This window comes from Lotus japonicus, chromosome 2, assembly GCF_012489685.1.
Source record: "Lotus japonicus ecotype B-129 chromosome 2, LjGifu_v1.2".
Taxonomy (NCBI): Eukaryota; Viridiplantae; Streptophyta; class Magnoliopsida; order Fabales; family Fabaceae; genus Lotus; species Lotus japonicus.
Genome location: NC_080042.1, coordinates 54,338,921 through 54,411,009, shown reverse-complemented (window position 1 = coordinate 54,411,009; position 72,089 = coordinate 54,338,921). Strand labels below are relative to the sequence as shown.

The window sequence follows — 72,089 nt, the reverse complement described above, 5'->3', positions numbered from 1 at the left end:
GAGGAAGTTCTTTCGTCGTTGAACAAGAAAGTGGTAAAAGAGCGTCATAAATTACCCTATTTTCCAAGAAGTTGGTTAATGGTTTGGAAGATGGAAAGTTAGATTACCGCGAAAGGTACCAAGCTAAATGGTATGAAATTCAGAGATACTACGCAAGGAGTATTTTAACAAGATAATGTGAACTCGACAGTAAAAGCTTAGTCAGGAGACAAATTATGTCGACATCATTAACGCAAATTCATTGTCGAACAACGACATAAAGTACGGGCATTACAAACATTGGCAACAAAGGCCATACAAACACATGGCCATTACAAGCCCAAAACCAATGAATAGAAAGTAAAGAGTCATAAATCCTCGATTTAAAGGCTTCGAGTTGAACACCGGCAGCAGTGATCCTGGCATCCAAGCTCTGCTTAACACCCTGCTCTGCCGCAACCTCCTTGGAGAGTTGAGATGTCGACAACATCACACTTACACATTCAGCAACTAGAGTAGTCAGCCGGGAATTCACGACTGGACCTTCTTCGACCAGCATTGCCTTCTCCTTCTCAAGTCTTGCCATTTCCCTCTGAAGCTCATCCAGCCGAGCATCAACACTTGACAGATCAGTTGCTATGAGAGTCTTCCTGGCAGTCAACTTAAGGATCTCATCTTTTGCAGTCAAGAGCCCATTAGTGTTAGAAGCCACCTGTGCCTCTTTAGTCTTGATGAGCTGCTCCACAGTGTTGGCCTTGTCAAGTGTGGCCAAAAGGTCAACTAGGAAAGTCTGAAGCTCGACAAGAGCATCTGCCTGGAAAGTAAGCAACTCCTTGACGTCATGGCCTGGTTGAGGGTTGGCCCGGACACTGTCGACGAAACCCTCGTCGAAGATTAACCCCTTCAGCTTATTCAAAGCTTCTTCAATCTGGCCAGAACTGACTACCCCGCTAGATTGAGCAGTCTCAGTAGTTTCAGTATGATGTGGCGGAGAGTCAAGATTCAGAGTGCCATCAAAGAAACTTTGAAGAGTGGCGAGTGGGTCTTGGACCAAAAAGGCATTAAGTCTCTTACTAGAAGTGTGAGATGAGGCTGCTGTCTTGGAAGAAGCTGAACCTCCTTTGGCATGAGGAGAAAGCAAAGCAGCTCCAACGTCCCGTTGAAGCTTGGGAGAAGGATCGGATTGTGTCGAGGCTAGAGCATCAGCCTTTGGGGGAGGCATGACACTAATCACCCGGTCAGGCTGATTGACTGGGGGCACTTGGCCTTCGCCACTCTGAACTTCGACATGTGGCATACTTCCTTCATGAACTGGAGGAGAGTGTTCTGAGTATCTTGCGGAGGAAAATTAGAAAAATTATCTCGACATTCTTTAGTATAATAAGGTTCGCAACCAGGATGCTGCCAAGCAATTGGTTTCGAGTTAAAATAGAATGTCAACTTGTCTCACACAGGGTCCGACTCGTTAGAGTCTAAACTCGAGCTCGAGGATTCCAAACTGCTCAAAGAACTAGACAGAACAACTGGTGGGGGAATAGGAGGAAACCATGTGGCTCGAGGAACAGCCATTTTAGACATGCCAACCCTCTGAAGAATAAAAGTAAAAATAGTTGAGGGGGAAGAAAGGAAAACAAATCGAGATGAGATGTGAATCACGACCACTTACCTTAGGGGCAGACTCTTTAAGAGGATTGGAGCTTATCGAACTCCCGGAATGGTGAGAAGAGTGGCTGCCAGATTTGCGACCAGACGTACACTTCTTCCTGGAGGTCTTCTTGGTCGAGGCCATCTCGATAGGAATAAGTGTAGTGTCTTGAAGAGGAGGGCTGGAAGCCTGTTGATCATCACCTTGCTGGATCTCTTCATGATAGCTAGCCGACATAGCCGGGGAAGGATTGCTCACAGCAGACCCACCAGCACCTTTGGCCTTTTTCTGGCTTGCAGAAGTGGTAGGCGTGGCCCCTCGTTTTAGACTCTGAGATAAAAGCAAAGGGTCATAAAGGGTATATATCAAAGAAAGAACGAAGCTCCACAGCCTAGATATTACCTTGTGCACTTTGAGCTTATCGGCCAAACTAACATCATCATCACCATCATCAATCTCAATAGTAGCAGAAGTCACTCGGGGAGAGGCTTGAGAAGTTGATCGAGGAATCGGCTCAGCTGCAAGAAAAGAGCAAAAAAGAGTTAAGCCATAAATATCACAAAAATGCCAGGTCGAAATAGTTACCTTGACCAATAAGCGTTCTTATCGATATGTGGTTGAAGATTTCGACCGGCACATGGAAAGGAAAATTCCATAAGTAGCACTTAGTCCAGGTCACCCGCTTCCGAGGAGGCAACGCGCTATGGTAAAAGTTCTTGATACTTACATGGTCAACCCATTTAGGAAAGACCAATGGAAAGGCCAAAGCATACTTACAAGTAGGCAATGGTGGGAATTTAAAGCCCGTTTTTCGAATAATAAAAGAAAGACCATCCTCATTAAGAGGAATGATCAATCGAGTTTTCTTGGCTTTAGATTCCCACATTTGCTTGAGAACTTGAGCCGCTTTGGCAACAGTCTCTTGAAGTCGAGGACCCGGAAAATATACTACACCGAAGAATTGCTGAAAGGCGGTGATCTCAGACGTATGCATACCTTTGGTCTTCTTAGGAGCTTGTTTCTGCAAAAGAAAAACATTTGTTATGCGCTGGAAACAATCTTCAATCGGCATCGAAATGTCACTCCAATAAGTAGACCACCAAGTTTTAAATGCCTTGGTGACATAAAAGGAGGGAGCAAAGCTAAAAGGGCTAAGGCCGATCAGCTCCTCGTTGTAGTAATGGATAGTGTTGTCAAAGACACTACGTTTGGTGACGGCACCCTAGGGGATAATATGGTTTGCCAGAGTTCGAGCTGATGTTGAGAGAGATCCTCTGAACCAGGAAGGTTGGGGTAGGAGTTTCTTAGCCACCGAGGGCCATAAGAGGGTTTGCTGTATGGTGCAAAACTGGAACGGTAGCGTTTCAGTTCAAAGAACATGGTGAAATACTTTTTGAAGTCGGCTTCAAAGGTAGAAGCATCATAAGGAGGAGACAAGGTTTCAAGCCTGTGAGCGTCAATCCTTGTGTTGGACACCACGGAAGGAGTTTTCTTGGATGGGAGAAACGACTCGAAAACCGCATTCATCCAAAACTGAAGCAACCACAATGGGCCGGCTGCGTTCAGAGACACAACTTTGGGATCTCGGATATCAGCTACTGCTTCATTAATCATCTGATAAAGGTTGCCAAGCACAAGTATAGCCATAGCAATTTTGCGACCCTCATGCAACAAGTTAGCGAAAGGAAGAAGCTTGGCAGGAATCCTCAGAGACTTGGTACATAATACATAAGCAGAAAGCCAATATAAGAGAAACACGACATGCTCAGCATCAGAAACTTCACCGTCTTCGACATAATGATCCTTAATGAATCTGCTGAAGGCTATGTTGTCCGTCGAAATGGCGATGGGTTTCATTGGGGCAGCAGAAGAATGATAATCATCACCCACAACCCAAAGGCCAGTGATGGCAGCAACATCGAGAAGAGTGGGAGTGATCATGCCAAAAGGAACATGGAAGCTGTTGGTAGACCTTTCCCAGAAGAAGAGTGAGCTCAAGAGCATAGCAGGGTTATAAGAGATTGGCGATCTCGACAACTGAATTAGGTCGAAAATCCCGGTAACCTTCCAGTGCCCAGACTTACTAGCTTCCACCCTATCAAGCCATTTCAAATAGGCTCCGTCACCAGCAGTCGGATTGGGCGGGGCAGATTTAAAAGCCCTTTTGGGATCTTTCAGAAAGGGCAAGCGATAAGAAGGTCGAAAAGCGAGAATAAGTTCTTCCCCTCGAATACTGGGGTGAAATTGCTCATAACCGTCAGGTAGACTAGTAAGCCTATCCTTTTTCGCTTTCTTCAAGGGACCTAAGATGGCACGTAAGGTACCATTAACAGAGATAGGGATGAGTACCTGAGATTTCCAGATAGCCCTCTTCTCCGCCTCATACGGTGGGTCTGGAATAGGGACGCGTTTGGCTTCATTCATTTCAAAAGCAGCAGCCAATGGAATGATGTTGTCAGAATCAGAAGCCATGAAAGCGATCAGAGAATGCACCAGAGAGAAAGGAAGAAGCAGAAACCAGACGATTGTAGATGATCGCGAGCAAAACCAGACGAAGCTTGGATGATTCAGAAGGTGTAAAGCTTGCAAGGAAGCAACAATGACGTATTTATAGGAAAACGAAGAGACGGACGTGAAGCCGCATTACGCGATGTTGCATAAAATTTGAAATCTAACGGTTATTTTATTATATAACCATAGAGTCCTAACATGTAGGCTAAAAAGGAGTCATGATTACTCTAGTGAAGAGACGGCGAAGTCAGATGCTAGAGCTTCTGATTGGGGCAAAGTCAAACGCTATGATTTCTGATTGGACGTGAAGGCAAAAGGCATAGCTCATAAACGAATGACAGTTCCGTTCAAAATTCAGGTTCAAAAAATGCTTGATCCATCCAAGACCTGGTAGTCGAGAATCAACATTTTTGGGGGGCATCTGTTGGCCCAAAATATTTGGCCCAAAACGTATGGGGCAGTCGAAAATGAACCAGGAGAGGTGAGGAAAAAGGCCAAGTTAAATGGATAGAAGATTTCGACGAGGGGACGTTGATAACTGTTGCTACAAACGCGGGCACACTAAACACATGCAACCATTGACTAAGTCAATAAAGAGAACGTGCGCTTCCCATGACGTGACCACGAGACGGTTGAAGAACATCATCTCCACCACTACGCATGGAACTTCCGGAGCAAGCAGCAGATCATGGGGGGGGGGGGTAAGACCCACTAACTCGTCCAGCAAGGAAGAAGAAACCGCAAGTTCATACAGGACATAGAGCTCTATAAATAGGGGAGTTTAATGCAGAAAAAGGGTTCCCAACTGAACTCTAAAAATCACTACAAAGCTCTCATGTACGCATCAAAGAGACTCAACGAGCCTAACGTGATCATGGAGGAGTATGTTGCCGAACTAGCCGTTTATGATTCCTGCACTTAGATAGTTTCGAACTTGTTGTCATTGTTGCTTTTATTAGATTTCCTGTCGATTTTATGGGTTTTGATTGATGTAAAGCTTTTTACTTAGTGAATTTTATCCTCAAGCACTTTTGATTGTCTTTCGTTTTGCTTTCGAATCATTATTTCCTTTTATCCTTTGACACACGGTTGTCGAAAAACCCGATTTCACACGCGCTTTGGCAAGACGTTTTCCCAAAAGAACCTTTAATTCGCAAAACTCTTAAACTTTTTCCAGTCGAATTTGGAAGACGTTTGTTTACCAAATATCACGGTAAACACCTAAGTAACATGATATGTATTACATTAATGAGACCTAACACCTGATAACAATCAGATACCCAAAAGGCATCCTGCCAAGTTCAGTGAACAACTGCATCTTTATTGATAAGACTAGAACATGTATAACTACATCCTTCCTTATATTTGTTTAGATTAATAGTTGTAATGGCCATTAAAATCACCCATCTTTGTTGATAAGACTATAACATGTATAACTACATCCTTCCTTATATTTGTTTAGACTAATAGTTGTAATGGTCATTGAAATCACCCGATTAGGTTGCATCCTGCAACCAAAGTTAAGTCATAAGTTCATAGAATCACTATCAATTACTTTTTATATATTAAGTGAGACAAATTAATAACTTGCCCATTGCCCACCGAGCGAATCATCGGAAAACCTCGATCATCCGTTTTAGGAGTAGAAAATCCGCCTTCATCATTGGAAACAGAGCTACTTAACTTCTTTTATTGTCACTTACAAAACTATCACTTATTTGAGATAGTGATGGTGGTGTTTCTATACGAGTCTTCTTCTTTTACAAAGCTGACTCATGTGCCCCTTCCTCGGGAAGGGTCTATAGGAGAAGAGCTTGATGACATCTGTTTTATTTATAGTACAAGTTATATTTTACACAATATATAATGTAATATAAAGGGTTAAAATATATAACCATCCCTGAACTTTGAGTTAAATATGAAAATCGTCCCTCGTCGGAAAATTATCTGAAATCCATCCTCGTACTATCAAAAACAAATTTGACCCATCCCTCTTTAGACCGCCTTAGCTCCGGCAAGAGCCTTTTTTTTTTTTACCCATCCCTGAACTTTGAGCAAACTCTGAAAACCATCCTTTTTTTTTATAATTAAAATTCCCTAATTTCTAAGAATTAAATCTAATACCCTTTAATCTAAGCCTGAATTCTCAATTTAACCACAAATCCCTTAATCTAACCCTAACTCATCCCAATTTAACCACAATTCCCAAGTTCTCTCTCCTTCATATCTTGTTTCTCTTCTCTTCTTCTTTCTTCATCTTCATCTCATTTCCTCCACCAACAACAACATCGCTATCTTCTTGTTGTAGTTAGAAAAAATTTGCAATTTTAATTCTTAGAAATTAGGGAATTTTCATATTTCGCTCAAAGTTCAGATTTCAAATTAGGGAATTTTAATTCTTAGAAATTAGGGAATTTTCAAATTAGGTAGATTTAATTCTTAGAAATTAGAGAATTTTAATTTTAAAAAATAAAAATAAAAAAGGGACGGTTTTCAAATTTGGCTCAAAGTTCAGGGATGGGTAAAAATAAAAAAAGGGCTCTTGCCGGAGCTAAGGCGGCCGGAGGGATGAGTCAAATTTGTTTTTGATAGTACGATGACAGATTTCAGATAATTTTCCGGCGAGGGACGGTTTTCAGATTTCGTTCAAAGTTCAGGGACTGTTATATATTTTAACCCTGATATAAAAATGTTACACAAAAACTCAATAAGAATTAAACAAAATAAGTTTCAATAACCAACCTTTGTAAGTTCAAAAAAAATAACCAACCTTTGTGAAAGCTCAAACAGAAAGTTCACTAGTAAAACAAAGGCTTAAATGCACTTTTGAACCCTCATGTATTAACTTTTTGCGATTGTCAACCCTTATCTTTTTTTTCTACGAATGGGAACCCTATTCTTTCAAAACGCTGCACCGTTTACCCTTCCGTCCAAATCCGTAAAAAACTTGACGGAACACACTAATATGGCCTTCCACGTGGATAAAAGGGGGATTTAAAAAAATAGCTTAAATGCACTTTTGGACCCTCAAGTTTACATTTTTTGCGATTGTTAACCCTGATCTTATTTTTGGTTTGAATGGAGACCCTAATCTTTTAAAACGTTGCACCGTTTACACTTCCGTCGGAAGGTCAGGTAAGTGGGTTCCGTTAAGTTTTTGACGGATTTGGACGGAAGGGTAAACAGTGGAACATTTTGAAACACTAGGGTCTCCATTCGTAGAAAAATAAGATCAGGGTCAACAATCGCAAAAAATATAAACTTGGGGGTCCAAAAGTGCATTTAAGCCTAAAACAAAAAATCAACAACGCTAAACTACAAAACAATAAAAAAAAAAACGAATACTAAAACTATGTACTAAAATAAAAATTAATAAATAAGAAAAGATGAGAAAACTAACTTGTATGGATGCCCAAAGGTTGAGAAGCTGCGAAAATGACGTCTATCACGAAGTTATATAAAGGTTATCGAACGCTAATTACCGACCGTTTGTACTTATGGGTTACCAACGAATTCATGAATGAACTCCTTATATTTTATCAATGGTATAGTCGTCGGAAATTTGGTTTCGCAACGTTACTGACGGTTGATAACCATTTGTACTTTGTTTTTTGGCTTAAAGGGTTCAAAGGCCCTTGAGATTACAAAGGGAATCAAATCCAGGACCTAGAATTTTTTTTTTATCAAATTGGGTCCCTAAAAACTTTTTTTTAATTCAATTAAGGCCAAATGTTGCCACAGCTCAATTTTGTCCTAGTCACCTTTACCACGTGACTTTTTTATTTTTTTTAATTAGAAAAATTAATTAAAATTTTAATTTTAATTCCAAGTCAGTTATATAAGCAGAAAAAAAACGTAATAAAATCCTAATCTAAATATAAATCCCTAATCTTAATAAAAACCTAATATAATCTAATCATTCCCAAAAAAACTCAACCCAAAAAATATGCATCTTCAACTAAACTTGAACCCAGAAAATAAATCACCTTCCTCAACCCTCAACATAACCAAGAACATCAATTTACAGAGAAAAACTAACAAGAACATAACAATACAACCAAACCCAGCAACATCACCCAATTTCCAGAGCACAACATCAACCCAAATAATCTATGAGCTCCAAGTCACAAAGTAGGAAATTGAGAAGATCTAGCTCATTTAGGAATGAGAACAAAAGCATATGAAACAAAATTGAAACATGTTATGGACAAAAGCATATGAAACGAAAGCTCATTTACAAAATAGAAGCTCATTTACAAAAGCTATAGACGTGGATAAAAGCTTTGGACAAAAAGCTCATCTACAATCCACATATAACAGACATTGCACCATTTTGCAGAAAAAAATCCAAATCCACTGTAAACAGATTCTGCAATGTAAACGGGTTTAGCAAGAAACCCCCACCACCGTGCTTGCATCAGTTAAGAATAAGAAAGCATATAAAGCAACCAAAAGAACCCAGTTCAACTAACGAGTAAAGAAGAACTCAGATCTACCTCTTGAAGCCATGTCGGCAACTAGCAAGCCACAACCACCACCCGAACCCACACCAAAGCAAGATCCAGACGTACCCGAGCCCAGATCGAGACCAAGAGCACATCCGGCGCCAACGACCCTATGCCTCAGACAAAAGAGCACATCCTCTTGGCGAAACATGTCGGTGTCCCTCAACAAGTAGGACCAACTCGTTTGCTGCAATTTTTTTTTATTTATGGGTTTTTTTTTATAAGATGGAGGTGGTAGGTTCGAAGAAGAGAGGCTGAGGTGCCTTTATGGTCGATGGTATAGCTTTGTGGTTCCTGGTATGGTGGGTGGTGGTGGGTTAGAGGAGGAGGAGGAAGAGAGAAGAGGAGGTGGTGGTGGTTACTCGGTTCGATGGAAGAAGAGGAAGTGGAAGAAGATGAACATAATGAAGATGAAGGGTGGATGGAAAATAAAAATTGGGGCTAAGATGAGTTAATTAGGGATTAATATTGATTTCCTCCTAATCATAACATGTGGCATTAGTTTGTAATTAAAAATAAATAAAAATGTCACGTGGAATTGCTGACTAGGAAAAAATTGAAGGCTGGCACCATTTGTCCTTAATTGAATTAAAAAAAAATTTCTTAGGGACCCAATTTGATGTAAAAAGATTTTAGGTCCTGGAACTGATTCCCTTTGAAATTTCAGGGGCCATTTGACCCTTTAAGCCTTGTTTTTTGAAGTAAATTGGAATTGCAATCGGTAAACATAGTGAAAGTTGTGTGGCCCTTGGCGAGGCTGAGCTTTTCCAGCTAAGCAACTCTCAGGTTGCATAGTTTCTTGGAGAGGTAAAGGACGATGGAGTGCTCATATAGGTGGTGCGTGGAGGTTGAAGAGCTTAGCCTAATAAACACATCTTTTGCGGTGGTTCGAACCAACCGTGGTCAGTTATGAGTAAAATGGTACTTTACGGCAGTTTTGGTGAACCGTCGTGAGTTGTTAACTTGCTATAATAATGGTGTTGTTTGCTAAGGTTTGAAACAAGCGCCAATATTCCCCCTAATCTCGACCAAGGCAAACTACTTTTCATTCCCTTTGCTTTTGTTAGAATATAGTATAAAACCATTAAAGTGACCCTTACCCAATAGCTTAAGTTTTTGGAATAATAGGCTTTTTGACATGTATGACTTAGCGGTCTAAAGTTTGATACTTGTTCCTCTCACTTTCTAATTAAAAAGTAAAATTTAAGCACATGATAGCGGACATGTGCATTTTTTTATAGGAAAATGTTAGTTGTAAGTAATATTAGTAAATTAGTATCTCCTCAGGGTTCGAACCTTAGACTCTTCACCTTCATCTCACTCAACTCTTATTTCCCCTAACTCTTATCACTTGAGCTAACCTTCATTTATCCGCGCTTCAAACCCAAAGGACTCTTATATAGGATGACGTATTAGAATATAATATAAAACCATTAAAGTGACTCTTAACCAATAGCTTTAAACTTTTAGAATAATCTGTTTTGTTTTATTGACCCCTTTTTCCCCAAATAACTCTGAAATTAAACCTCCACTATCTTCTCAATGCAAAGATGCAAGTTCAAAAAAAAAATGCAAAGATGCAGGGGTTCTACTTCCAAGGGTTTATCGTGCCCTTTCTTCTAGACGTAGAGGTTAGGCCAATGTATTTTAATTTCTGCTCAATGTTTTGGGATTTGGGTTTGGCACCCCACCCTTTAGGCTACGCGCCCCAGTCTTTTTTTTTATTCCAAAATTACCCATCGGTAAATGATTTGCTGATGTCAAAATACCAATCGGTAAATCATTTCCCGTTATTGTTCCTCAGTATGAACACCTTTATCCCATTACCCAGAACACGAAGAACAATATCGGTTAATCATTAACCGATTCGTATATTGATATCGGTATATCATTTACCGATTGGTAATCTGGCAGTTTGATCACCTTTTGACCATTACTCCTCCCTCCACCAACCCCTCCACCATTACTCCTCCCTCCAACAACCCCCCACCAGCCCCCCATAACTCGCCCAAACTACCTTATTCTACCATTACTCCACTCCTCCCTCACATTTCACCTTCCCACCACCACCACCATCTCCACATTTCCACCACCACCACCACCAACATCACCACCACCAAGGGAAAGCTTTTAACTTCTGGTAAGTGGTGTTAGCTTTGGTACTTTATTTATAGTTAGTTTAAGTAGTTAGTTGTTATTTTAAGTAGTTAGTTTAGTTAGTTAAGTTGGTAATTTAGGCTGCTATATCGTGAACTGAATCGGTAAATGATTTTCCGTTAATGTATCGGATTATGATATTCCGTTATAGGACCGGAATTTTATTTACCGTTATAGGGTCGGTTATTGATTTACCGTTTTTGTTCCAGGGATGACAGAGTCCTTTTTTTTGTGAATCACAATTGATACATGTTGCTGGATTGGAAAATGATAATCCAGAGGAGCAACCATCACTAGCTGAACCTCAAACTCAAGCAGATAATCAGCAACAGATCCTCCCAGGAGCTAGGCGCAGAGCGCTGCAACCTCATCTCGCTCCCCTCTGCCCGGAGTGTAGAACCTCGACCCTGTGGGAAGATGGAGAAGAGCCGACACATCGTCCAGGGTGATAGTCATCTCCCCGAACGGCATGTGGAAGCTACTCGTCTCCTCATGCCATCTCTCAACAAGGGCCAGTATGACAGCTGGGTCTGTCTCCGGTAACCCGCACCAAGGCAGGTGATACAAACTCGTCTGCTGCAGCAGTTGTCGCACATGTGTGTGGGCCTCTGAATCGCCATCACAGGGGAGGTTCCATACCTTCCCCCCAACAGTGGCCACCCTCAATGTCCGACGATCCACGTACCGCGGGTCTGTGCGAAGAAGTGCCTGCCACGTCCAAGGAGCCTTGTGGTCAGGATAATGCGCAAGAAGCGAAAGATCCTCAAGCGCCCCGGGAAACGGTGCCACCCTCTGGATGAGGTCGTCATCCGCACCGCCCTCTGGCACCACATCAGCAGCATCAATCTCCTCCTGGAGAATAAGAGGCTCCTCCTCCTCACCACTGGCCTCAGAAGCAGTCTCAGAAGCAGACTCCTCGCCACTGGGCTCCGAAGAAGACTGCTCGCCAGATGTCTCCTCAAGAGGTAACTCAACCATCGGAGAGACCGGAGTAGGATGAGGCTGAGGCTCAGCCGGAGTACCTGACGGAGCTGTAGCAGATGGACCACCTGACGGAGCTGTAGCAGACGGACACGGAGACGGGGCCGAAGCCTCAACCGCCTGACTAGCTGCTCGATGGTCGCCGCGCCGCGTAGAAGCATGCAAGCGCTCGTGGCGATCCTCTGCATCATCGACTGTAGAAGATCGAGACCTCTTCCTCCCGCCCTTCATTCTCCTATGAAAAGCAAACAAATTTAACATCAAATTACAACTTGAACAACTTTAACAGTTACAACTTGTACAAACATCTCTCATATAGCAACAAACATCTCTCATATAGAAACAAACATCTCTCATATAGCATCAACACCCTTTCTAATTTGTCAATCTAGATAACTAAAATGCAACATTAAGGAAGTTCCCTAGTTCTAATAAGTTGATACCATCAACACCCTTTCCCAGTGTCATGACACTAAAATATTTGAAAATTTGTACAAAATATTCAGCCCAATAGATGGAGGAAAACTAAAAAAAACTACCTTAAACTGGTTTACAATCGGGAAATGTTTTCCCATTACAGAATCGGAAAAACATTTTCCATTACAGAATCGGAAAATGTTTTTCCGATTTTACAGTAACCCAGAAACCAGAACTGGAAACGACCCACTCGTGCCCATGACCGTTTCATGCCATTTCAGTCAATAAAACCTACCTCTAATCAATAATCAACTACCCTAGTGTTCAACATTCACCTAATAATCCATCAACTACCTCTAATCATCAATCAATGTGAGAGAATCAATAAAAATCAAACTTACCTTTTGAATGTAATGGAATGGGAGTTCCGGTGCTTTGAGGAAGCTTTGATGATGATGGGACCGAAGCTTGGAGTGGTGGAACGCAAGTTTGGGAGAGATTTGAAGAGGGAGTGATTTGGGGAGGGAAATGGGTTTTGAAAATTATGTTTCAAAACCTATCTGATGCTGTTATATCAATACGAATCGGGAAATGATAAACCGATACGTATCGGAAAATCATTTACCGATATTAATCCTGAGGGTTTCCGGTAATTTCCCCACTTTAAGTGGGGCGGGAAGCCTAAGGGCTGGGGTGTTAAACCCAATTCCCAATGTTTTTGATTCTAAACCCTAAAGTGATTTGGCTAGTTTTCTTTTTCTTTTTTCAAACCCTAAAGACACTTGATACCATTGATGAGTTAATAGTGAATGCTGAAACTGCCTACAATAAGTGGCGTCTTCATACTCAACACGCACCTCACTATGCCATACTCTAGCATTTCTCTAATTCCTAGTAGAACATGCACGACTGGTCTTCACATATAGTTAAAATTGAGCTGAATATAATGTGAAATCTCTAATTCCTCTAATTCAGTGTTTAACATGAGTATGGCCTTCTCTATGTTAGAATTGTTATTTTGGCCTTTATTTTTTCTATTTACTATGTTTTGACTTTAAAGTTTCTGTGGCATTAGTGACAGCAACCCTAATTGGTCCGTATATATATTTCTGTGTGCATGCTTTTCGGATGATTCAACCTGTTATTTGATTTTGGGTGTTGAACAATTTATCAGAAAAGCACATTTTTTCCTTCTAAATGTTTCTATGCATTTAGGTGGTTCACTCACTCTCTTGCTCACTCAGGTGTTCAATTTTTCTGACATCCTTCACATCCTTGGCATTTACCTAGTACTACATTGAACTAGCATTTATCTTTACGATCCTCTGCTATTATTTGTTGACAATGATGAGGTGGTATTGAATTTGAAGTTATAAATTACTTTATGATCCACTGCTCTTCTTCTAAACATAATCTTTTTTTAAAATATATTTTATTGAAACAGATATTAACTTGTGAATGAACTGCATACTTTAAAATCATGGGAGAGATCACGAGATCTTAGCCTCATTTTCTAACAGGAGCCTTTATTTAATTTTGCTTTACACTTATTTGAATGTTATGTGTGTAGTTGAACTTAAAAATTGCATAGTAATGGGTCAGTATCCAATTTAAGTTACCAATTGCTTAAGATTTGTGCTTTAGTTTTTTGATGATAGTGGATTGACTAGTCTTACTTGGCTTGTGATTAGAGATAGGAGCACAGAGTAGAAAGTACTCTGCTGTTTTGGAACTGGTGGATGAACGTGATGAAGTCGTAAGTTTCTGCATTCGTAATCTTTGCTTTCCATGATATAACATTATCCTTCTCTGAATTCAATACATGGTTTTAAACAAAATTGGACCACATGGGAAATTTTGAGAAGAAGACATTCAGAGTATGCTGTAAAGAATGTTAGGAGAAGAATGTGGATGCGATAAATATGTGCTATAATTTTTACAGATTGTTGTTTGTGTAAGTCCACTTGTATCCTTCATACTGAAAAGCTCACATGTATGTTTAGAACCTTTTCAAATAACTAAATGACTTTATTTATGAAAATGATCACTTTCCTCCTAGGGATTTCTGTTATAGACTTGCCTAAATATAGGAATTTGTGTTTTTCTTTGAAAATATAGAATTAAACCTTGCTTTATTTTGCTTCAAGAAATTGATTTTCTATAGTTAAAAGCTAATTACCAAAGGTTGGTAATCGCGGAGGATAGTGGTCAAAAGTATCAGGCAATCCTCAGGATACTGATAGTTAATCAGTGAGGAGTGAGGACCCAGCCACCTGAATCCTCAGAACACTGATGGTTAATCAGTGAGGAATATGTATTCCCTATCCTCTGCACTTGATGAGCGAATCAAGGAGGACAGTATGAGGCTGACTTTAGAAAAGAGAGAATAAGGGGGAGATGATTGCAGTCCTATTAGCATCATGCATCATTTTGTCTTTCAGGTGAGATAAAGAGTAGGGAAGGCAACACCCACATTGGAATCCTTGATCTGCTAAAAATTGAATTATAAACTAGGGGCATCACAAGATGCATTTCTGGGGGTCTAAGACCTTCGAAAAATGTGTTTGGAGGCTTTTTTAACTCCATGATTTTTCGCTGTAAAAACTGCCACAAACTGCAAGTATCGAATGAATGATCCAAATGTCCAAGTAGCATGACCAAAAAGTTAAATGAGTGAAATGAACAAAAGAGGCAAACTGTTGCTAGTAATTGACTTCGAGTTTTGGAATGTGAGAACAGGAAAGCATGGACAGCAACTCAAAGTAAGTAGTTATGAGGTATTATGTTATACTTATATCAAACTAATGAAGATATCAAGAAGTTAATTTGTTTTCCATTAAAAAGATAACTTCCAAATGAATTATATCCTCTCATATCTACCAAGTTGAAATTTTTTGTTTTTTCCTTTTTTATATGTATTGATTAAGTGGGACCTTATTAATTAATACGTATGAATAAAAAGATAAACACACCTAAACATTTTATGGGAGGATTCAAATCCCTTGAACCATCTAAAACTTATTCTTTCTAACATTTATATTTCATTCACATTTGACAAACTTTCTTAGAAGTTCAAATTAGACACAAAATGACTATTTTACAAAGGTTCTTAGTCACCTTAGGTAACACAAAAAACAATTGTTTCTCCCATAATTAGTGGACAGTATATGGCCGCAGTAGAACTAAGTGAAGACTGAAACAAATATAGACAGACATCTATGAAAAACTTCCCCTAAAAAAATGACTTTGGTACTTACAACAAACTGTTAGTATTGCTTTAGAGGTCAATCTAAATACCCTTATGCACATTCATGGAAAACTGTTATGCTCTGGCATTTTTCAAAACATTAATTACTCCTATGAAACTAGAGAAATGCAATAAAAGAGAATTTCCTGAATACTACTAAGACTTAAGACATGCATTTCCTTTAATCTAGAACTATCTTTTCTCTCTATGAGATTAAGCTAAAGCAGCCACAGGGCAACTCTCCTTTGGCAAGTTACTCACACTGACTTCTGAAGCTTTAGAGGCAGCTCCAAGAATACTGAGTATTTACCTGCCAATAGAGAGGTGCCCTATTGCTGATTTGCTTATTGATAACTGATAAGCTCTCAACATGAATCACTGCTTGTGCCCTGAATTGCCTCTGATTTGAGTTTGACACAATTTAGCAGGTTCTTTATACCCGAGAAGATAGAATAAACCTCATGAAACATTGGCATATGCTTGAGGGTTATGCTATGGATATACTTTAAAAGCAGTTTTTTTCATGCTTACATTAGTTCACTTTTGCTGCTCATAAATTGTTGATTCCGAATAGCCAAGAGTCAGAACTCCAAAAGCTTTATTGGTCCATCCAACTATTTCAGATTCTTCCATACTTTAAAGAAGAGAAGTGGAGAAAAGAAGCTGTGAACAAAATCAGGATATTCTTAAAGAATATCAAAGTTGCTGAGTGGTATGGCACTCTTAGCACAAGGGTCTCCATCTAATGCAATATAAAAACTTTCTTTTCTGCTTTATGTGTTGGGGCTTTTATTTCTTCATAGCGCCTTTTAATTTTAAATATGTTCAGCTTTAAGTAACTTAAGCGTTTGCAGTTTTTTATAGAAGTGTAACAGTTGTGTCTGTGCTGAGATACAAAAAGATTTAATAAAACACTGCAAAAACAATGGTGCCTGATACAACTAATTAATTGTGTCAGGACACCCACTTTGTGGCGAGCGTGAAAAAAAACACGTAGGTGCCGCGGGTGGTTTTTACTATACAGCAGTGATGTTTTAATTTTTTTCTTAAAGAACTTTCTATATTCCATGATCTGTTTAAAAATTTGTTTTAGTACTTTCTTAATATGGACAATTATAAGGATACCCTTTATGATGGATAAATATGATAAAAGCAATTTGGGTAAATATATAGCCACGTTATATTTCATTGGTTAGATTGCTTGGTTACTTAGTGTTATTTTGTTAAATGAGTGAGTTGGTGATTATAATATAGTGTCATGTGACTCACTACTGTGGTTTGTCTCTTATTTACTGATGGAGGTCGGTCTTCCTTTTAGATTACATTACTACACAAATTCATGACCTGCATTGAAGTGCATTTTGCATGTAAATTCTGCAAACTTCGTAACCAATTCAATTTGGCAGAAGAATTAAATAGGATAAACCATAGACACAATATCATATGCTTGAGATATGCTATGGATATTCTAGGAACTGATTCCTCTTGGTAATTCATCACTATTCTCTATATTCTTCCTTTACTTTTTTTTAGCAGAACGGGAATCAGATGATGACTACTCATTCAATGTTATTTTCTATCATCCACTATGGAAGGAAACCTTTGTTCGATCTCATGACTTCGTAAGAGAAAAGCAACCAATACAAAAATCAAGGAGATGTTTCATACGGAATAAAACCATGGGCCCAGTAAAATGGTCCAGTATTGATGAGGTCCTACACATTACTGAACTATATCGGTTATATGATCATATCACATCTACATTTGTTTCTCCTCAGGTTTGTTACAATTTTTGGTGCTTGCTACGATACCATAACACTTATGTGGGTATGATACACGAAAAGGTTGTGGACCAATCACATCCTCCGTATTTAAAAAGAAAAAAATGAAAATATAAATTATTTTTGTTGTGGACCAATCACATCCTTCATGTATGATACATTGTGGGTATCATAGAAACCCCCCTTTTATATATATATATATATATATATATGCTTGATAATGAGGCGCATCATAGGTACAGACTACTTATCTAATCTTAATCTTAATTCTCTCGGTATTGCATGCTTACCTAAGTGTTGGAGTGTCTTGCAGATACTCACACCTTCGGTGCATACTTATCGCTAGATACGAGAAGAATGAGATCCTTCATGAGGAACATCCCACTACCTGAGTCATACAGCCCTCGGGGAATTCTATACCTGAACACATACATTATACATATTTTGGAAAAAAGATATATTTCTTTGTAGGCGAAATAATATGATAAGTCACAATTGTGAATATTAATTTAGGCACATTGCACATTGCATTGGGATGGGAAACATTAATTAGCTCAGTTAGATGTAGAATATGTTGTTGGTTGGACTTTAGTCCTCATAACAGGGGTAGAAAAGTCAACACTTATGCTTAGTATCTCAATTGTTGATCCTTTGCTTTGGGGTTATTCCCATTAAGTTTAGTTTTCAAGAGTATTTCTTTGGTAATGGTCTGGATTCAATGAGAAGTTTGGGAGTGGCTTTTTGTTAGTATGATCAGAGTTGGAATCGTTAGCAGCTTTTGATCAATTATGGCCTTGTTATGGGATAGTTCGGCAAGATATGGATTGGGAAGGTAATAAATTCCAGACCTTTTGGGTATGCTTTTATTGGATGTTCACAATCATCATTGCTTAAACTTATGTGCCTATACAGAGGGAGCTAAGGATCTGTTGGTTGTAATTTTGATGGGGTGGAGTTGTTGGCAAAAGATTCTAATTCCAATGTAATTCTAGCTTCAGAAAGATTCCTGAATCAAACTGGCATTTGGGGTGCAATGATAAACCATACAAGGGAGTCTTTTGAGATGGATTTCTAAATTGTAAGCTGTTTTTTGGGATGTTTTAGGCTGTGAAGCTGAAATCTTGGCCTTTTTAAGGTTATAGTTCGAGAATATTTCATCTCAATGGACTATGGTAGGGCTTTCTATTAGCATTTATTTGTCCATGGAAATGCTAGAACATATATACTTTGGTTAACTGATATTTAACATGGCAGTTGTAAAATGGTCACATGAGTGTTATAATATTGATAATTCGTGATTTGAACTAACGGCCATGATTTATACTTATGTTCTCATATAAAATGACACTAAGTCATATGACTTTTTAAAAAAGTTACATGACATTTCTAAGTGGGGGATGTATCATATGAGAATCGAGCTTTTATATGAGAGTGAGATGAGTCATTGTGAGTCATTAGATATAATCATGAACGGTCAAGATTACCTTGAGATTCAACATGAATCCTTCTGCTAAAATTTGTCTATGTAATGGGTTGAAGCACCACATGTGCTTCCTATTAATTCATTTGGCTTTTCAAAAAAAAAAACATGAATCCTTCTCACCGTCTTGTTTCTTGATATCTTACCTCAAGACCCAATACGAATCCTTCTGACTATCTTACTTCTTGGCAGCTAAGCTCGAAAATCCAACATGAATTCTCCAACTATCTTGTTGCTTGACAACTTAGATTGAGACTCAACATGAGTCCTCCTAATTGTCTTCTTGCTCGATAGTTTAGACCGAGAATTCGTGTTCCTAACCATCGTGTTACTTGACAGTTTCGTCTTTGTTGGTTGCAAGCCGTACCTTCTCTTCTTCCTCGAAAAAATGTGGTTAATCCTTCAACCTCATATATACAAGGGGTTGCACAAACCATTTATTCTTCCAAGCTTTGGATTGAAATTCCACCTTAGCAATCTGATCCATAACCTACAAGCCCTCTTTCGACCTCAAATAGAGCCTCTATATGGGCTAACTTAAGTAGACTTAGCCAAATATTTAGTCTTGAACACGCCTCCCATTTAGTCCCTACTATATAAGTTTATTTAATTTCTAAATAGACTTATATGTTTAAATCATTATATAGGCCGACATATAAGCTAATATGTTTGAATCTATAAATAAATTAATAATCTTTTATTGTAATAAAAATATAATAATAACTATAATAAAATGAATTTATATTTATTTAAATAGTTTGGCATGTTAGACTTACAAAAGTTTTTACAAAACCTAAGTTTTACCAATAGAACTAAACATGCTTTTTAAAAACTTTGATCGTGTTTATTTTTTAATTTTACCGACCTGGTCTGAGTCTGATATTAGCTAAGGTTATATGTCTATACAAACGGTCTGACATGTTTTCATCCTAGAATAACGGTGATACCACAACAGTCACATAATTCTCCACTTATAATTGATTTCTAGTTAAACATTTTTTATGAAAACGAAGTCAAATCCCATCATATAGTGTCAAACTTTATGTAATATATTGGACCAAGTAATTTTTTGTCAAGTCTGAAGAGAATGGTCAATTATATTCTACATGCCCAAGCTATGGTCACTCGAGAACTTCACGTAGTGGTAGTGGAGAATCTCATATTCTTGTTTTCAATTAAAAGCTGAACTTTAAAATAAAGAAGAATCTCAGCTATGGAAAAATGTTTCAAGACTATGTCAAAAAAATTTGAAACTTCAAGCATTTGTCATTAATTGTTAAGAATAAGAAGAAAGTAGTGACTTTCACATAAGTATATCCAAAGTATAACCTCAAGTAGATGCCTTTCTGTCTGTGGTTAGTCCTGAGATTTTGCCTATAAAACTGAGTGTGAGTCGGTGCTTAACATACTTGAGTAGAACTCATTACTTCTTAGCAAGCAAAACATTAATAGGGCATCTCTTTTGGCGGGTAAGAGAATCTCCAATGGTAGTATCTAATGTTAAATACATACTCATATGAGTATCTATTACCATTAAAATACATATTCAATTCCAACATGTCAAAGATGAGTATGTGGGAATAGATACTCTACACTAGACTTGAAAAGTGAGCTTATATTTATTACAAGCACTTACAATTAATATAATTAGAGATAAATAATAAAATATATAAATGTGATGTTGATGGTGGAATCCACTATAAAAACTCTTAAGAGTTGTTGGGTTGGAGTAAAAAGTTAGTAAAATGGTGTAGATGATGTGACATTATGGGGAATTGTAAAAAATGAAGTGTATATATTTTAGTGAGTATGATGGATGTAAATGCTCTAACAGCAAAACCAAAATAAATATCAGTGACTTGCCAAAGGGGAGCTGCCCTATGAGTGTTTAGCTTAGACATTTTTTCTTCTTTGTCAGCCTGCAATGCAACTATTGAAAAAGGTAATGTGAGCTTGCGAAGAATTAATAGCATGCTAGCTGAAAAAGTAAAAAAGAATTATAGAGCTAATTTTAAATATTTGTGCTAATTAATACTTTGAGGAATGAATAATTATATAGGTTGTTGAAAAATATTCTTATAACTATTTTCAAACTTGAAAGAATACTTTCACCAAGGTCTTTTGATTAGGAGGATCACGAGAGTGGGGCTGCCAAGCGAAGAAGTGAAGCCGGTGTTCTGGACTGTTGAACGGACCCGGGAGGGGCTCCTGCAAGGGACTCCAATGCCAAAGTAAGTAGTGGAATCGAGTAAAGGGGTAGCTGAAATTGGAGAAAATAACGTACCTCAGAATGAGTGAGTTGCCCCCCTTATATACATGTTGGAGTATTAGGGTTGGAGCCATGCAACGTCATGCATGGCCCGTACTGGTGGGCTAAGGGCTGTTGGATCCTCCTGCTCCTTCTGCGGTTTGCAGTGATCCAACGGTTTAGATTACCTAGGGGCCCACCATCCAACCACCCTAGTTCCGTAGGGTGGTTGGCCTAGGTCAACCCCTAGGTGGTGGGGTCCATGTCCTCGGGCTAAGGGTGAGCGCCGTCCCGCTCGTGGTCGAGTCCACTCGGGTGACTCCCTTCCCTGGTCGAGTCCTACTCGGGTAACACCTATACCTGGTTGTCTCACTCGGGTGACACCCTTCCCTGGTCGTCCCAGAACAGTAGCCCCTCAGCTCTAGTCCACTGAGGTAGTGGGCTAGAAGCTTCTGGTCAGGTTCGCGTGAATTTCCCTACGTCCTTAGGGTCGGCTCCTGCCAACCCTTACTGGAACAGCCAGCTCTGCCTCACTGCATGAGTGAGGCGTGAGCTTCAGAATCTGTACGTACGGTCGTGGGGACGATCGTCACCCCATGATATGGGACGGCCGCCACCCCCCATGGACCTTGGGACGGCCTAGGGGGACGACCGGCACATCCATGGCCTTGGGACGGCGAGGTGGTCCCGAATTCCAAACGTTACGTAACAGTAACATAAAGCGACGTTTTGGCAGCGTCATTAATGCGTCTGACAAGAAATGGCACGCGTTACGTCGTTTCATTCCCCTTGTTGACGTGGCGGAAGCTGATTGGATGATAGCTTTCCCGCCTCCCCTAGCGTCATCATTACAGATGTAGGGTTTGGTGAAGCGTCGCTTCCCATTCCTAACTTCCCTTATAAAAAGGGGCAGAAGGGGCTTCATTTGCGTTTTTCCCATCCTTCTGCACCTCAAGCTCTCATCTTTTCATCCTTTGAAGCTCTCTATTCCGACGTCGTAAGGCACAGCTTTCCAGGCGGTCGTCCTTGATTTCCCGGTGATCATCCTCTTCTTGTTACTTGGTGAGTTCTTCTCGACTTCTTCTGCATTTTACTTTCTTCTTCTTCTCCTCGTCCCGTCCTCTAGGGGTTCTTAGGGTGCGTCTTTTCGGGTGGGAGAGAGCTGCCTCTCCCCCCCCCCGTGCGGCGGAGGGGCGGTCCGTGGGCCGGTCCTCCGGCGCTGGGTTTGCTCTCCCTGCCGGGGACAAAGGCGGATCCTATTGGTTTTCCCCTTTGAGTTGTGGTCAATAACTTGAGATATTGAAACGACGTTTTCCCTTGTGCAGGTTTAAGTATGACCGGAGCCGAAAAGAAAAAGGGCAAAGCGGTCGGGGGAGGCTCCAAGCCGAAGATCAGCAAAGATGCTCCGAAACGGAAAAAGATCGACCGAGAAAAGTTCATGCGCGGTTATGAGACCGCCTGCGCGCTTTTTGGGCAGGTGCCGTCCCTGCCCCTCTTTTTCCATCTTTTCGCGGTCGCCCATACCCAGGGTCACGGCGGTCACGGCATGGTGACTCTGAGGACGGTGTTCCCGATCTTCAAAGCCTTTGCCGATTCGTATAAAGACTTCAAGGACCAATTCTACCGGGTGGCGCCGACCTCGCCGCCTCCGTTCTGGTGGTTCGAGCCGGGACCGACGGGCGGAATGCGGGCGCGGTTCCCACTGGCCTGGAACGCGGCCCACTATAGAGAAAAGGTGACCTCATTCAGTTTTTCGGACGAGGGTGCCCTATCGGGGGCCGACTTGAAATTCAAGCGGCTGTTGATGGGCGCCGTCCGTTATGTCATGGAGGGGGACAAGAAGGTCCCGGTTCGTCCCCTTCGATGCTATGACCTGTGTTCCTACAGCGTTCGAAGGAACGCTAAGTTGCTGCGTAAGCTACTTACTTGTGATACCTTTTCCCGTTTCTTTTTCCTATTTCGAGTGCTAATGTTGTTTTCATTGTTGGGCAGGTGGCATGGCGGACATTGACAGGACCTTGCTGGACGCGCTGCGAGTTGAAGACGGGCAGTCCACGGATGAGGAGGCGGAACAAGAGACTGATGCTGCCCAGGGGGAAGAGGGGCATGCTGAAAATCAGCCCCAGCCCGACCCGGAGGATGGGGGAGGGGCCGTAGTTGGGGGGACCTCCGATCCCGTCCAGGGGAAAGGACGGTCGGGTTCCGAGGAAGAGGATACTCAGGGCCCGGCCTCGAAGAAGCGCCGAGTGGATGGCCATCAAGATCATGCTGATGGTGAAGTGCAGGGCTCCGAGCCGGAGCGGGCAGTTCCCGTCACCGTGGTACCCCCCCCCGAAAGGCTTTCCATTTGGGGTCCTAGGGCCGGCAACTGTCGGGAGCACCTGGCGCAGATCGACGATCTCGTGCTGACGGAGAGTGATCAAAAGTACTTGGGTGATCGGGAGCCTGCTGGGCTCCTTAATTATGTTCTCCGGGCCTCGCTCAAGACCGCATCTGCTGTCAGGTATCTCCAGTTGTCGACCATTCCTGAACTGGAGGAGCTCAAGGAGAAAACCGAGAAGGACGACCAACTGATATCCTCCATGAACAAGGAGTTGGAAGAGGGGTGCTCTGCGATCGAAGAGCTAAACAAATTGCTGGACAACATGAAGCTCGAGAATGAGCAGCTGAAGAAGAAGGTTCAGGACAGCGATGCGGTTCGTGAAGACCTGGAGGGGCGGCTGAAGGCTGCGAAGGGGAAGGCTGAGACTGGTGCGGCTCGCTTGAAGGAGGTAGAGGCCGCTTTGTTGAAAGAGCGAGAACAGAGTTCGGCCGTGAAGAAAGAGTTTGAGGCCAGGGTCGCCTCTCTGGAGGCTGACAAGAAAAAGCTGACGGCCACCGTGTCCAAGATTAACAAGGCTTCTTTCAACAATGCGGTGAGCCAGCTTACAGTTGTTAACCCGGGTTTGGAGACTGGTCCGGTCGGGTATCGAAAGGTGGTCTCCGAAGGCCGGATCGAGACCGTGGATTCCAAGGGGAAATTTACCCCAACCTTCCCGGAGGAGAATGCACCCTGAGGGGATTGTAATTTCATTTTGTTCTAGTCTCTGTGTTTTTCTTTTTTTTTGTTTAAGTGTTCTGAGCCGTGCTGGGCTATTGTAACCGTTTGTAATGACAACCAATATTAATGAATGGACTACTCGGTTTGTTTTATTTCCGATTTATATTATTTGACGCGCCCGGTTGGGTCTTGTGATTGTCCCGGTAGGACTTTTAATTTTTGTGTTACGCGGGGTCGTGTGGTTATGGCGCCCCGAGGGCTTCTAGATTCCATGCCCGTGGGTCCCTTCGTGCCCGATGGGTCTTTCGATTTGTTGTGCCCGGTGGGTCTTTTAGTTTTGTGCCCGGTGGGTCTTTTAATTTGGTGCCCGGTGGGTCTTTTTATTTGTTGTGCCCGGTGGGTCTTTTAGTTTTGTGCCCGGTGGGTCTTTTAGTTTGGTGCCCGGTGGGTCTTTTTATTTGTTTCGATCGGTTCCATGTGAAAATAACTTAACAAAACGCTCCTTCTTGATTCATTAAATAATGCAAGTATGCCTGTCGGTTACAAGAGGAGGATTGGAAGTAGTTCCTTGATTCTAGACTTAAGAACATGAAAGAAAAACAAAAACCGGCTCCAAACGTTTGATTGGCAAAGCTAGCTGTAGTAGCGGTTCAAGTTGGTGGCATTCCAAGTGCGGGGGATTTCTTCGCCCGAGAGCTTTTCCAACTTGTAGGCGCCGGTGTCGGTTGCTTCAGTTACTCTGTATGGGCCTTCCCAGTTGGCGGCCAACTTGCCTCGCTCGGTCCCTCGGGCTCCGATGCTGGCGTTGCGGAGGACTAAGTCCCCTGGTAGGAACGCGCGGTGGACGACCTTCTTGCTGTAGCGGATGGCTGCATGCTGCTTCGCGATCAACTCTCTGCAGTTGGCGACGGCTCTCCTTTCGGCAAGAAGGTCCAGGCCTTCATTGATGAGTTGGTCGTTCTGTCCCGGGTCGTGGCCCATGGTACGAGCGCTCGGCTCTCCAATCTCTGCTGGGATAACCGCCTCGGTGCCGAAAGTTAGGCAAAATGGGCTCTCCCCAGTCGTAGAGTGCGGAGTTGTGCGGTATGCCCATAGGACATGATCGAGTTGCTCTGCCCAATTGCCCTCAGCGTCGTCCAGTCTTTTCTTGAGTCCTCTAAGGATTACTCGGTTCGCCGCTTCGGCTTGTTCGTTCGTCTGGGGGTGTTCCACAGAGGTGAAGTGGTGCTTGATGTGAAGTCCGTCCACGAGCTCCTTGAACCCTTGGGAGGCAAACTGTGTGCCATTGTCGGTAATCAGGACTCCAGGTACCCCGAATCGGCTGATGATGTTCTTGTAAAAGAAACGTTGTATGCGGGCCGAAGTGATAGTTGCAAGGGGTTCTGCCTCAATCCACTTGGTGAAGTAGTCTACCGTGACGACCAGGTGTTTCAGCTGTCCTGGTGCGGTTGTAAAAGGTCCCAAGAGGTCCATTCCCCATTGGTGGAAAGGCCAAGGGGAGACCATAGTCGAGAGTCGTTCGGGTGGGGCTAAGCGGTGGTCGGCATGTTTCTGGCATGGGTCACAGCGCTTAACGTGGTCGGCAGCGTCTTTCTCCAGGGTGGGCCAGTAGTAGCCGGCCCGGAGGACCTTTCTTGCTAGAGAACGCCCGCCGGGGTGGTGGCCACAGCTGCCCTCATGGATTTCGGCGAGCACATACTCTGCGCGTTCCTTTGATAAGCACTTAAGGAGAGGAGTGGAAAATCCTCTCTTAAAGAGGTCTCCGTTTATCATGGTGTACCAGGAAGCGCTTCTAGTAAGCTTCTTTGCTTCCGACTTGTCGGGCGGTAGCCAGCCCGTTGTGAGGTTGTTAACAATGGGGGTCCTCCAATCGTCGTTCGCGCCAATGCTCAAGGTGTTGACTCCAGTGGGACGGTCGGGGCCTACGACGTAAGGGAGGGCCAGTGTGCCCTGAATGACTGTCCTGTTCAGGCCGGGTTTCCCGGTGCTAGCCAGCTTCGCTAGGGTGTCCGCGCGGTCGTTTTGAGCTCTTGGGACGTGGCGGAACTCCACCTTACGGGAGGTGGCGGCCAGCCGTTTCAGCTGGGAGAGGTATTGTTCCAAAATTGGGTCCTTGGCCTGCGCTTCGCTGTTAGCCTGGGAGACCACTAGTAAGGAGTCGCAGCAGACAAGTATGTCCTGCGCCCCCAGGTCCCGCGCTGTCACCTGACCGGCGATGCAAGCTTCATACTCAGCTTGGTTGTTAGTGGCCGGGAAATTAAAGCGTAGCGACTGTTCTACGATCATCCCTGAGTTGCTTTGAAGGACGATCCCGGCGCCGCCCCCCTCTTTGTTGCTCGAGCCATCCACGTGGACGACCCAGGAGATTTCCGCCGGTGGGTCTTCTTCGCTCGTGAGTTCCACCAGGAAATCTGCTAGGACTTGCGCTTTGATCGCCCGTCTGGGCTCATATCGAATGTCATGCTCGGATAGCTCGATCGACCAACCCACCATTCAACCGGCTAGATCTGGTTTATGGAGGACTTGTCTGACCGGTTGATCTGTGCGGACAACGATGTTATGAGACTGGAAGTACCTTCTGAGTCGCCTGGCCGTGGTTAGGAGAGCGAGTGCAACTTTCTCGAGCATCTGATATCTTAGCTCAGCTCCTTTGAGCGAGCGGCTGACGAAGTAGACCGGAAGCTGGGCCCCCGCCTCCTCTCGTACCAGCACGGAGCTCACAGCCTTGTCTCGGACAGCTAAGTATAAGTATAGGGGTTCCCCTGGCTTTGGACTTGATAGGATCGATGGGGAGGTGAGAACCTCTTTCAGCCGGGAGAAAGCCTGTTCAGCCTCTTCTGACCAAGTAAAGTTCGCTCCTTTCTTTAGCAGGGCATAGAGTGGTAAGGCTCTTAGGGCAGCCTTGGGGAGAAATCGTCTGATTGCTGCCATCCGTCCCGCCAATTGCTGGACTTCCTTGACCGTCCTAGGGCTTTTCATTTCTACAATAGCCTGGCACTTTTCGGGGTTTAGTTCAATCCCACGACTTATGAGCATATATCCCAGGAACTTCCCACTCTTGACTCCGAAGGTGCATTTTTCGGGGTTGAGGCGCATGTTGTACTTCTTCAGCTGTTCAAACACGACGGCCAGATCGGCTGCATGGTCGCCCCCCTTTGGTGTTTTCACGATGATGTCATCATTGTAGACTTCGACTGACTTCCCGATCAGCGCCCCGAAGATTCTGGTCATCATTCGTTGGTAGGTGGCCACTGCATTTTTTAGGCCGAATGGGAGCATAGTATAGCAATACGTCCCCCGATCGGTTATAAAAGCGGTCTTCTCTTCATCGTCTCTGTACATCGGAATCTGGTTGTACCCAGAATATGCGTCCATGAGGGACAAGTATTCGTACCCAGAGGAGTTGTCCACCAAGGCATCGATGCTGGGGAGGGGGAAGGGATCTTTAGGGCAGGCCTTGTTCAGATCCGTGTAATCCACGCACATCCTCTACTTCCCATTGGATTTTTTTACCAGGACCACGTTCGAAAGCCAAGTGGTGTACTTAACTTCGCGAGTGATCCCGGCCTTCAGAAGTTCAGTCGTCTGTTCCCTGATTGCTTCCTGCTTCTCCGCGCTCATCTGCCTCTTCTTCTGGGCCACTGGCTTGAATTTACGGTCTACTGATAGCGTGTGACTGCAGAATGTTGGGTCGATGCCCGACATATATGCGGACGACTACGCAAATAAGTGCCCGTTACTTCTCAGAAGGGTCTCCAGTCGGTTGGAAAGATCCTGAGGGAGGTCTCGCGCCAGTTTGGTGGTTTGCTCGAGGCCACGGCCGATCTGGACTGGCCGTGCTTCCCCGTCCGGCTTAAGACGTTGATCCTCTCTGGATTGGTCCACTCGTGGATCGATGTCCGTCAAGCACGCTCCTGCTCGGAGATGGAAGTTTTCGACCCTTTTCCCGCGGTCGGGCTCTTTCCTCTTGCGATCCTCTCGCGCCAATCTGCAGCTAGAGTTATAACACCCCCTGGCCATGGTTAGGTTTCCGCGTACGGAAATTGCCCTACCGGCCCACGGGTATTTCAGCATCAGGTGGTGGGTGGAGATGATGGCTCGGTAGACATTGAGGCTTGGTCTGCCGATGATGGCGTTGTAGGCTGTTGGGCATTTCACCACTAAGAACCGGGCCTTGATAGTCCTGCAAACATCAGGGTCTCCTAGGGAGAGGTATGCATCAAAATATCCTAACGGTAGGACTCTGTCCCCAGTGAACCCGATCAAGTCGTGGTCATAGGGGATCAGGTCTTTCACAGATAAGCCTAGGGTTTTGTAAGCATCGTAAAACATAATGTCAGCAGAACTACCTGTATCGATGAGTACCCGCCATACCTTACCATTTGCGATGAGGGCTTCCACGACAATCGGGTCGTCCTCCTCGCCGGTGTCCGTGCCGTAGTCGTCTTCCGTGAAGGTGATGGGAACTTTCTGCTGCGGTGTACGGAGGGAGTTAGGACGAGGCCTTCCAGCGGCTGACATGATAACTCGAGTGCTCTTCTTCCGACTGTTGTTTGATGGTCCACCTGCTGCCCATCCTCCAGCAATCGATTCGACGTCGACCAGATTGGTCCCGTGGCGTCGTCGTACGTCATCTTGGTCCCGCCGTTCTGGAGATCGGCGCCGATCCGGACTTCTACGACGTTCGGGGCTCCTGCGTCGGTCGGGAGTTCTATGACGGGGGCTCCTTTCTCGAGGGGGTGTACGTGCGCGATTCCTGGGAGGGGTCCGGGCACGTGCCCTGGGTGGGGTGGGTGATCGTCTGGGAGGTGGTGAATGCGAACGAGGGAGGTTGCCTGAGGAGAGGGCTACGTACTTTGACAATCTCCCGATTCTAACCAGCTCTTCCACCTTGTCTTTCAGGTTCAGGCATTCGTCCGTGTTATGACCGGGGCTGTCATGAAATTCGCAAAACCTTTTGGAATCCAGCTTATCCCCCCGCGTGAGTAGCGGGGGGGGTTTTTCCCTGAGGTCAGTAGAGGCTCTCTCCCGCAAGATGCGGGAGAGGGAAGAGTTCAGGGGGGTGTAACTATCGAATTTCTTCCGCTTCTGCTTTTTTTCATCCTGGCTCTTCCGTCGCTGCTCGCGATCGCGCTTAGGTTCACCCGGGTCCCGGGTTTTCTCAGAGGGCCTATGGCCTGGGTTTTGATTGGTGGACCTTAATGTTGCCGCCTCCTCCATGTTAATATATTTCTCCGATCGGGTCTGGAATTCCTCCAGTGTCCAGGCTTTCTTCCCATCCAAAGAAGTTAAAAAATGGCCTGGCCTGAGCGCTTGTCGTACCAAGATTAGGCGGACCTGAGGGAGGAGGTCCGGAATGTCTCCTGCTTCTTTGTTGAAGCGGTTAAGGAAAGCCTTCAGGGATTCCTTCTCGCCCTGCTTGATCAGGGCCAGTGTTTCTTCTGACTTCGGAATGTTTCTCACCGAGGAATACTGGGTTAAGAAGTTGGACATGACTCCTTCCCAGTTGTGGATGGAGTTGTTGGGGAGGTTTTGGAACCAATTCATTGGGCCTTTCCCCAAGCTCATCGGGAAGCAGCGGCAGTAGATCGGGTCAGTAGCCCCGGCATACTGCATGGCTCCCACGAAGAAGTTGATGTGCTCCGTCGGGTCGGAGTCACCCTCATAGAGTTTCATTTTGGGCCTTGACCATCCTGGGGGAAAAGGGGTCGCCATGATGTCTGGAGAGAGAGGACCATTGATAGTCTGAGGTAGGGCCACCAGGGTGCCATGTGGGCGGATCGGGTCCCTGAGGGGCTCCCTGGTGGAAATGGGGCTCCTTCGTCCGGAGTAACTCCTGCGCGGGGAGTGGTACCTGCGGTGATGGGGGGGTTGATTCACGGCCCTTTCGGTGGTTTGCTCCTGGCCATGATCGTTGTGGTAGTCCGACGGGGGAAGTGGCCTCCTTCCCGTCTCCCCCTCTTGAGAGAACGTCGGATCTTGTCTAGAGAGTTCTTCCAGTTCCTCCAGCTGACGGAGGCGCGCTCGAAGGGCGCGGATCTCGTCCCGAGTGTTGCGGGCTTGGACATTGCGCTCCTGCCCTTCCTCCGGAGGGTGTTCCTCCTCCATCGCCCTAACTCGGGCCTCTAGCCTGCACAGGGCTTCGTGCGCGGCATGGGGGGTAAGGATCCCTGCCTCCGGGGATCGTCCCCGAGGTGGAGTTGGAGGGGTAGTCCTCTGGGGCCGGGGGGAGTGTTGGTGGTTCGCGGATTCGTCCAGAGTTTCCACATGTCCCTCGGGGGTTCGGTTGAAACGGCGAGAGGTTTGTCGGGTTTCTACCATTGCTTATTGCTGCTGCACTTGTCTCTGACGGCACGTGGTGAAGGAAAAGTTTACTCGGTCCCCACAGACGGCGCCAAATAATTGGGAGGATCACGAGAGTGGGGCTGCCAAGCGAAGAAGTGAAGCCGGTGTGCTGGACTGTTGAACGGACCCGGGAGGGGCTCCTGCAAGGGACTCCAATGCCAAAGTAAGTAGTGGAATCGAGTAAAGGGGTAGCTGAAATTGGAGAAAATAACGTACCTCAGAATGAGTGAGTTGCCCCCCTTATATACATGTTGGAGTATTAGGGTTGGAGCCATGCAACGTCATGCATAGCCCGTATTGGTGGGTTAAGGGCCGTTGGATCCTCCTGCTCCTTCTGCGGTTTGCAGTGATCCAACGGTTTAGATTACCTAGGGGCCCACCATCCAACCACCCTAGTTCCGTAGGGTGGTTGGCCTAGGTCAACCCCTAGGTGGTGGGGTCCATGTCCTCGGGCTAGGGGTGAGCGCCGTCCCGCTCGTGGTCGAGTCCACTCGGGTGACTCCCTTCCCTGGTCGAGTCCTACTCGGGTAACACCTTTACCTGGTCGTCTCACTCGGGTGACACCCTTCCCTGGTCATCCCAGGACATCTTTTGATTCAATGGAGCCGCTCGTAATTCATCTTCCGTACTATTGGAGGTTCTGTTTCGTGGATATATCAATTTATAGGCATTAATTTTTTGTTTCTCTAATCAGAGAAGAAAATTGTAGAAGAAGATAGATAAATCTTCAATCAATGTTCAATTTCATGAATCTATTACAAAAAAGAAGAACACTATATGTCTATATATAGTGTTGATTAGCTTCTAACTAGTTTTGTTTCTCTAACTATCCAGCTATAATGCCAATTTAGCTAATTACACTAACTAACTCCGAACTGACTAATCTTATTACATTGAGATCCTTGAGCTCTTTCTGCTTATCACTTCCGGTCCCTATTCTTGTACACCCTCCCACAAGCTGAAGGTTGAAAGATATTGACCATGGCAAGCTTAGCAACAAAACCTTGAAACACTCGAGTCTGAAGTGCTTTAGTAAAAATGTTTGCCACTTGTAGAGTCTCCATCTTACAACATTTTTTTTTTTGATAGGCCAATTTTAGTTGTTAATTGTTAGTAAATTAGTTCCTTCACCAAGATTCGAACCCTGACCCTTCACCCTGCAAATCCCTTCATTCCCTTAGCTCACCAAGTGAGCTACCCTTCCCCCCTCTCTTACAACATGACAATCAATTTCCATATGTTTGGTTCTCTCATGAAAAACAGGATTTGCAGCAATGTAAGGAGCACTTTGATTATTACAAAATAAAACTGGACTTTTAGTGCAAGTAATTCTTAAATCCCGAAGAAGATAAAGTAACCATTGCAATTCACAAGTAGCATATGTCAAAGCACGATACTCTACTTTACTTGAAGATCGAGAAATTGTAGTTTGTTTCTTAGCTTTCCAGAAGACCAAAGAACCTCCTAAATAGAAACAGTAGCCAAAAATGGATCTTCTTGTATCTGAGCAACCTGCCCAGTCTGCATCAGAGTACCCTTGGATGGACATTGGTGTATTTCGAGGGAAGAACAAACCCAGACCAGAAAATGCTTTTAAAAACCTTAATACCCTGAGTGATGCTTTATAATATATATATATATATATATATATATATATATATATATATATATATATATATATACATACATAGGGTTGCTCACAAACTGGGCTTAGCTATTGTGTAGCAAAAGAAATGTCTAGTCATGTAGTGGTAGTAAGGTATAATAACTTGCCTACAAATCTCAAGTATGCTGCTACATCTGCGCGCATAAGGCTCTCCTTGATTCTGGACTAGCTTGAGTGCAGGATCCAAAGAAGTGGAAACTTAACAAACAAAGAGTGGTCAGAAACTTAACCTACTAATCTCATGTATGTCAGTTTTGTGCTGCAGCTAAGGCCAAGACCATTCTAACTGTAGCGAGTTTTACAACTGGTGAAAAAGTGTCAAAATAGTCTAGACCTTCTACCTGATTATATCCCTTGGGTACTAATCTTGCTTTTTATCTAGCAAGTGTGCCATCTGCATTTCTTTTAATTCTGTAGACTCATTTCCTACCTATAAGTTTCAAGCCTTGAGGCAAGTCTACAATCTTTTCCTTTCCCAAGTTGTTAGTTCATCATGCAAAGCTTTTTGCCAGTGTGATTATTTACTTGCTTCTGCATAAGTAGTTGGCTCTTGATCTGTGGAAATGTTAAGAACATATGACTCATGTGTAGAAGATAGCTTATCATGAGAGTAATGTTTGATGATACTGTGTGTTGTACTGCTCCTGGTTGGTAGAATATCGTAGTAAAAATCTTGCAAATGTATTGGCCTCTTCACAAGCCTCTTGGACTTTATTATTTGGAAGACTTTCTTCAACCTCTGTATCATGTAGATCTATCTATTGAAGCACTGGATCTTCTGACTGAGAAGGGGAAGTTAATCATGTATTGGAAGTGTCCTCATGATCAGAAGTAAACTCTTGTGTTTCAAGTGGTGCTTCTGGAATACCATAAGCAGTGTTAGAAGAGGGACTTTGATCCTGAACTTGCAAATCTAATCGAGTCCAGGTGGATGATGCTGAGCTCTTGTAAGGCAAGATATGTTCATGGAATGTCACATCTCTTGAGATAAAAAAAAATCATGTGAAGCCAGATCCAGTAGAACAAATCCCTTGACTCCTTGCTTATATCTCAAGAAAACACACTTTCTTGCCCTTGAATCTAACTTAGATCTGCTAGAACTTGAAGTGTTAGCAAAGCATAATGAACCAAACACTTTAATAATCTGGAGATCCATTCTCTCACCAAAACGTATCTCATGTGGTGACTTATTTCCCAACACCTTACTTGGAATTCTATTCATGAGAAAAACATCATGTAAAACAGCATAGATCTAGCTATATTAAGGATGTGTTGGTGTTTCCTTTCAACCCTCCCATTCAGCTTATGAGTATTTACACAGCTTCTCTGATGTATAATACCATGAGCATAATAGAATTCAGGTAGATTGAACTCACTACAATTATCACTCCTAATGACCTTAATGTGATGATTGAACTGAGCCTTAACAAGAGCAACAAAATTTCTAACTTGCGTTTGAGTAAAACAATCCAAATAAACCTATTATGATCATCTAGCACAGTCAAGAAATATCTATGATTATGAACTTAGGAAACTGCAATAGGTCCCCAAATATCCATGTGAATAAAATCAATTTTTTTTTTTTTGCATTATGTAAATTGTCATGAAACATTTTCCTTTTATGTTTTTTTCCATATGGCAGATATCACGCACAAACCAAATGTGTGCTTACATCAATAGAAGCATACATAAAGCATTTAAAGCATGTATTCTATCCTGGGAAAGTTGTCCTAACCTGAAATGCCACAATGCACCAGGTTGAATTACTTGTCCTGATTCACTTATTTCATTAGTTTGAACCTCCTAAACAAAACAAGTGAATTCACCAAAAATAACATCACAATGGTTTCCTTTGGCCAACTTGTGAACATAAATTAAGTTGTATGTAAAATCAGCCACATAAAGAACATGTGTTAACTGAATCAAATATGTGATACTAATTGTGCATGCATAACAAGTCTGTGTAGATATTCCATTAGGAAACTTCACACCGACACGTTTTATTCTAGTAAGTGTATTAAAACATGCTTTGTCAAAGCAAATATGATCACTTGCTCCTGAATCTATAATTCAATCTTTATTATCATACTTCTTAGAGCAGGATAAGACTAAATGCTTACCATGTTCTGATGTTTCTGCTCCATAAGCTACTGATTTAGTCACATGATTTGCAAAAGCACGTCTTGTCTTAGTATGCTTTTGTACTGATCCTTAGTGAACAAATCTACATTTTCATTCTGTGAAGTTGAATTTACTCCCTAGTCATCATCAGAGTCATACCTTCTTGCAACATTATTAGCATGACTAATATTATTAGAAGCAGTTTTAGGCTTGAAAGTAGTAGGATAACCATGTAGCCTATAGCATACTTCTGTTGTATGCCCAGGTTTCTTGCAATGTGTGTAGTATTTCCCAATGTTTTTGTAGCCAGAACTAGTACTTGGATATTTTCCTTTTCCATATGACTAATTTCCTTAGCCACATTCATTAAAGCCCTAGAATCTTCATTATCTTCTGATTTCCTTTTCATGTTGCATAGCTAAAGACCTTAACAATTGGTGGCAATGGATTTGTCATTAGAATTTGTGATTTTACAACACCAAAATTATCATTCAACCCCAAAAGAAATCTTATTGCATTATCTTGCTTTTACATGTTCTATAGCTTCAGATTGACAAGACACTGCACATCGACATTGTGGAATTGGGCGATAATGCTCAAATTCTTCCCAAAGTGTCTTGATTTCAAAATAGTAATCATTCACTGAAAGTGTATTTTTCTTTAAAGAACTAATTTCATTTTGCAATTCAGAAATCCTAACCAGATCTCCCTGTGAAAACCTATCTCTCAAATCTCTCCATGCATCACACACATTTTCAACAAAAAACTATGTTATTTGCAATGGAAGATGTTACCGTACTGAGAATCCAAGAATGAATTAGGCTTTTGCGTCAATCCCAGGCTTCATAATTTGCATCTCCTGGCTTTGGAACTGGTATCTCGCCATTGATAAACCTGAATTTGTTCTTTGCAACAAGAGCTCGCTTCATCGATCTCGCCCAAGAGTTGTAGTTTCTTCCACTAAGAGGCAGATTCACCATAGTTGCAGAAGGATTCTCTCCATAATGTATGTAGTAAGGAGAAGCTAGATTATGCGCTGAATCCAATACCACATACTGAATCTGGGTTCCATTGTTGTTGTTGTTTTGTGCTTGACGCACCATTGTAGCAGAAGCTTGAGATGGCAGAACCCTTGTTATGGAATCAGAGGAGAAAATGGTAGAAGAAGATAGATGAATCAATCAATGTATCAGTTTCATGAATCTATTACAAGGAAGAAGAACACTATATAGTGTTGATTAGCTTCTAACTAACTCTAACTGATTCTGTTTATCTAACTAACTATCCAGTTGTAATCCCATCTCAGCTAATTACACTAACTAACTCTGAACTGACTAATTTTATTACATTGAGGTCCTTCAGCTCTTTTCCAGTTTTGGTAAAATTTTCCTTATATATACATGGCATGATTTCACTTCACAGTTCACTATATCAACGTTATTAAACTTTAGGCTCCTAAACTTTAATTCATAGGATGGTAGGAGAATTTAAGCGTTCAAGTTAGAAAAAAGTTAGAATAACGTTAAAAAAAGTTAGAGTAATTAAGGGTCAATTTACGAAGCATACGTGCATATTAATACAACACATTTAGCTCCCACTATTTCAAAAGCTACTTGTTAAGGGTCTATTTGGTGGTATGCATGTGATAAGGGTAAGATAATATATAGAGTTAGATAAAGGCAAAATATGATAAAAGTAGGACAAACTCTTATTTTATCATGTGTTTGGGGTGTAGAGGATAATGATATGATATAAATAGTGAAAAAGGATAATGACTTGATATGATAGGACAAACTCTTATTTTATCACGCGAGTGAAAAAGACTTGGCTTATTGGCAAAGTCTTGGGGCTAGAGTTTGAGGGAAACGATGAAGATGTTATTCGAGGTTTGGAAAAGGTAAACGAGGAACATTTCAAGACTTGATTTTTGTATGTTTCTCTCGGGTTGTGTTTGTACAAACTTAGGGTTTTCTTTTTTGCCTGTACCCTTGGCGTTTGGTATGTGTGATAGCTCTATGTTGGCCTTTTTTCTTGGATTATGGATGGAGTTTTTTTGACCTAGAAGGGTTTTCATGTGTACGTCGAGATGCCTCGTTATAATTGGGGGTTTCCTCGCTCCCTAAGGGTTTTGTCCTTAGGGGCTTTTTGTGATCATTAATATATGATCCTTTATTTTTCAAAAAAAATATAAACAGTGAAAAATATTTAAAATTTTTTATTAAGTAGAAAATACATAATATTCATTTCAAAAAAATATATACGTAATATTTTTTAAAAATTAATTATTATATTAAATTTTATTTTTTATATTTTTATAAATGAGCCTATGTTTTAAAATTAAATAAAGTTTAATTAATTTTTATTAATTAGCATATTTTAATTTTATTCGCTAAGGGAGTCTATTTTTATTAAAAGTAGAAACTATATATTTAACCCATTGATTTAACTTAATAGTGGCAACTGATAAAAACTAAAAATAATTAAATTCCAAAATTATTATTAAAATTATTATTTTCAAAACTAATTTATATTTAAATTATAAATTATTATATAATTAGATAAATAATTTTATATAAAAGCATTTGATTTTTTTTTTGAAAGATAAAAGGTAAGTATTATTATCCACAAAAAACCCCTAAGGACAGAACCCTTAGGAAGTGAGGAGAGCCCAACAAAAAGGGGAGCAACTCGAAGAACAAAAAGAAACCCCACTACACCTAAAAGCCCTCGACCAAGACCTAGGAACAAAATCAAAACAGGGCTAAACAAACAGCCACGAATCTGAGGGGAAAAGCCAGAAATAAACCCCTTAACCAAAACAAGAACAGCCCGAGAGAATCATACAGAAATCAAGACCTGAAATGATCCTCATAAACCTTTTCCAGGCCTCGAATGGCATCTAAGTCCTTTCCCTCAAACTCTAGACCCAAGACTTTGCCCACAAGCCATGACTTTTTCGATCGCGTGAAGTAACGCCCGCCGCAAGACTGATCGGAATCCGACAACAACAAAGGTGAAGCAGGAAGAATACCCTCGACAAGCTCGACCTGAACCTCTTCAACAGCCGGCCGGGACACCTGGCAAAAAGAGGGGGCCTTTTTGGGACGCCCAAGCCGACGGGGGTATTGATAATATTAAGTTTTGTTTTCGGGAATTAAATATATGAGGAAAACAGGGACAAGAGCCCAAGACAGTACAAGTAAAAAACATAGGCTTCCAACTTCATGACTAATAGAAGAAGGAAGTAGTGTAGAAAATAAACAAACACAGTAAAGAACAACAACCAAATACACAGCTAAGACAAGTAGCATAGAACCAAAATACAAAGGCCATTATAAATATTACCATCTAATAAATACAGCAGTTATCAAGATTAAACTAAAATAGCAAAAAGAAAACATAAACATAAACCAAAAGGGAAGAGCCACGGGTAAGCAATAGCAGCAGAAAATCTGCGAGCTTCTGGTAGGAGACAGCAAGGAAAAAGAAGTGCAAACAGGTCCAGCACAACATTCCATTTAGCCAACCAGCAACAACAAAGGAGCTGCATCAGAAGAACCTTCAATAGACTAGAGACAGAAAACCAGAAAAGTGATGCAGAAGCAAAAATCATCGAGAATCAGAGCACCACCATAAATGTTTAACTCTATTGCATCCAGATTTCGCTAGGGAATCAGCCGACTTTCGGGTAGTGAATTTAACCTCGGCTGAAAACCGACTATAATATTCGTAAAGCAGACTCTAATTAGCGTTAGTCTGGTCGACTTACTTTTAATAATTTCAAACTTTATTTCGGTATTTTGCACTAAATTTGTGTCAGCTCAGTAAAATCTAACCTAAGTCAAACGCTAAATCGGTACTTTCTTATAGTGCTAACTTACTTGCACTTGTTTTATGGAAGCAATAAGTTAATAGCTACAACGAAAATTTAAGGATATAAACTTTTAACCTACTCATTCTAAAAAGATGTGAGTATGTTAATTATTAAATCCATATATATGTTAAAAACATCCACAACACACTTTAAAAGCACTCTCTAGAAATGATTGAGATTGGAGCGCCATAGTTGTTCATCTTTCACGGAAACACAACCAGACTGCGGATATGTTAACTCATCAAGCGATTTGGGAAGATTTGCAATGCCGGATTTGGATGCAACCTCTGTCTAATTTAATTGCGTCGGTGCATCATTAACACCTTGTTTTTTGTCTTCTTCCTTATGCAACCAAAAAAAAGCACTCTTCATCATACTTGAGATCGATTTATTTTAAAAATAACACATTTTCAGAAAGTCAGGAGGCAATTTTTTTTTTAAAAAAAAAAAGCTAGAAAATTTCAATATTATTCAAATTGAGTACAAGATGTGCCCAAAATGTACCCAAAAGAATTACATGTACGCTTAGCAAAACGACAACTTCTTAATGAAACAAATAATAACAACCAAAACTTGAACAATTACATGATAACCCAAATAGACAAAGCCATGCACAACCATGTCGTGCTAGTTCATAGATCCTAAACCTGAGTACTTTGCTAGCACTCCTTTACACACTAAACAGGTTTTAATCTAAGAATAACTCCAGGAAATATATCATCTGGGTCTTGAATTTGTGGGTTCAATGGAAAAATAAATTGATCATTACACTTTTCAGCAATGGTGTACAAGGTCTCGCCTTCACCCACAACATAGAATACTCCATCACAAGGTTGCTCAATATTCTTCAAAATAATTGGAGCAGGACCCTCTAACTCCATGTTGGCTATCAATAGCGTCATCAATGCTATTATAAAGCAACATGCATGTAATTTCAGCCTATGCACCCTTGTTTCCATGATTCTCGATAATATTATTATTTCTGAGAAGAAACAAAAATCACAAAATTAAACCAACACAGAAAAAATAATACTAATATTCTAAAGAGCAATTATGTATCAAATATATATCTAACCTTGCATCGATCCTTGAATTGAAGTGTTACTACTTTATGAAGAGTTTGTAGTCGTTTAACGGCACATGCTCAAATATATAATTTTGAGGATTGATTAATCTTTTCCAGCACAAGATTCACCACTTATCGCTATTTATAAATGATTCAACCCCCTTAATGTAACTCACTTCTTTATCTAGTAATTTAAAACTTTAATGTGCCGGAGATATATATAGCATGTTTTAGAGATGATATTTTAATTTTTTATTACACTTGGAAGAAGATAGTATTCAAATCTAATTATAATTAATTTGAAAATGAATTTTTTTTGGCAGCGTGCATATTATTTGCTGGATTAGCTGGTTGTTGTAATTATTCTATCTAATTCTTTTAAATATTAAAATTAAAGAATGTTATAATATAATCCCAAAAAATTTCTTTTTTTTTCTTTGTTAGTGTAATAAATTATAATACTTAAAACAAGATAAAACTGTAAAGCAAGACATACATGTCAGCATATGACCAAATTTTATGAATAAAAAGAATACTAAAGAAAAACTAATAAAATTCAAAACTTTGAATTTAATAATAAAAAATATAATAAAACAGCTGTCATTGATATGCCAGTTAATTAATAAAAAAAGTTATAGTGTAATAAATAAATACAGATATTGAGTAATAAATAAAAGCTATTAAGCTAGTGTACTAATTCAAAATCAGTTTAAATAAAATAAGTTTTATTGATTTCAAAAAAAAATTAAGTTTTATAAACTATTAATACATTTATTAACTCATTTCAGATGTAAACATGTGCATCAAAAATAGTTGTAGCAGCGCGCTTTTAAAGGGGGACGGGCAAGGTCAAAACTCCTTTAGAATTTTAATTTCTTTTTTATCGACGATACTAACTTTTATATACTCCATCTGTTCCTATTTTTCTGTCAACTTTGAGAAAAATAATTTATTTCTATTTAACTGTCTATTTAGCATTTTAAGATAGCATTAAATGATGTTTTTACAACTAATATCCTTATCAAAACAATAAATGAAGAAAGATAAAATGCAATCTAAAGGGTAAAAATGAAAACCAAATACTACTTTTATGAAAACCAATAAAATTAATTGCACTCCTTAATATGTGTATTTCTTCTCTTCCCGGACAGTTAAATAGGAACGGAGGGAGTAGGATTTTTTATATGTAACCGAATCCCAAGATTTTTATATTCTTTATTATAACTTTTAGTCTGAAACTCCTAAACATTTTGTCAATTCTTAATCTGACCTTTGTTTCTTTTTTTGATACATCAGAAAAGTGTTAGGAATAATGCAAATTTGTTAGGGTTTGTTAGTTAGTTAATGTTAGGGATTAGCAGCTATATTAGCTATTAGTGTATTCAATGTATTGTGTTGACAATTAATGAGAAATTCATTCCCTTACTTTCTTTCTCTCTCTGTGTTAATGCTTTTTCTCTCAGTTTCGGTGTTCATGCTCTAACAAACTAGTATCAAGAGCAAAAAAAAATTTCCTTCGCCCGTGAACGTGTTCTTGTGCTAGTCGCCCACTTCGATCACTCCATCATCATCTCCGCTGCGATGTCTTCTGAAGATCGACGGTGATTCTTGTTTCGGTGGTGCCCTCTGCAGATCGGTGGCGATTCTTGTTTTGGCGGTGGTTTCAGACGATCGACGGTAGTAGTTGCCTGTGATTTTCCATTCCGATCTGGTTCTTGCCTCTCTCTGACCCAGATAGGTTCTTTTCCTTTCCTTTTCTGCCATGGGTTCTACTGGAACGAGTGTGAACGCCACATTCCCAGCGAATCTCCCTGTTCTCAATGGCAAAAATTGGAATCGGTGGAGTGTGCAGATCAAGGCAATCATGGGGTTTCAAGAAGTTCTTGACATCGTTGAAGCCGATTTTCCTACCATTGATGCGGCATCCTCAGAAGAAGCTCGAGCTACCCACAAGGAAAACAAGAAGAAGGATTTCAAGGCACTTTGCATCTAGCATCAGTGTGTTGATGATGCCCATTTTGAGAAGATTTCATCTGCAAAATCGGCACATTAAGCATGGCAAATTCTTGAGACTTGCAATGAAGGTGGAGAACAGGTCAAGAAGGTACGATTGAACACTCTGAAACGACAATTTGAGTTGTTGCAAATGGAGACCAATGAGAGGATTGCTACATATTTCAATCGCATTATGGTACTCACAAACTCCATGAAGGCTAATGGAGAAACCTTGATAGATCAGTCAATCTGTGAGAAGGTATTACGCACTCTTACTCCTAGTTTTGATTATGTTGTGGCTGCCATTGAGGAAGCCAGGAAGCTAGACACCTTGAAAGTGGAGGACCTACAAGGTTCTCTCGAAGCACATGAACAAAGAATCATGGAGAGGTCTACACAAAGACCTGCAGATCAGGCCTTGAAAGTTGAAACCTTCAAGAGAGGAGGTCTGTCATCAAGAGGTGGATACAAGGGTTCTGGCAAGAATAAGGAGTACAAGGGTGGTAATTCAAAAGGTTCTCAGGAAAATGCACAAGATAAATCAGATCATGAACAATTAGAGGGTTCCTGGAAGAGAGGAGGAAACAAGAATTGGCACGTGGGAAGAGAAAGTTTGACAGAAAGAAGCTTAAGTGCTTCAATTGTGGAAAGATTGGTCATTTCTCTGCTGAGTGCAAGGCTCCACCAAACCAGAATGATGATCGAGGGAAACCACAGGATGAAGTCAATCTGGCTAATACAGACAAAGAGGTATACTCTGAAATTCCACTCTCTCTAATGATGCTCACTAATCTAGACTCACATGCTAAGGATAAATGGTATATGGATTCTGGCTGCTCCTATCACATGACTGGACACAGAAATTGGTTATTCAATTTTGATCCCAACAAAAAGAGTAGTGTCAAATTTGCTGATGATAGAATTCTGAAAGCTGAAGGAACTGGTGATGTGATGGTTAGGGGTAAACAAGGTCAGCAGAGTAGAATTTCTGAGGTTCTGTATGTTCCCAGCTTGACCACTAATCTGATTAGCTTAGGTCAATTGATAGAAAAGAAATTTTCAATAGTCATGGAAGATGGTTATATGGATGTCTTTGATCCATTAAAAAGAAAGCTGCTCAGAACTCCTCTTACAAGGAATAGAACCTTCCGAGTTGATATTGAAGCTGTAGAATCCCAGTTTTTTAGTGCTAAAACTCTAACTGATAATTCATGGCTTTGACATTGGAGATTAGGCCATCTGAATTTTATGGATTTAAGCATGTTAAGAACTCAAGGACTTGTCACTGGTTTACCTCAAATTCAAGTTCCATTAAACTTTGTGATAGTTGCTTGATCAGCAAGCAACCGAGGAACTCATTTAGCAAATTCACACCATCAAAAGCTAAGGATCAACTGCATGTGGTCTACTCTGATGTATGTGGTCCATTTGAGGTTCCATCCTTGGGAGGCAACAAGTACTTTGTTACATTCGTAGGTGACTTCACAAGGAAGATTTGGCTGTACTTGATCAAACTCAAGAGTGAAGTCTTTGGTGTCTTCAAGGAGTTCAAAAATCTGGTGGAAAAGCAATCAGGCAAGCATATTAGAGTGTTAAGGACTGATGGGGGAGGAGAATTTACCTCTAGAGAGTTTGATAACTTCTGCAAAGATCAAGGTATATTGCATGAAGTTACTGCTCCATACACCCCTCAGCATAATGGAATCGCTGAGAGAAGGAATAGAACTCTCTTGAACAAAGATCAAGGTATATTAAGCACGCCTAGGCGCCAATTCCAGAACCCTGGAAAAAGCAATTGGCGCCTAGGCGCCAATGGAGCACGCCTAGGCGCTCTGACTCGCTGGAAAACCTTTTGATCTTCATTTTAACTCCTCTTTACTCCTCTTTAAGCCTCTTTAAGCCTCCCTTCAATTCTCCAAACCTCTAGACACTCCATCTTCAACTGTTACAACCTGAAAACTTGATGACAAAGCTAGGAAAATATCTAGAAATTCAGAGGTTAGTTTTGCACAAAGGCTCCAAAACAAGTGGAAATTGCCTATGACTCTTAAACTCTAATAAAATGCAACTAAAACCCTTATAAAACTACAAAATTACTAAACTAATGCAAATGCACAAATAAAAGTAAAAATGCATGAGAATGCATGAAACACTACATGAGACACAAGAAAAAGACTCAAAACCTACAAGGAAAAACCCTAAAAACATCATATAAACCCGGGTCATCACACCACTATACTCAACGACAGCTCGCCCTCGAGCGTCACTAAGATTAGCTTGTCCTCAAGCACAAAGAATTACTCCCAACACACATGCCAAAAGAGGGATACATTTTCAGAAAACCGGGGGATCAAGTAAATGTAGTTAGTTCCAAGATAAAGATTCAACAATCAACTTCTGCAACTCTTAGACAAAGAAGAATTATAGTCCACTATGAGAAGCATTTAGAACTAACATCCTAGCATGAGACAATTGTTTAGTGCACTGAGCACAAAAGCAAGTTCATAGGTTCTGAGAATCATTCACTCAAGAGCAACTAAAGTTGACAATGCATTATTCAATGAGACTTCAAAAGGGTTGTAATGTTGGCTAGGTAAAGCACAAGGTTGGTGGTCCCTAAGGAAGACTAAGGCTGCACAAAATTTGAGTGTGGTCCAATTTGGAATTCCGGAGCTTTCAAGCTATTGATACTTAGCACTCAAGTCTCTTAACCCCTTTTTGTTTCATTTTTTTTCTTTTTTTTTTGGAACTCCACCACACCATGGAGTTCATTTTCTCTTTTGACTTTTTCCAATTTTTTTTCTTTGGGGCAAGAGACAATTGCACTTTTTATAAACTAGCTCCATCAAGAGTTAAGAACCACAACTCCCCATTGAATCCTCAAAACAGCCAGCCCATTAAACATAGATACCAAGGAAATCTCCATAAGGCTCAAAAGGGTCAACTAGGGACAAAGATGTTATAAAACAATTTCTGAAGTACAAGAAAACCTACCGGTCTCAAGAATGCAAGTCTCCTAAAGCTACACTCAAGGACGCATGAAATGAAACACAAAACCAAGAAGTGCAAGTGAGTCAGGATCCTCCAGGGAAATTATATAGTGAAGGGTCAAAGATAGACCCTTGTGGACTCACATCAACTCTATCCTCAAGACAACACTTAGAAGACCGAAGTCTCTCCCTCTCTTTCCCAAACATGCAATCACTCCCCAAAAGAAAGCACAAAGTATCCACTTAAAAACATTTTCAAAACCAGCATCATGTGAGTGAGCAAGACTTGGGAACATGTCATTTGAGTATAAGGAATAAAGACCAAGGTATAAAAGACTCTATATAACAATGCATGATAAAATTGGATAAACAAAATCTATAAAAGAAAAATATGCAAAAATGCATGGACTAAAACTCAGGGTAAGAAAAGAACCTCCTTCAAAGTGATTGAGTGCCTCCAAGTGTGTATCCTTTTTATTTCCTGAAAAAAAAAAAAAACAGAAGAAACAAAACGTAAAACAGAAAAAAAAAACATGGGTTGTCTCCCATTCAGCCCTAAGATATAGTCTTAGGTAGACTAAACTTCAAACTCGTAACTCAAACCAAAAATCACAAACAATCCCCGGCAACGGCGCCAAAAACTTGTTGGTCAATTCGCAAGTGTACGAATCCACCCGGTTTTAAATATCGAACCACAGGGATTGTGAGTGAAAAGATTCGGTTCAAGCTTTAAGTTTGAAGGTTTGTTTTATTGAGGCAAACATATGTCGAAGTAGTAATAAGGAAAAAGAAAATATAAATTCAGAAATGAAACAGAAAATGAAAAGAAAGAGTGATTTACTTTGGGTTCTTGCTCAACTAATCAATTCAAGCACATCATTCTAAGCACATGTTCTCATGAATCTCTCCTTGATGTTATAGCCTAAGCAACTGCCTATCGATGCCTCGCATAGATAATTCTTTCAAACCAAAAGATAAGCCCAATTCCTTGCGTACTTAAACATTTGTTTGAAGCATAAAGATTATAAAGTTCAGGCCAACAAACCCCAACCCTTCCTCTATTCCTAGTAGAAAGTATAGAAGAGGTAATCCCATAACAAGTCCCTAATCTATAAGAAACTTCCGTTCTATTATAGAAAAGCATAAAGCTAGCACATGTTCTAACTTGAAACATAAAGCATGGATATGGGATTCAAGGAAAGAAGAAGAACATGTGGGAAAGAACTTAAGATTATAACTTAAAAGGAAAAGTCTTACTAGAAAACCAAAGTAAAAGAAGAGAGATTAGCCAAGCATGGCAAGAGCCATGCTTGGCTAAGAACCTTCAACACAAGCTTGGAAGCCTTCTCTCACTATCCTAGATGATCCTCTACCTCTGAATTTTACAAAGTATGAAAAGATATCCAAGATTCCCAAAAGAAAATGACTAAAATCCTATTTATAGGCAAAAATCACGAGTTTAGGCTGTTCCGGGCGCTCAGGCGCCAATTCAGAGCGCCTGAGCGCCATTTCCATCCTGAAAAATTAAGCACGCCTAGGCGCCAATTCCAGAACCCTGGAAAAAGCAATTGGCGCCTAGGCGCCAATGGAGCACGCCTAGGCGCTCTGACTCGCTGGAAAACCTTTTGATCTTCATTTTAACTCCTCTTTACTCCTCTTTAAGCCTCTTTAAGCCTCCCTTCAATTCTCCAAACCTCTAGACACTCCATCTTCAGCTGTTACAACCTGAAAACTTGATGACAAAGCTAGGAAAATATCTAGAAATTCAGAGGTTAGTTTTGCACAAAGGCTCCAAAACAAGTGGAAATTGCCTATGACTCTTAAACTCTAATAAAATGCAACTAAAACCCTTATAAAACTACAAAATTACTAAACTAATGCAAATGCACAAATAAAAGTAAAAATGCATGAGAATGCATGAAACACTACATGAGACACAAGAAAAATACTCAAAACCTACAAGGAAAAACCCTAAAAACATCATATAAACCTGGGTCATCACTTTTGCAGGAGCACCAATATCATGGTCCTCTAAGAAGCAATCAGTAGTTGCTCTATCCACTTGTGAGGCTGAATATATTTCAGCTTGTGCTGCTGCTTGTCAAGCACTTTGGTTCCATTCTCTGCTTCAGGAATTGCATGTTGATGTTGGAAATGCAATTGAGTTGTTTGTCGATAATAAATCAGCTATTGATCTTTCTAAGAATCCAGTAGCACACGGGCGCAGTAAACACATAGAAACTAAGTTTCACTTCCTAAGAGATCAAGTTTCAAAGGGGAAAATCCTGATAAAGCATTGCAGTACTGAGCTGCAGCTTGCGGATATTTTGACTAAACCACTGAAAGCTGTGAGGTTTAAGGAGTTAAGGAAGTTGATCGGAGTGTTATCTGCTGACTGCTGCTGAGCTAGTTTGAAGCTACTGATGAAAGGATACAAGGAAGTTGAATATGCAAAGAACTGAGACAGTAGTAGACAAGTTGTTTTTTCTGCATTGTATAATGTTGTTTAGGCTAAGTATAGTGCTGGTTTTTTTCTTGATTGAATCTGTGAACAGTGTTTGCATTATGGGGGAGTGTTAGGAATAATGCAAATATGTTAGGGTTTGTTAGTTAGTTAATGTTAGGGATTAGCAGCTATAAATAGCTATTAGTGTATTCAATGTATTGTGTTGACAATTAATGAGAAATTCATTCCCTCACTTTCTTTCTCTCTCTGTGTTAATGCTTTTTCTCTCAATTTCCGTGTTCATGCTCTAACAAAAAGGGCAAGGACAATAAAACAACTAAACTAAGGAATTCCTAGAGCATCCTTTAAAATAAAAACTTACAGCTCGGGTGTAGGCGAGTTTATTGTGGTTAACACTACCGGTGGTCCAGAATAGCTATCCCTCGCCATCCAATCCGCATCCTTGTTATTCTCTTTGGGAACCCAGCTGAGAAACACTTGCCACCTTAGGTCCAACAAGTTTTGAACCTCTTGTAGAAGCTCAATGTTGGAGGAGTGATTACGCCAGCTGCCACTATTAATTATGTCAATGAGACCTTTGTAGTCAGACTCACAGAGAAGATTTCTGGTACCATGATCCCAGGCAAAGCGCATACCATCACGGAGAGCTCTAGCTTCAGAAGCAAATGGATTTCCTCCTGGTGTGTGACTCATGAATCCCTTGACCCAGTTACCACGATGACCCCAGAGAAGGCCACCACTGCCCATCAAATTCTCATCCTCTAGAAAAGTTCCATCCATATTCAGCTTCAAGAAATTCTACTGAGGAGGTTTCCAACCATAGTTCATTCCACGCGAAGCATCATCCACTGACTCATCATTCAGGGCCCGAGCAATTTCATCAAATTCATGGCAAAGTTTTCTCCAAGCACCATCCAGAGTCCAAGGTTGCGGATCCATACACACATTACACCGCCACTTCCACACATTCCAAAGCCCGACAAGGAACTTTGTAGCATGATTACTGCGAGCATGGAGAAAGATCCAGGGTTGTAGGTCTTGATTCCAGAAGTTGGGCCAGCGCCAAACGCCCAACTTGCCCCAAAGCTGACGAGAGAGAGGGCAGTCCCTTAGCACATGTAGAACGTCTTTCGTGTCTGTAGAACAACGAGAGCAAGACGGGTTCAAAGCCATATTACATCTGTGACGTTTTGCATTTGTGGGGAGGGCATCATGCAAGCACGACCAGACAAAAACCCTGATTTTCTCTAGGATGGGGAGTTTCCAGATCCAACTCCATTCAACCACCGGGTCCAAATTCACATTCTGAGATTTAAGCCAACAATATCCTTCACTTACAGAATATTCAGCGTTACTACTCCCCTCCCAATTCCAAGCATCATGTTGTTATCAATAATATAGGGGGAGACCACCACAAACCAATTCTTCACCTCATCCGGGAGAACCGTATAAAGATTATCAAAACACCACGTACCATTATGAATAAGATCACGAAGTTTGAGCGTTGTGTCCGAGATATGAACAAAATCTAACTGATCCGCTAGCTTGTCATGCTCTGACCAGTCTTGATACCACACTGAAGTCATGCCACTACCCAATTTAAACTTGAACCCATCCTGAAACCCCTCACGAGCTTTCATCAAACCCTCCATAAGGATGACTCATGTTGTCGGACAGGGGTGGTGAGCATCGATCCACCCTGAAGGTACTTGTTGCTTAGGGCTTGAGCCCAAAGCTTGTTGGTTCCCGAATGAATTTGCAGAGAGCCTTACCAAGTAGCGGCGTATTGTGGTCTGCCAAGTTCCACACACCCAAGCTTCCATGTCGCCTGCTTTTAGTAATCGTATTCCACCCCACTGAGTGCCATCCTCGTCTCCCATTCCTTTTTTACCAGAGGAATCATCTCATGATTTGGTGCATATTATGGATGATGGCCCTAGGTAGCCAGAATACCTGCATGGTATAGGTTGGCATAGTGGTAATAACCGCTTTGGTTAGACAAATTTGACCCGCAAAATTCAAAAGATTAGTTTTCCAGGAAGCAAGTTTTCTAGAGATCTTCTCCAATAAATAATTAAAGGAGCCTCTAGAAGCCCTTCCACCAGCCAAGGGAAAGCCCAGATAACGCCCGAGATCACTGACAAAAGGGATGGGAGCAATGGACCGGATCTCATCTCTAATTTCATATTAAACACCTTTAGAAGAAATGACCTTTGATTTTGAGATATTTATCTTCAAACCTGAATGAGAGCAAAAAGCTTGAAGAGTGTCCGCCACCAATTGGACTTGAGCGGAGGAGGCTTGGCAAAAGAGAAGGACATCATCAGCAAAAAAAACATATGTGATATGGGAGGGCCTTGAGGCCTTATTTGTTTCTAATAAAACTTAAATGAAATCAAAATTTGAAGTAAATAATATATTTATTAAATTTATTTTCACATTGAATTTTAAGAAGTAAAGGATAAATGTTATTTTAATAAGATATAAATTCAATAAAACATCTATCTATACTATCTATAAAGGAGAAGTTTTTGCAGCTTTAGGGGCTATTTAGTAAATCAATAAATCATGATACAATGGATTGAAGTTTCTAGATGGGTAATTCAGTAAATCCAAATGTAATTTAGTTAGAGATCACATCTTGGTCGTTGATTTAATCTTGACCATTTGTTTTCCCTTCAGCATTTCACTATCGGTTTCAGTTCAATTCATCAATAACGCATGACACATCTACTACTCGGTGATTTATTTGCCACATTCTTTTGTTTCTGCATTCTTCAATTCATCCCTGGGACGCAAGTTTGAGCAGCCGCTGTGATTTCTCCACCATCGGTCTCTCTAACCTACAATTTTGCCCACGTGTGTTTCCCTCTGTCGTGGTTGTTGATGCTGCGGAGAGCGAACTGATATTATCTGACCTCTATCTTAGTTCCTAACCAATCACCACAATCGCATGTTGCTTCTTCTTCCTTCTTTCCATTTCTATTTTGATCTTTCGAATTTCATAATTCACATCCATTTGTTCTTTGCATTTCAAGCGGCGATGACCTTCGGAAGCGTTATCTTCTTCGACACCGGTATGAACCCTTAGTTCAATGCCTTATTTCTGCATTTTGATTTGCATGTCGCTGATTTTGTTTCGCAGTGACTGATGGACAGGAAATGGAGTAATGAGGGTTTTGTGGTTCTTGAACAATGGGGTTTGATTATTTGTTGTTCAAGTGATGAAGCGAAGAAGTGACAGTGGCAGGTTTAGTGGTTATAAGGGTATTGCAGGGAGGGGAAATGAAAGGAAGGGAGTTTGACAATCCCACCTCATTCAACTCTTCATCTTCTTTCTATTCAAGCTCATGGTTTTCAATTCCTACTGCAATTATTTTTTACCATCATTGTTGCAAATTTGGGTTTTCAGATGATAAATACTCCTGCTTAAGATTCTTATTTTAGAACAGTTGTTGTGTTATTTCTGAAGCCATAAATCCTAGCAAATATGCTAATTACCTTCCCCTTCATTAGTGGTGAAGCTACTGTAGTTAATTAAGATTTATGGGTTGGTTCTTCTGCAAAATGTAGAGCTCAATTCTGGGTTGGTTATTCTGCAAAATGTAGAGCTCAATTCTGGGTTGGTTATTCAGCGAAATGTGGAACTCAATTGGTGCATTGCACATTTTTTTCCCTTCTCTTACCAGTGAGATAATATGCACTATCTTCTAAAGTTTTAAATTTTTTTTTTCTCCAGGTCTTCTACTTCTCCGGATGTGACTCTTATGGTATTTTCCGGAAGGAGACCTCTACTGCCATCGATTTAACTGATTTCATGTTTAGAGAAGGTAAGTGGTTGGGTATTAGCATCTTCGAAGGTTTGCTTGATTGAGAAATCTCAAAGTGGGGTGATGGAAAATAGGGATAATGCAGTTCACTTTTAATCCACTTTTAATCAACTATCAACCTATGATGCTTTGTGCACTGTGTTTCTTTTTTGCTCAAATTTATTTTACATCTTAGTGACTATTCTCATTCTTCCTTCCCCATAAGGTACAAATAGATGGCATATGGAGCTGCAGGTATTAACCAGTTTATTGTGGAGTCCCAAAGGTAAATGCTAGATTATTTTAACATGTTTCACTACTATTTTATTTTCACATGAAACTGTTCTTACAATTAATGACTTAAAATGATGTGTGTACTTCCACTTCATTTCTGCATTTTACTTGCATAAATCACTTCATTTTTGCATTGTCAGACTTTGCCACAAAGCAACATAGTCTGCTTGAGGAGGTTACTCTGCTTTGGATCCCATTGAATCTCAGAGAGTTGTTGATCTCCTGAATTCAGAGTTGTCTCCTTTCTCAAGTTGAAACCCAAGGAATTATGGAAACCAGGTTTGTACCAGCCTTTATGTTTAAGCCATTGATTCTGCATAACATGTTTTATTAAAATATTTGGAATGTTTGTTCTTATCATATTTTGGTTATCAATTTCTATTTCTATTGTATTTTGCAGTGGCTGTTGACACTTCTTGGTATGAGGTTCTGGATAGCTTTTGGCAATTCAGGAGCAGGTGGTATGATTTCCTTCACTGTGGGGTCAAAGGGATTGTTGAGGGCGTTATTGTTGGCGAGCTTGAGGTAACTTCAGGAATATGGCCCATATAACAGAACATACTTCAATGGAGACAGTTTGTGCATCTAAAGAGAAAGATCAAAATTCACTCAGATCCATTACTCAGATGCATAAAAATTGTAGCTTTCATAATTTCTCATATAGTACTCCCTTTCATTTGGCACACATGTACAACTCAATCCATAAATGAGAAAGTCTTATGTAATTTTTGGTATGTCAATTTTGTTTAATACATAAGAAGTATGTACTCCGTGTTTGGAACTTTCATAGGTAAATTTTTGGGGTTGGCTGTTATTTTGATTTTGGATTTTTAAATTGGCATTGTCCTATAGACATTAAATTTTTAGTCCAAAATAAACTCTTTACCCTTTTGGTTGTCCTTTTGTGCTTCTAACTGTTATTATCAATCCGAGCATAAAAAATTGAGTTGTAATGCTATAGCGACCATTTTAGGGAAAATGAAAATATATTGAAATGCCAATTTATAGTTTTATTTGAGTAACTGAAAAACTAATGAGATTGTTTTAAAACTTTTCAATGGTTAGTTATTAGGTAATTATAATGTTCTCTTTAGTCGTTAGTTTAAGAATATGAATAGTATTAAATACATAGTAAGGTTTGTTGTTTTAGATAAGCAAATATATTAGAATAAATGGAAGTACAAGGGTACTTCAACTCATTCCAAATAAGCTAGATAAGAGGAATAAAACCAAAAAAAGAACAACTGGGAAAAGGTGAGCCTAGAAGCCAGACATGAACAATCGGATACCCATCATGTGAACCCCTCTCAAAAACAAACTAGCTAGACAAGCCAATATGCCAGCCTACAAGACACCACACAAACAAACTAGCTAGAAACCCACAACAATGCATTGAAATAACCCATGAACAGCATAGTAAGTTATGTAATACAACTTTCTCCGCTATGCTTTGATTATAAATTAAACAACAACGTTGCAAAAAATGATATTATCAAGTTATTTCAAGACACAAGTGTGATTTCATATTATAATCATATAGTGAAGCAATAAAAGGTGCGATTTCAGACGCAGTACATGGAAGAACAAAATATGTCTTAAAAAATAACGCAGGGGAAGAACAAAATATGTGTAACAACAACAAAAACATAGAGAAACAGGGTTGTGTTAGTGAGCAGGGATGAATATATATTTTGTATTCATATAATATATTAATTAATATTAATCTTTGCCCTTACACCTATGATTTTTTTTTAATTTTGTGTTTATTTAATATTAGTTACACACTAAATAAAAAAAGTTAGTATTAGTTATAGAACTCCATGTGGGACATGCAAATTATTTTTTATTTATAGAATGTTTTAACATTAAATTTGATATGGATGCCAAAAAAAAATATTGGACTAACCCTTTCACCTTCCCCAAATTTTGTTTTTAAGATCATAGTTAAGTATTATTTACACACCAAATAATGATGCTAATATCAGTTACGGAATTACATAGGACACACATAATTAGTTTTGATTTATAGATTAAATAATAATTAATATTAATCATGAGAGGATTGTTCTCATCATGATTTTTCTTTCTTATCAATGCATTCCTTTTTGCTCTCGAAAAAAAAATATTAATCATTAAAATTTGAAGGTGACTGTTTTAATATTAAATATGAGATCGATGAAAAAAAATAACTTTTACACTATCATTTTCCCCTTGAAATTATATTTACGGTTTCAATCCTTCCATCAATATTATTATTTGGCTCAGATGAGTTGGAGAATTCCAAAGGGCACACATATGAAGTTGCATATGACACATTTAAGAACATGTGCTATACGAATGACTTACTTGAAGATGATAAATAATATATTGATGAGCAAATTGAAGTTTTGCATTAGGGTACTGCAAACAGTTTTAGAACACTTTTTGCTATTTTTCTTTTATCATATCAGCTTCCAAGGGCATTATTTGTTTGATATTTTGTATAGAGAAAGACTTCTTATGTAATGTAGTGGTGAGCTCATTTTTAACCAAAACTCATAAAAAACAAAACAAGGAAAAAACCACAAATAAATAAAATAATTATACTTGAACAAAAAAAAAAACAAACACATTCGTCGCGGAAAAGAACCTTACAAAATTATGTTAGCTTATAATTACGTTGTTCTTTCAATAAACATAAAAAAACAACACAAATTTAGAAAAGACATACCCAATAAATAAAAATTAGTATCCCGTGCATCGCACGGGTAAAAGTACTAGTTTATATATAAACAAAATAATGTTGGGATTAACTTTAATATATAATAATTTTCATCAAAAAAAAAACTTTAATATAGAATAATCATTTAAACAGAGGCAACTTTTATATAAACAGAGGCAAAAAAACAATTTTTTCTGACAAGGATGCAAATCAAAACTCGCTCGCTTTATATTACAGAGACTAAAAACTTCGCGACACAGTTTAGCCTTCCAAAACTACTTTAGGGTTTGATTTTACTTTATTTTCAAAGATTATTTTTTTTATGTTCATTTTGTCAATAACAATCATTATGAGCAGGTCTATGATGTTTCAATAATAGTTGCTTGTTATACATATGCAAGTTATTTTAAAGGATGGACATCCTTTGCATCCGGTTGGCTTGCAATGGCGTACTTTTTTCAGCACGAGTCAAAATACGGGAAGTATCCATATTTACAACATCTACAACTTTGGATTATAAGTAGCTTAAGGTCTCGTCATTGTGTAGACATAATACAAGAATGAACATTGTAAGTTAAATGATACTTTCAAATTCGTATGGTAATCAACATTTAGTGCACTTTAAATTGATGTATGCATATATGATGATTATTTCCCAACCCTTTTTGGTTTTTGTTGTTGTTTTATGACTAGGTTTAGGATATATTTTTTTTTCGGATTTTAAAAAGATTCGGGTTTGAAAACTAAGGAGTCAATTTTGAAGAAGGCCTAACTCAACCCAAAAGCTTGCTCAAGAGTTAAGGTTTGCACAACCATATATAAGCAATTCTTTGGCCACATCTCTAGCCAATGTGGGACTCTAACAAATTTATTGCTTTAAGTTTCGGGTTTTGAGACCAGAATTGAAAATACATCAGGTTTTCAATTCTCGTAACAGGTTCGGGACATAAAACCTAAAACATAACTCCTTTCATATGCTTTCGGATTCTAAAACCTAGAATGTGTATAGTTGGTTTATGTTTCAGGAGGTATAAATCTCGGAACACCAAGTATCTCTATTCAAAATCTTGAAAACCCGAAATAAAAAAACCTTTGATATGTGTTTTGGGTTTTCAAATTGAGATTAATTTCTATGCACTGGATAGTGTAAATAAGTTTTACACAATCATTCAATCACATCCCTTCATTTTGCTAGCTCATAATTAATTTTGAATTTAATAATATTTAAAATAGGAAATTGAAGGTTGTGATTGAGTGTTTCGGGTACCAAACTGAAATCCCTTGGGAAATATATTTTTTTAGGTTTTTGGGAGGGCCTTGGGAAATATTGAACATGGACCAATTGGTGTGTGAAAGCCCATTAGTGACGGGGAGGATATGAACAAGCTGATGAATGTTATAAAAAAATAATGCTTATGGATGAGAACAAACCCAACATCAACAAATAAATACAAAAAGGAAAGGGACTCATGAATTGATACAAACTACAAATTAATGCTCATAAGACAGAGAAACACCGTTCATTCTCACTGTCTCTGATAGCAGCTTCAAGGTTTGTTGCAGTGTGTCAAAATGGGCAAAGGGGGAATGTCACTTGATGATCATGGTGGTGAAGAACAGGAGAACATGGCTGCTTGGCTTGTTGCTATTAACACTCTCAAGATTCAGCCTTTTAAGCTTCCTACACTAGGTATTCATTTTTTCCTCTTCCCTTCAATTAGGAGTGTCCATTTCATTTGTTTAATTATCTTTTCATAGGTTTCTGTTTACACTGTCCACTGAGTTCATTGTTAAATAATTTGCTTACTTAATTCTGTATTATGGAAGGACCCCATGATGTCAGAGTGAGAATGAAGGCTGTTGGAATCTGTGGAAGTGATGTTCACTACCTCAAGGTATACTGTTGCATCTGATTTTAGTATTTTCAAAACAAAACAAAAAAACAAAACTAAGTTGGAGGAATTTGATTATCTGTGTATGTATACTTTGCTACAAAAATGTCAAAATCTGTTTATTTAAACAATTTGAGCATTCTGTGATTTTATTGTTTCATTTACTTTCAGAAACTGAGATGTGCAGACTTCATAGTTAAAGAACCAATGGTTATTGGTCATGAGTGTGCTGGGATAATAGAAGCAGTTGGTGCTGAGGTGAAGAGTTTGGTGCCTGGTGACCGCGTGGCAATTGAGCCTGGGATCAGTTGTTGGCGTTGTGACCATTGCAAGCTGGGTAGCTATAATTTATGTCCTGATATGAAGTTTTTTGCTACTCCACCAGTTCATGGTTCCCTGGCTAATCAGGTATGAAAGAATTAAAAGCTTCTTTTTTTTTTTTTGAAAAGAGAAGAATACTGTATTATTGATTGAAAGTGCCAAATATATCATCGTGATTACAGTTTACAGACAAACTACTGTAACCCTCTCGTAGGCGCGCAAACATAGCAAGTAAGCCTCATTAAAACCTTACTAAGGAAAACCCAGTGGGAAAAAACCTTAGTAAGGAAAAAGAGTACTCAAATGCTAGTCCACAAAGAAGCCTATCACATAAAATCTCTATTAGAATCATCCTTGCTGCAATCAGCACTCAAACAATACTGGTGAACCTCCAAGTATCTAGATTCCATCCGTAAGCCTACTGTAGCATTGGAAAGGCCAAGTGCACTAAGTTTCAAAATTGTAGAACCTGCAATATATCAGATTATGCAGAACAAGTACCCCTCACATCCTTCACGTTTGCCATTCCTCCAAAAAATATGTATTAAAACATCACCCACAGTGGAACAGCTCTGTCACACCCCTCCTTGGCTAAGTCATCTGCCTTGTCATTGCCCTCCCTATAAACATGCACAATATCCACACAATTTACATCAACTCTTAAAAAATCAATTGTATGAAAATCATTAAGATGCTTCCAAGGTCTGTTTTCACCGTTCTTCACCCATCCTATAGCCAGTGTCGAGTCACTCTCTATAACAATGTTCAAGAAGCCAAATTCCTTGCAGAACTTCAATGCATATAGGATGGCTTTTATTTCTGCTTCATAAGCATAAGCCACACCTAGGGACAGCGAAAAATATCCCTTCACCTCACCATTCCAATCACGAAGTATTCCTCCTGCTCCTGCTATACCCGGTGATCCACGCGCTGCACCATCCACATTAAATATGAAAACCCCTTCCAACGGTGGCTGCCATTCCACAAACCGTTGCAGTTTAGGCCTCCTCACCAATCTGACATGTTCAAAATTCTGTGTAAAATCATACAAAGCATACACACACTCCCATCCCGAGGCTCTAATCCAGCAATAGATTCTTGTTACATGATCATCCCACACCTCTGCCACTCTTGTCTGTTTTGCTCTGAAGATAACATCATTACGGGCCATCCATACTGACCATAAGACAGCATAAGGCACCAATGGCCACAACTCAGAATCTGTCACTAACCGCAAACCCCCCCACTGTTGCAGCAACTCTATCAGCGTTCCTGGGACGCACCAAGAGTTTCCCTCTCGTGCAATGACCCTATTCCACAGCACCACTGTAAAAGCACAGTGTAAGAACAAATGTTGCACCGTTTCTTCCTCCATTCCACACAGGACACACACCCCTTCACCATCCACTTCCACTCCTCTTCTTCTTAAGCTTGCCATAACTGCAACCTTATCCCGCATCGCCTGCCACAAAAATTGGACAACTTTTGGAGGTATAATTCGAGGAGCATGTGGCGTCAATACCATTAACTCTTCTGCTCATAATTTCTCCTCCACTGCATGACAGTAAGTTTTGACAGCATAATTTCCATTCACATCTCCCACCCACACTATCTTATCTTCTCTTCCACTCGGCACCACTCCTTGAATTTGCTGCATAAATTGGTTCCACATATCCTCCTCCCATACAAACAACTGGCGTCTCAAAACAAAATGTCATCGCCATCCTTCCTCTGAAAACGATCCTGCCTCAGCCACCGAGATCTCTTTTGCTCGAGCAATGCCATGGAGTCGAGGGAACATCTCCTTCAAGGATAGAGTTGTAACCCACGCGTCTAGCCAGAACCTGATACGTGAGCCACTACCAACTACACACATACAGCGGTCTCGAAAGGTTCTACCCTCCACTGAATCCTCCATTAGCACCTGCAAAATATCAAAAACATAACGGGATGGATTTTTGATTTGGACCACCATATTATGCAGTAGCATAGCATCAGCATTAATTCCATATTTCTGGCACAACACATGTCGCCATAGGGCATGTCTTTCCACACCAAACCTCCAAGACCACTTCATTAGCATTCCTTTATTTCTCACCCTGAGCAAACCGAGGCCCAACCCACCAAACTCCTTCCCTCGACACACTTGATTCCATGCTACCCAGGCTATCCTCCTTCCACCCCCAGGTTTCCCCCATAAATATTTCCGCATCAGCTTTTCAATGGAAGCCACCACCCCCGACGACATCTTATATAAAGCCATATGATACACAGGAATGGCACTAGCTACTGCTTTTAACACCACCAGTCTACCAGCCAAAGTAATTGAGTTTGGTCCCCATGCTTCCAGTGCTAACCTTACCCTTTCTACAACCGGCTCCCAAAACCTTACCCTCCGTGGATTTCCCCCTATTACTGACCCCAAATATGGCAGTGGTAATGATCCCTCTGCCACCCCCAAACCATCCGCCAACCTCCTCACCATATCACTCCCGACGTTACACCCCACAAGGATTGTTTTTGAATAATTCAATTTTAATCCAGAACCCCATAAAATCCCTAGGAGCACGTCAAAAAGCTCTTCCATCTGGCCTTCATCAGCTTCACACACCACTAACGTATCATCGGCAAACTGAAGATGATTGAGACAAAGTTCTGGTCCAACACGAAAACCACAAGCATCCTCTCTTTGAGCCAGATTGTTCCACAAAATTGAAAGGCCCTGTACACACAAATTAAATAGCATTGGAGAAATTGGGTCTCCCTGCCTCAGCCCTTTTTCCATAGCAAAAAAATCTGTTGGAGATCCATTCACCAGTACCGCCAAAGTGGCCGTAGACACACAAGTATATATCCACCCTCTCCATCTCTCCCCAAACCCCATATCCTCCATCATATTCATCAAAAAATCCCATTCAATATTATCATAAGCCTTCGCGAAGTCCAGCTTCAACAAGAAACCACCCCTCCCCCCCCCCCATCATAGTATCTTCCACTTCATTTGCTATAAAAATGCAGTCAGCTATTTGCCTCCCTTTTGTGAATGAAAACTGATTCTGTGACAACAGTGAAGGCATCACTTTCTGTAGTCTTGCTGCAAGAACTTTCGCAATTAATTTATAAATGCTTCCGATTAGACTAATCGGTCTATAGTCATTAACCTCCACCGGAGAGTTCTTTTTTGGAATGAGAGCAATGAACCCTGCATTAAGCCCTTTTACTAATTTACCTTGGGCATAAAATTCCTGAAACATCTTCATGATATCCTCCTTCACCAATATCCAGAATTCCCGAAAGAAAGAAAAATTGAAACCATCAGGTCCAGGTGCTTTATTTCCATCACAAGACATCACCGCTGCCCATATTTCTTCATAAGAAAAATGTTCCTCCAAATTCCCAATTTCCTCCATCGTGAGCCTATTCATATTCATCCCAGCAAAGCTAATTCTTCCCCTCGGTCCAGACTTGAAGAAACTTTGAAAATGATTAAACACCTCCTCCTTGATGTGCCTCGGCTCCACACACACCTCCCCATTAACCTCTAGGCATTCCAATCTTTTTCGCGCCACCCTCACCTTACATGCTCTATGAAAGTAACGAGTATTTCTATCCCCCATCTTGAGCCACTGTAATCTTGATTTTTGCAGCCACATGTTCTCTTGTTTTCTATACTCACCTCATAGTTCATTCAAAGTCATCATCCTTTCCTTCCTCAAATCTTCTGTTACTCCACCTCTCTCCATTCTCTCCATAAGATCATGTAGTTTTTTCTCCAAGATCTCTATTTTTTCCGAGCCCCATGGTCCCCTCTTCCTGCTCCATTCTCGAATTTTTCCTCTCAAACCTTTCAGTTTCTGCATCAACACAAATCCAGACCAACCTACCACCACATTCGAAGTCCACCATTGATGTACCATGTCTTTGAAACCCTCTTCCATTAACCAGTAATTGTAAAAGGTAAATGGTTTTGGGCCAAAGTCCTTGGTGCCCCAATTCAGCACCACTGCTCGATGGTCAGATACCCCCCAATCCTGTGCTATTTGCATCACTCCATCAAAACCCAACAAAGCTTCCTCATTGATCAGCCACCTGTCAAGTCTGCTCCACAAGCCATTAGCCCTTGTACTCCCCCAAGTGTGATCTCCATTTTGCATTGGTAAGTCAATCAGAAAAAGATTTGCCACAAATTCTTTGAAAGTCTCATTCCCCACAGTATCCATCCCCATGCCTTGCCTTTCTCCATCATTTAAGATTGCGTTAAAATCACCCCCTATCACCACCCTGCCCTCCATCTCCTCCAAATCTTCTAATTCACGAAACATCCTCTCCCTTCCATCTGAGTCATGTGGTCCATAGACATTACCCACCACACATACCTCCTGGCTTCCTACCAATGCCAAAGTCACCAGCTAGTATCGTTCTCCTTGTTTCACTTGCTCACAAGTAAATTTGTCTTTCCGCCATAACGTCATCAACCCTCCAGCTGCATGTGTTGCTGGGATACAACATGCTTCTAAATTCTTTGTTCGCAACCACCCCCCCAGCAACTCCTCACGTCCTTCCTTTAATTTAGTCTCTTGCAGCAAAATAATATCAGGTCGAACTTTGTCAAGAGCCACCCGCACCGCCTTCCGCTTTTCCGCCCTCCCTAAACCCCTCACATTCCAGCTTACCCACACCCCTGTCATGATCTATTGCCGTAAACCTTGCTTAATTTGGTTTACTAGTCCTTGTAGAGCCACCTGTTAAAAGCTTCTTATAATTCTTTCATTCATGTACAATTGGAAGTATGCGTGGAATTTCTACATAATAGAATTTTGAAAGGAACAATGACAAGTTCAGGTCATATCTCACCCAACTAAAAGAACCATCTATTTACAAAACTGCATTATCTGTATAATTAATCAAACTTCGATTTTTGCATTTGTATAGGAATATATAGGGTTGGCCTTTGTCATCTATATCTTTTAATAACTAATCAAATTATCAGTATAATTTCACAAAAGCTTTTTATTTTAAAAGTGTGTAAACTAAACCTGTTTAAGAATACACATAGGATTATTATGTGCAAATTTGAATACTTTGTACATTTGTCTATGAGGTCATGTTTTATATGGCTTATTTGGATAGTTATGGTAGATCCCTCAATGTTTTGTGTTACGAGTAATATTTCATTTTCAGATTATGAGCAAGTGAGTTATTGAAATTAACAAAAAGTTAAAATGATGAATAAAGTCAATGATCCACTGGTTTCATGTCAATGACACTCAATAATAAGGGGGGAATCCCTATGTTGATTTCTCTCCTACCATTGATTGATTCTGTTAGAGTAAAGTATAAAACCATTCATGTTGGCCTTACCCAATAGCTTAAACTTTTGGGATAATTGGTTATTTGACGTGGTATTAGAGCCTCAATGACCAAGCGGTCTAGTATTCGATCCTATGTTGATTTCTCTCCTACCACTGATTGTTTCGGTTAGAGTATAATATAAAACCATTCATGTGGCCCTTACCTAGCAGCTTAAACTTTTGGGATAATTTATTTTACATGGTATTAGAGCCTCAATAACCAAGCGGTCTAGTGTTCAATTCTTGCCGCCCCCGATTCTTCAAATAATAAAAGAATTAAAAGCACATGGTAGGTAGGCCTGTGCATTCTCCACGCTTCAAGCTCAAACAGGCTCTTGCATGAGGGGGCCTGTTAGAGTATAATATAAAACCATTCATGTGGCCCTTACCCAACAGCTTATGCTTTTGGGATAATTGGTTGCTTTGACAGTTTTAAACATCTGAAAGAACTTTTTTTTTCGACAGCAAAAAGACTTTATTGATAGAATGAGAAGTGTATCATGAGAACAAACCTCTCATGAATAGAAACATCTGAAAGAACTTATACTATAGAATTTTAATCCATCTTAGTTCTTGTTCTCTCTTTTTTTCTTAACAGAAAGTCCTACTTTTACATTAACCAAATGGTAGCAGTGTTCACTTCAGCACTTGATTCCATATGAGCAGAGTAGGTTGAAGGGTTTGTTTTTTAAATCAAGCTATGACATAAAGATTTTTTTATTTATTTAGATCCAGATAAACATCTCTCTTGATGAATGATACTTTCTGCTGAAAAACCTCAAATGACTACTAACAAGAACCACAACAAATGCCTTTTCTCACTAAGTAGGATCGGCTACATGGATCAAATGATTCTCATAAATCATAATGTTCTCTAGTGACATTTTATTTAGAAATATAAATCATTCCGAAATAACTAATAGGTGTCAAAGTATTAAAATTGTAAAGTAGTTTATATTCAATCCGAGGTTAAAAATCATGCCTATTAGTCACCTAATGGCCACACTGTATATGTAAGTATCAGCTGGTTTCCTGCTTTGTTGCTTACTGAACTTATAATCAATCATCAACACTGTTGGGCCGATACAGATTACTTAGAAGTAGTGAATAAAATCTTTATACATATACTTGGCTTATGAGAATGATATGCTACAAGTCTAAACACTGAAGTTTGGTAATTAAACTGTAATTGGTCTGATTCCTAGCCGTGGTAAAAATAAATTGAATTATAGATTGCAATTGTGCTTTGACTATACACTCTAATGTATAAGATAATGATTGTCCCAAAGTTTCAGAATTACTTATCATCTTGACTGGTAAAATACAATAATAACCATGGTTTAGGTATGAATACCCATGCTTATCTAAAACCATGCCATAACCTCCATTCTCCTATCTATTCATGTCACTTTATCTCACCATATATATGTGGTTGAATAGATCCACCTCAATGACAACGCATGTTTGAGTTGCATTTTTCTCATTACAGATAGTGCATCCAGCAGATCTATGTTTCAAACTACCAGACAATGTGAGCTTGGAGGAGGGAGCAATGTGTGAACCCTTAAGCGTTGGTGTTCATGCTTGTAGGCGAGCTAATATTGGACCAGAAACAAATGTGTTGATCATGGGAGCAGGACCCATTGGACTTGTTACAATGCTTGCAGCTCGGGCTTTTGGGGCGCCTAGGATAGTCATTGTGGACGTGGATGACCATCGTTTATCCGTTGCAAAAACTCTCGGTGCAGATGATATTTTCAAAGCTTCAACCAACATTCAGGTATATTGAATCCCTGGTTTACCAAAGTCTGTCATATTTTATTCTTTAACATTAATATATCAGACAATCCCTTTGTGCTGTATGTCATGTGTCTGTTGATGCTGGACCAGTCCATAAACAATGATTGTAAAGAAAATGAATGAAATTTTTATTTTAGCTTAGTGCTGTCAAAGTTAGGTTTGTGATTGTCAGTGTTGTCAAATAGCGGATTTCGCGGCTCTATAGCACTATAGCGTGGCACTCTCTGTGCTCACCGCTATCCACCATTTTCCACTCTGAGGGCTTGAGTGACATAGCAGATTTTTTGTTTTCCACGATTGACAACACACTGGTGATTGTCAAAACTGAGAGTTTTCTAGCTTTCTGTTGCTGTTTTCATTTTTACCTGTATGTTCAGGGGATGCCTATTTGTTTACATTGTTAGTTGCTCTTTTCCTCAAAAGTTCTACTGTTTCATTGCAACTTGTTATTTTCTCTCTTTGGAAGTAAGGTTTTTTAGTACTTGGTTTCTGTAATCATTTTTTGGAAGATTGCAATTCAATTATGTTTGTGTGTGACAAATTTAAGCATTTATAGGGTGTTTCTATGAAGACCAGTTTAACCAAACTTTACTGTTTTCCAGGATGTTGCTGAAGAAGTCAAGCAGATACATAAGGTTATGGGAACTGGTATAGATGTTACCTTTGATTGTGCTGGTTTTGACAAAACCATGTCTACAGCACTGACTGCTACTAAGCCAGGTGGCAGAGTTTGCCTTGTGGGAATGGGTCATTCTGAAATGACTGTCCCACTCACCCCAGCTGCTGCAAGGTATGAAACTTGGTTGCATTTTTGGAAATCTTTTAAGTGATTTTAAATTCTAAAGCTATAGTCAATTCTGGGGAGAAGCTTTTATGAATAGGTTTTAGATTTCATAATTGATTCTGAGAAGCTGATCCAAACATGCTATTAGTGTGTGTTTGTACTGCGGTTCTTATAAATATGTAAGCACACTTTCCCTTCCACAGACCTCACATTCTCCTTTCACACTATTAGTCATAGACAGAACCACATAATGCCCCAAAAATGGGGCAGTCACCTTTTTCCCCAAAGAGAAAAATCATCCTTTATAGAATAGTATTTACCCCCACATTGTTGATTTTGCTTAATATGTTAAATTTTCACCCCCTTCCTATTTTTTTTTTCTGATTCTGCCCTTAGACTAAGTCTAAGAGTATGTCTGGAACCGCTTATAGACTCACTCATATGCCCCCCCCCCCCCCCTAGATTTCTAGTCTTGCAAACTTCACACTTCGTATATCCAACCCTGGAAGTGAGGGGTGAGTGTTGAGAAGGGGAGAGCAATCCGAACCCCTAAGCTAGCTTTTTGGTTAGAGTTAGGTCTAACCTGAATTATAAAAGGAGGATATGCACAATAAATTGAAGCTTATATTTAAAGCTTCTAGTGTGATGTGCTTTGAATTCTCTGCATTAAGCGGTTAAGCCAAACCAAACATATAGCAGGTATGTATGAATAGGTAAGCAACATCCTGGCAATGGAAGAATGAAGAATTGAACTCTAGGAGGACCAATATTCAATTAAAAATATAAAATAGAAGCTAATATGTGTTAAAGATAAAATTTACACATTATATATTCATTCAAGTTTACTAGGCACTTCATATCATGGAGTAATTTTAAATGAATGCATGCCATGAGTTATTTTACTTTTGGCATGCCTTAAAATTTTCTTCATTTTAAGATTGATGGCTTGTTGTTATGCATGATACAGGGAAGTTGATGTGATTGGCATTTTCCGCTATAAGAACACATGGCCTCTTTGCCTTGAGTTTCTGAGGAGTGGCAAAATCGATGTGAAACCCCTTATAACTCATAGGTTTGGGTTCTCTCAGAAGGAAGTGGAAGAAGCCTTTGAAACTAGTGCTCGTGGTGGTAATGCCATTAAGGTCATGTTCAATATTTAGATGCTGGACTTCGACTTGTTGAGGGTGGGAAAAGTATATGTATACCTGCATGCTCATGCTCATGCTCATGCCCATACACTTGTTAATATACCCTTGTATTTTTATAAGTTGGGTTGTGAGTGAAGTGGTTTCAGTAAGAACTAATAAAAAATAAAAAGTTGTCGACAGGAACTGCAGAGTCTATAAGATCTATTGCTCATTTTGGTGAAAGCTTTGTTTTTTTTAAATAAATTCTTCCTGGAAAACTAAGTAGCCAGATAAAATTAGGAGTTTAATTGATATGTTGCCAGTGTAGTATCCACTAAGATTTCAGTTTTGTATTACATCATGCACTAATTTATTAAAATAATGCTAATTAAATTTTTAAAAAACCAGCCACCTTGTGTGTCTGTTGAGCCCACGACCCATCCATCACCAAACAGATTCTTCACCGCCAATGGGCAACAACCATCACCAAGCCTTATTTCCCTTTAGCACGGTGGCCACCACCCCAAAACGCAAAACCCCAATAACACCACAGTGCCTCAAAATTAATGTTGTGGCCTGATCCTCGGAGGATCCAGCAAACCCCCACCTCGCACCACCAATCACAGTGCCCCTTCGCCGTTGATGATTAGTCTTTGAAAAATTAAAGACCTTAAGAAGATATCTTTCTTTATTTTCAATTATTTATGTTAGGAACTATGAAATTGATCTTTTTTATTTTTTCTGTACAAATAAAAAAGTGAAAGTTAATATTTTTGTAACTGAGAAGTAAATGAAAAATAATATCAAAATAATTTTTCAAACTTATCGGCCTTTAGTTTAATCATGAATGTGTACTTTTGGTTTAATCATGTATGTTGGTCACATTGGTGTTTATGGGATTATCTTTGCCATACTATTTCTACTGTTGTTTGCTACCAAATCCATTCTTTTCACACAAAAAAAAAATGTAACTCAAACCATATTTGGATTAACTTCTTTAGTCGAGAGTGTTAACTAAATTATATGATCAAACATGTTGGATTGGTTAGTGAAGATAGGACTATTTTTCATATCCTCAAAAAAAAAATGGCGGCGTCTCAGATTTTTCTTTCGCTCGCTCTTCTTTTAGAAAACATTGAATCTATAAAAGTCTTTAATCGAAGCTTGAACACCAATCTAAGACCCCTCCTCCACTACTAGAGATGTACACGCCCATAAAGCAAAAATTCAATCTAGTTAAATTGGACTTGATAAATAGCTCAAGTGGTACAAGAGCTGCAAGATATCCTTGACAAGCAGGGTTAGAAACTGCACTTGGAAAATTTACCCTTCCCCCATCCCCTAACCCCCTGAAAAAGCAATTTCAACTTGCATGTGACATTTTGTGAAGTTTGTGTCTATCTCCTTAATATGTATCAAATATATGTAACCCTTCAAATATTTATGTAAAAAGAGATGTACACAATGTTCCACATGACGTTATCATACCACATGACATTATCATATGACATGAGGATCCAAATTCATTTCAGGAAATTTTCCATTTCCATTCTTTCTATTCCTTTTGTATTCAAAAGCCCGACCGTGGCCCCACCTATCAAATCTCAATAAGCCATCCAATTCCTCAAATAAAAAAGTGATATCCAATTGTTGTCATATATCTAGAGATGACCAATTGACCACAGCCATAGGAGAGACTACAGAGTTCGAGTCTGTTTAATGTCAAGTAAAGCCTATGCTTATCACTAAAAAGACATGTTGATAGGGTCAGGTGTTTTATGGCCAATCACAAAGGACCATAATTTCACGGATAAATTATTGCATAAACATGCTAGACAGTTAGAAATTTCTAGCACAAGGGAACTAAATAAACAAATTGTGGCCTTCAAAGTTCAAAATGTGGAAATCATTTTGAAGAGAAAATGCTATCTGAGCCTTGTGCAGAAACAGAAGGCATTAAAAAAACAAAATAAGAGTGATCCACTGAGTTCATAATACAAGACATGAAAAAAAAAAAGAGAACACAATACATGAAATATAAGACCTCTCCCAGTTTCTTGTAAATGCCAAGTAACGAACACTTATTCAGTGTTCATATATACGCATTGGTCGGTGTTTGTTGAGCAATTAATGCTAAATAATGTGATTTTCCATAATGTTACAGACTCAATAGGCACGCCTACTTGAGCAAGCTTTGTGCCAAGGGTGGTAACCCTCTTAACACTAAAGCCAGAGCTCACATCCTAAACAAAAGACTACCTTCCGCAAAAACATAAATTACACACTCCATTTCCCTCACTTTTTGATCACTTCCCAATCCCCAACACATCATATGGTGAATTCCCTTCTTGCAGCTAAAAAATTACAAAAAGGAGGACCACAACAACTGCTCAAACAATCAATGGAAACACATTATTTATTCTAAGTGTCCCTTTATTGGAGTGCTGCAGTTGGATCCGTTATCCAATTCCACACTTTAACTTGACCAGTTCCATCGCCAGTGAAGAATATGCCACTAGGACCTGTCTGAATTGCTCGTACCTCTTGTTTTGTGAATATCTTACCTCTCTCTGCAAATCTGAACAAGAAATGGACCAAATAATCAAGAATGAGTTCGAGTGTGGGGTGCCATGCAATTCAACAAGCAACATCATAACTAAAGTTGAGTTGTGAAGTTAGGAACACAATATTTAGGAACAATGTGGACTTTCTACGTAAAAGAATAATTATTACAATTTATCTTTTAACGCAAAGAGAGAACAAAGACACTCTCCAGACATAGGAGAAAATAGAGCGTAACTCTCTTAATTTCATGTTGACTTCTCAGAGGGCCAAAGGTATATTCACACCTTTTATATGCTACAAGTGGAATTAAAAACTTCTCAAGCAATAAACCAGGCTAGTTTGTAACACTAAACAAATGAAACATGCAGATTTTCTGGCATAAAAGGTTGAGCTCTCTTCTTGAGTTACACAGACACACACCAAATGGGAGTATGGAAAGGAAGTCAATTACTTACGATGGAAGATCATAGAGCCGCACAGTGTTATCATTGCAAGAGCAAAGCAATATGGGCTTGCCTTGTGAATCATGCATCCCACAGAGGGTAACTATGCCCTACAACAAGTCACAGCATTATCAGAAATCATGAAAGCCACGTCACACTATAACAGAAGTAGAAGAAAAGAATAACTCTAAATACTCCCTTCGTCCCTAATTATAAGACCCTTTAGAGATATACTTGGTGTCCCTTTATATAAGACCCCTTACTAGATACGAGAAATATTTATTATCATTTTCCAAGTATACCCCTTGTATTATTATACTTTCGTAATTTTAAAATTTTGATTAGCAGTTTAGCACTAATAATTGATGTGTTTCCACACTTCGATAGGTTAATTAAGGGTAAATGTAGAATATTGTATACACTTTTTTAAAACCAATACATCAACTAACCTCATTACATGTTTTTTTAATAAGCATACTTGTCTTTCAGAGAACCTTATAATTAAGGACGAAAGGAGTTGTATTTAAATAATGTATATCAATGTAACAACAACACTGCCATGTATTTGGAGGACTTCTTAAGCTCCACTACAATTAATTCACTCTTATCTCATTAACCAAAATTATTTTCCTTATCACAAAATATTAACCTGGTAAAACATTTAGAATATTATGAATCACCAAAGACTCAAATATATATAAACATTTCTGATCAATTCCTATCTGGATGAATGTCAAAATTGCGCATTTTTCTAAGCCATTTACATCAAGTGGTGATAGGAGTTCAGGATAGTTGCTGGAAGTGTTCAAAAGGAATTATTCCCTACAGTTACGAAATATCAACATTTTGACAAGCAACAACATATACAAGACCAACTATCCAGGGGGGGGGGGGGGGATGAATACATACATGTTCTTCATTGTGGCTATATGTCTCCTCCAAGTTACCACTTTCCGTAGCAACCCATATCTGCAGAAATCAAAAGAATCAAGCCAAAAAATAAAAAATTACAAACAAATCCTATCAGCAAAAAAGTGTGAAACCAACCTTTACTGTTTTATCCAATGAACAAGATAAAAGGAACTGATCCCAGCAAAGAACAGACATCACAACAGATGTGTGCTCTGTTAGTGTCTGTAGACACTGCAAGGTTTCAAGGTTCCAGACCTAAAAAGACAAAAACAAATTGGATGAATCAAATCAACAAACCAAAACCTATCATTTGTATTACATTGGTTAGAAAGAATTTAATGGAAAATGGATCGGATGTTTATCACAGAGAGTTTGGGTGAACTTACTCTTATTGTATTGTCCATAGAACCAGAGTAAAGTCTATTAGCTCCAACAAATAATGAAACAACTCCACGGGAATGTCCTTTAAGTGATGCAGCAGGCTCAAAGCAGTTGGTAACCACATTAAACTTCCAAACCAATATAGATCCGTCCTGCATGATAAGTATTTCACTTGAGATTAAAAATTATGGTACTCTAAACTCAAATATAGCATACTTATTGAGTTATTGTTGTGCATTCTGTTTTCATGTTTTACAGTAAAAAAGGCTTGAAAACATGTTTCAATTAGTTTCAATAAAATACTTTCCCAGATCCTAGGAGCACGAACACAAGAGAGCAAAGAGGTTAAAAGGCTTAACCAAGTTGCCCTAGGAGTTAGTTCTTAGTGCTTCTATAAGGCACCGCCAATCCTTCACATGTTAAGTGTGAGCAAGTTTGTCACACTTGGGAGTCTATGCAAAACTCATGGAGCTTACACATTATCTAATCTAATATTAAAAAAACAAAAAAAACTATCAGTGTATAAAAGATCGAAATAATTTAAAATAAGTTGCTGGAGCCACCAAGTTAAGACATTTTGTAAAGGGGGCATAGAACAACCAATAAACCAATAATAAAACACAACCAAAGAGAACACAAAACAGAACATGGAATACTAATGAACCAGAACACAACCAGAAAATCTCACTGAGCTTTGATTAGGCAAGCAACAGAAAATGGACGAGAAGAAACTGATGAGCAACAAATGAAGGACAAAGTTCGATCATTTTGCAGAAAAAGCAAATCAAATACAGTAGTAAAGCCTCAATAAGGTTTGGAACCATCAGTGCAGCAACGGAATATCAAAGCTACGCTCAATCAGTTTGCAGATAGAAGCAGCAAGGACAAGATGAAAGCAAAGGACAAGCAATAAAAAAGGAAAAAAAAGGTGACAGCAACATAACTACGAACCAAATGACTCAGAATGACACGTCACTATTGAGTCCTAGCCCTGGCATTCCATGCATATAACACTGCATTTTGGGCAGAACTAAGATTTCCCAGCAGACTCACCGGCTCCTTCATAAAATCAAGAGTTCACGCAAGATTGACCAATTCTACACTAGTCTAGCGCAAGTGGAAACGAGTTTTAAAGCAAGATAATCCAATTTCTCTACGTGGTTGTGGAATCATAAACTTGCAAGATTTTTTTAGTTGACTCAAGAGTTTCGCAACAATGAATGTGAGACTTGAGGTATAAGTATAACTGTCCCCCCCCCCAACCCCAACGCAAATTCCTTTGTTAGATCCAATCAACAGCAAATGGCCCAAGGGGAATATCCCACATATCCAGCTGGTGATTGCTTCTAGGCCAATCATATGGCTTAAAAGTCTAAACTGAGTTGTTTTATTGACTAATAGTCAGTGCCTATAGAGCATCGTCCAATCCTTGTCCTGAGGAAGGGGATTTAAAACAAATTTACCTTAGCTTCCTTTACTTCAAAAGTTTTTAAACTAAGGGCATTTTTGTCTAACGAAATATTTCCCCTCCATATCCCCTCACTTCTGGAGGGGAGACAAAAATTGAGTCATGAGGGGGTTTTGCCCCCCCAAATTCCCATCCTCCACTAAAAATTGAACCAAACAAGATAACTTTAAAAAAATCCAAACCCTCCCCCCTTCCCTCCATTCCCCTCCCACCGAAAGGTGAACCCTAAAATCTTCTTCAGGAGCTAGGGAGGTGAAGTGATCCCTAATTCCCTATATGTTAGATTCTCCTTCTAAAATTTTCTGTGAAAAACTTGCACCAGTAAAATTGTATCCATAATTGGGCATTCTGCAAAAATCTAAATTGTTTCTTCATGAATGTCTGAGTTTCTGTCTCTGCATTCCTAATCAGCCTCACAATTAATCTCAATATAATCATCGCAAATTAATTTGTGGACATTCAGTAGATGAAAATGCGTATAAAAGAAAATGACAATGCACTTTCCAATTTCATCCAACAGGCCTTAAGCACCAACAATGTAGTACAAAACCAGGATTACTGCATCAAGATAAAACAAATACATAATCAATGGAAAAGAATGGATTTACCTGCGTACCAGCAAAGAGCAAATCATTAGTCACAACAAGTGCATAAACTTGCCCAACCGGGCCATCTAAACTTAGCTCCATTGAATTTTGTGAGTTCCAGGCCTGAAACACCAATGTCATCAACCAAACAGGATATCAGTCATGATGATATGAATGGCAGAAAGAAATATCTCAAAAAACCTTCACTAAAGTAGAGTTGACGTACTTATTATAAAAACTGACAGAATATAAAATGAGAGGAAACAAATCAAATATCTATTTGTGCTCATCATTACCTTAACAAAATTGGGTATGCCAACAAAAACCCAGGGACCTTCACTGATCATACAACCTACTTCACCACCAAGAGTGATCACAGCTATACACTGCATAGGATAATAGACAAACAAAATCAAAATCAAACTTACTTTCTTTTCTCTGGCCCCCAAAGGAAACTAGGAAAAAAATAAAAATATATATTGTTCACTACTGGTTTGAAAACACAATAGAGAGAAAGGAAATGTGATATTAATTAAAATTAAAATGATTTTAAAGAACGCTACAAATAGATTCCTACGTTTAAAAATCATAATTTTTAATAATTTGATCAGGAACCTCAATAACAAAATGGCAAATACAAAATCCAAAGTTCAGGGTAAAAAAAAGTAATCCTTCTGCATATACAAATTCATGAAGCTTAACATTCTAAAAAGAGGTGTCCGTGTATTAAAAAATTGAAACAAAAACTGCAACTAGTCACCAGAACAGAACGAAAAACAAATAGTAACAACCTTTCCAGACTGACAGTCCCAAATCCTTACGGTCTCATCCGTACTTCCAGTATAAAGCTTATCAGAACCAGACGGCATGGCAATGCCACTCACAACCTGTTCATTCAACAAAACCACAACTCATCCCATCAACTCCTAATTACCCAAAAATACACTCAACATAAAGTACTAAGTTAAAGAATCAGAAATCAAAAGTACTAACTGAAAAAGTACTGCATTTAATACATCAAACAATAATTCATTAGGTTTCCCTTAATATCACACTTGAAAGTGAATCATATACAATCCCAGCAAAATATCCAAAACATAAAATATAGTAAATTAAGATTATAAATTAGTGTCTTTGTA

At 39.8% G+C, this 72,089-nt stretch overlaps 3 protein-coding genes and 1 long non-coding RNA gene across 7 annotated transcripts in view; 2 read left to right on the top strand and 2 right to left on the bottom strand.

Moving 5' to 3' along the window:
- Positions 1–46,872: 46,872 nt before the first annotated feature.
- On the bottom strand, positions 46,873–47,295 carry LOC130736650 (uncharacterized). Its single transcript, XM_057588452.1, has one exon. It carries the CDS (start codon positions 47,293–47,295, stop codon positions 46,873–46,875), a length of 423 nt encoding a protein of 140 aa, XP_057444435.1.
- A 1,902-nt stretch (positions 47,296–49,197) lies between these two features.
- LOC130738362 (uncharacterized) lies at positions 49,198–51,517 on the top strand. 4 transcript variants are annotated; one of them, XR_009019353.1, is made up of 5 exons: positions 49,198–49,592; positions 49,675–50,345; positions 50,551–50,610; positions 50,759–50,897; positions 51,019–51,517. It is a non-coding gene; the product is annotated as an uncharacterized LOC130738362 (long non-coding RNA). The 4 variants fall into 4 exon arrangements; XR_009019352.1 differs by having other exon boundaries at positions 49,661–50,345; XR_009019354.1 differs by having other exon boundaries at positions 49,216–50,345; positions 50,561–50,610.
- A 3,276-nt stretch (positions 51,518–54,793) lies between these two features.
- On the top strand, positions 54,794–64,837 carry LOC130738361 (sorbitol dehydrogenase). Its single transcript, XM_057590334.1, has 6 exons — positions 54,794–55,009; positions 55,147–55,214; positions 55,383–55,619; positions 62,373–62,663; positions 63,286–63,473; positions 64,435–64,837. The coding sequence occupies exons 1-6, from the start codon at positions 54,892–54,894 to the stop codon at positions 64,625–64,627; spliced, it is 1,095 nt and encodes a 364-aa protein (XP_057446317.1). The 5' UTR covers positions 54,794–54,891; the 3' UTR covers positions 64,628–64,837.
- Positions 64,838–66,598: 1,761 nt separating this feature from the next.
- Positions 66,599–72,089, bottom strand: part of LOC130738360 (zinc finger CCCH domain-containing protein 48-like) — a 6,701-nt gene continuing 1,210 nt past the window's right edge. The window contains exons 2-9 of the mRNA XM_057590333.1: positions 71,742–71,837; positions 71,247–71,336; positions 70,972–71,073; positions 68,901–69,047; positions 68,650–68,769; positions 68,512–68,571; positions 67,615–67,712; positions 66,599–67,172 (exon numbers count right to left, since the gene is read on the bottom strand). Coding sequence (XP_057446316.1) covers positions 67,028–67,172; positions 67,615–67,712; positions 68,512–68,571; positions 68,650–68,769; positions 68,901–69,047; positions 70,972–71,073; positions 71,247–71,336; positions 71,742–71,837 — 858 coding nt within the window. The 3' untranslated portion in view covers positions 66,599–67,027. The remainder of the gene's footprint in view (positions 67,173–67,614; positions 67,713–68,511; positions 68,572–68,649; positions 68,770–68,900; positions 69,048–70,971; positions 71,074–71,246; positions 71,337–71,741; positions 71,838–72,089) is intronic.

Excerpts from the sequence above, each read along its gene's own strand:
- LOC130736650 (XM_057588452.1), bottom strand. The coding sequence starts at position 47,295 with ATGGATGGAACTTTTCTAGAGGATGAGAATTTGATGGGCAGTGGTGGC.
- LOC130738361 (XM_057590334.1), top strand. The coding sequence starts at position 54,892 with ATGGGCAAAGGGGGAATGTCACTTGATGATCATGGTGGTGAAGAACAG. Across the intron at positions 55,620-62,372 it reads ATGGTTCCCTGGCTAATCAG|ATAGTGCATCCAGCAGATCT; the intron begins GTATGAAAGAAT and ends TTCTCATTACAG. Across the intron at positions 63,474-64,434 it reads CTCACCCCAGCTGCTGCAAG|GGAAGTTGATGTGATTGGCA; the intron begins GTATGAAACTTG and ends TGCATGATACAG.